The 72,089-nt window shown below is 42.6% G+C and overlaps 1 long non-coding RNA gene across 1 annotated transcript; it reads right to left on the reverse strand.

The window, feature by feature from the left end:
- Window positions 1–26,382: 26,382 nt before the first annotated feature.
- LOC307068976 lies at window positions 26,383–48,462 on the reverse strand. Its single transcript, XR_013811478.1, has 3 exons — window positions 48,191–48,462; window positions 47,617–47,799; window positions 26,383–26,471 (listed from the first exon to the last, which is right to left on the reverse strand). It is a non-coding gene; the product is annotated as an uncharacterized lncRNA (long non-coding RNA).
- Window positions 48,463–72,089: the final 23,627 nt, after the last annotated feature.

Below are 72,089 nucleotides of genomic sequence, written 5' to 3' on the forward strand. Positions count from 1 at the left end.
TAAAGATATGCAAATCCAAATTACAAAAACCTATCAGCTCACACAAGTCAGAATGGCCATCAGCAAAAATTCTGCAAACAATAAATGCTGAAGGGGTTTTGGAGAAATGCCTACCCTTGGTTCAACATGGGACAAGTTAAGAGCCACTAATGAAAACAAAAACGAGATGCCTTGTAAAGGTAAATACTGAGCTACCATTCAATCAAGCATACCCACTGCTGTGCCTAACGCCTGAGGGGATGAGAATCAAAAAGACACAGGCTGGGCTTCACTGGTGGCGCAGTGGTTGAGAGTCTGCCTGCCAATGCAGGAGACACGGGTTCATGCCCCGGTTCAGGGAGATCCCACATGCCACGGAGCGGCTGGTCCCATGAGCTATGGCTGCTGCGCCTGCGCGTCCGGAGCCTGTGCTCTGCAATGGGAGGGTCCACGGCAGTGAGAGGCCCATGTAGTGCAAAAAACAAAAAACAAAAAAAGACACAGGCTGGCAATCCTGCACTCCCGCAATATTTACCATAGCCAACACTTGGAAGCTACAAACATGTCCATCCACAGAGGAATGCACAAAGAAGAAGTGGTCCGTGTACACAATGGAATACGACTCCAATAAAAATATATAAATTCAATTTATAAAACAAACAAAAGTAAGGAGACATCAGCTTATGGGGGAACATTCCACTCTAATATATAACCGAGGAACACTACTGCCAGGATGGTCTGTTTCCCTAGTTACCAGATTGGGAAAAACAGAAATGCTGCTGCCCTCTGGCCATTACCTGCAACAGCAGCTTTAAAACCTGTGCTAAGGGTCACTTCACATGCACCAGTACTGGAGGGCTGTAAATGAAACCTGCCCTCAAAATGTCTTGAGGGAGGTAATGGCCAAAATATTTCTAAATGTCACACATACTTCACGAAAACAATTTGAAGAGGTAAGCTGTACTCACAGTTTGAAGAAAAAAAGGACATGCCAGAAAGCTCAATTTCAAGGGATTATGAGACGCATGCAAATCCAACCACAAAGTGGTATCAGCTCACACTAGTCAGAATAAACATCAGCAAAAATACTACAAAAAATAAACGCTGAAGGTGTTGTGGAGAAGAGCATAACTTCAACTTTAAGTGGGACGTAACCTGGTAAGGGCCACTAATGAGAACAGAATGGAGGTGCCTCTACAAGGTAAACATTTTGCTACCATATGATCCAGCAGGCCCACTCCTGGGCCTATCACCTAAGAACACAGAATTGGAAAGACACAGGCAGGCAAATGTGCCTTGCTGCAGCATTACAATAGCCATGACACGGAAGCAACCAAAAAGTCCATCAACAGATGAGTGGACAAAGAAGAACTGGTACATGTACAGACAGAATGTTAGCCAAGGGAAAAAAGGACACAATGCCATTTGCAGCACCGTAGATGTGTCTAGAGGTAATCACCTGACTTGTAGTAAGTCAGAAAGAGAAAGACACATATCGTATGATATCACTTATAGGTGTTACCTAAAAATTGATAGCAGTGAAGATATTTCCACACAGAAGGGCAATCACAGATTCATTAAACAAACTTATGGTTCACCAATGGAAAGGCGTGAGGATTGGATACATTAGGATATTGGGGTTAACAGACATATACAAACACAGGTGAAATATATAATCACCAAACACCTACGGAATACCAAAAGAAGACTACTCAACATTCTGTCATAACGTACATAGGACAAGGATCCCAGGAAGAACAGACATATGTATATGTGTAAAAGAACCACATGGTGCACGCCTACAACAAGCCAAACATTGTAATCAAACTTGCGGTGATAAAAAATAAAAATTAAATTAAAAAACGAACAAGAAGTAGTGAGACAAACTTAAGGGGCTTTTTCCTGGCACATTCCATTCTAAATTACAACCTAGAACACGACTTCCATTGAGGCTCTGTTGCCCTAGTAACCAGGTTTGGTAAAGGAGAACTGCTGCCACCTTGTGGCCGTTTCACACAGCAGCAGCTTTAATCCCAGGGCTAGTGGGCAGTTGATATTCAAAATAATTGCAGGCCTGTAAATGACACCTGCCCTGAAAACAAATCCTGGGGTCGTATATCGACCAAAAATTTCAACAGACGTCCATATTTCAAAACGACAGTTTCAAGAGGCATATTTTACACACATTTGTGTTCTGCTTCTTTTTCTTTCTTTATGTTTTTTCTTACAAAACGGGAATGGAAAAAGGCAACCCTCAGAATGGGAGGAAATATTTGCAAACGAATCAATGGACAAAGGTTTAATCTCCAATATATATAAACAGCTCATGCAGTTTAATATTAAAAAAACAAACAACCCAATACAAAAATGGGTAGAAGATCTAAATAGACATTTCTTCAAAGAAGACACAGAGATGGTCAAGACACACATGAAAAGCTGCTCAACATCACTAATTAGTAGAGAAATGCAAATCAAAACTACAATGAGGTATCACCACACACCTGTTAGAATGGGCATCATCAGAAAATCTACAAACAACAAATGCTGGGGAGGGTGTGGACAAAAGGAACCCTCTTCCACTATTGGTGGGAATGTAAATTGATGCAGTCACTATGGAGAACAGTATGGAGGTTCCTTAAGAAACTAAAAATAGAATTACCATATGATCCAGCAATCCCACTTCTGGGCATATACCCAGAGAAAACCATAAATCAAAAAGACACATTCACCACAATGTTCATTGCAGCGCTATTTTCAATAGCCAGGTAATGGAAGCAACCTAAATGCCCACAGACAGACGAATGGATAAAGATGTGGTACATATATAAAATGGAATATTACTCAGCCATACAAAGGAATGAAACTGGGTCATTTGTAGAGACGTCGATGGATCTAGAGACTGTCATACAGAGTGAAGTAAGTCACAAAGAGAAAAACAAATATTGTATATTAATGCATATATGTGGAACCTAGAAAAATGGTACAGATGAACCAGTTTGCAGGGCAGAAATAGAGACACAGAGGTAGAGAACAAACGGATGGACACCAAGGGGTGAAGCCATGGGGTGGTGGTGGTGGGATGAGTTGGGAGATTGGGATTGACCTGTATACATGAATATGTATAAAATAGATAACTAATAATAACCTGCTGTATAAAAAAATAAATAAAATTAAATTTCAAAAGTTTAAAAAATAAATAAATTTTAAAAATAAAACAGAAAAAAGTTCTTCCCTTCACACAGATGTATTTATATGAATGAATTATATCCATGCTTATATCTATAAATGCTTAAAAGAGGAATAAAATCTACCTTGAACCAAAAAAGAAAAAAAAAACAGAACCACCAGTTATACAGAGGAAAACCCTATCAGGGCACTTGCTCCAGTGGGAAACAATTCTGAAGTTGGTCAGAGGTGGGGAATCATCTCCCATGCAGCCAGCAGCGCCCCCTCAAGGAGCGTCCTCATTGCAAAGCTGGGGGACTATGCCGAGGCATCTGTGAGTAAACATGAGCTGAGTCCCAGGCCAGCTGCTGCTGAACTGTTCCCACCCTTCCCAGGTAAAACACCTGAATATGTACAAGGTCTTGAAAGCCTAGAGGAATGGCTGTGGAGCCACATCAGCGACAGCATGCAGGCCGACTTGGTGCCTGCAGGCCAGCCAGGATGGTCCTGGCCCCGGGCGCTCTTCTGGAAGCTTTCCGTTTCCCTGCCTGAGATACCCTTCCTGTCCTGGCCCCCACTGCTTTTTTCCTTCCTCACCTCTGCCCGGGGAGAAATTCCAGCGGAAGGTATGGGTGACACATCCTCTTCTTTAGCAGGTGGCAGCCTGGCAACTCCTGAAGAAAGTCCAGCAGAGCCCCACTCACACCGGGCCACCCACAAAGCCATGGCCCCTCACTCCCTCCCAACAGCAGAGCCCCGAGACTGCTGACGGGACAGAGAATATGGCATCAGGCACAGCTGCAGGGGCTCTTGCTGCCTGGAGTGGTGTTTATATTGACCTCAAGCCAGGCACACCTGGGGAGGGCTGGCCAGCAGGGTCAGGCTGCCCAGGTCAGCCAATCCTCACCCCTCAGGGGCTCACATTGCAGAAAATGGACCTCGCTGAACGGGCCAGGTCCTGAGAGTCAGGAGAGACAAGAGGCTGCAGCTCCGGCTTGTTTTCTCATCATTTTATCTGGCTCGTGAGTGGGAGACAACTTCAAGAAGACCCTCCGCCTCTCCTAATGAGAGGAACCCAGGAGTCAGGGAGAGGAGGGGTGATGGGTGGAGACAGAGGCCTGGTGCCCCGGCTGCAGTGGAAGTCTCTGGAAGACCAGGCAGAGGGAGGCCGCACAGAGTGATGCCCAGGGCCACAGACCTGTCGGAGCTGCTGTTTGTTCGTTCAAGTCCTGCTCTCAGGTGCTCTGTGTCAGCTCCGAGTGACAGGCGATCTGGCGTGCTCTGAAATGAGGGCTATGTGCACGGTTCCTGTGTGCCCAGCCCTGCCGTGGTACCTGCCCAGGGGAGCTCCGTATCCAGGGAGGGGTCTGACCACGAGAGCCCCATGGGCTGCTGGGTAGTTGCACACGTGAGCTCCATAACCTGGGAGTGGCCTGACCATGAGAGCCCCGTGGGCTGCTGGGGACCTGCCCAGGTGAGCCCCATATCATGGGAGGGGCCTGACCAGGAGAGCCCCATGGGCTGCTGGGTAGTTGCACAGGTGAACTCCATAACCTGGGATTGCCCTGACCACGAGAGCCCCGTGGGCTGCTGGGGACCTGGTAAAGGATGTCAGGACAGTCAGTGAAGCCACTGAGGATATACATCCAGTAGTTCCTAATTCCTACACCCTGCTGGCCTTTCTACCATCCACCAGGACATGCTATTCTGAATTAGACTTCAGTGATGCCTTCTTCTGTATTCCATTGGTCCCAGAAAGGCTCTGCTGCCCTAGTAACCAGATTTGGGAATGGAGAAATGCTGCCGCCTTGTGGCCATTTCCCACAACAGCAGCTTTAAACCCAGTGCTAATGCTCACTAAATATTCACACTCATTGCAGGCCTGTGAATGACACCTGCCCTCAAAAACAATCCTGGGGTCGAAAATTGACCAAAAAATTCAAAAGAGGGCAACCATCCAAGAACACAATTTCAAGAGGTTAGTTGTACTCTCCGTTTTTTTCTGTTTTTCTGTACCAGAAATTTAAAAAGGCATGGAAAAATGCTGAACATTAGGAATAACTAAAGATATGCAAATCCAAATTACAAAAACCTATCAGCTCACACAAGTCAGAATGGCCATCAGCAAAAATTCTGCAAACAATAAATGCTGAAGGGGTTTTGGAGAAATGCCTACCCTTGGTTCAACATGGGACAAGGTAAGAGCCAGTAATGAAAACAAAAACGAGATGCCTTGTAAAGGTAAATACTGAGCTACCATTCAATCAAGCATACCCACTGCTGTGCCTAACGCCTGAGGGGATGAGAATCAAAAAGACACAGGCTGGGCTTCACTGGTGGCGCAGTGGTTGAAAGTCCGCCTGCCAATGCAGGAGACATGGGTTCATGCCCCGGTTCGGGAAGATCCCACATGCTGTGGAGAGGCTGGTCCCGTTAGCTATGGCTGCTGGGCCTGCGCGTCTGGAGCCTGTGCTCTGCAATGGGAGGGTCCATGGCAGTGAGAGGCCCATGTAGTGCAAAAAAAAAAAAAAACAAAAAAAGACATAGGCTGGCAATCCTGCACTCCAGCAATATTTACCATAACCAACACTTGGAAGCTACAAAAATGTCCATCCACAGAGAAATGCACAAAGAAGAAGTGGTCCGTGTACACAATGGAATATGACTCCAATAAAGAAATATAAATTCAATTTATAAAACAAACAAAAGTAAGGAGACATCAGCTTTTGGGGGCACATTCCACTCTAATATATAACCGAGGAACACTACTGCCAGGATGGTCTGTTTCCCTAGTTACCAGATTGGGAAAAACAGAAATGCTGCTGCCCTCTGGCCGTTACCTGCAACAGCAGCTTTAAAACCTGTGCTAAGGGTCACTTCACATGCACCAGTACTGGAGGGCTGTAAAGGAAACCTGCCCTCAAAATGTCTTGAGGGAGGTAATGGCCAAAATATTTCTAAATGTCACACATACTTCACGAAAACAATTTGAAGAGGTAAGCTGTACTCACAGTTTGAAGAAAAAAAGGACATGCCACAAAGCTCAATTTGAAGGGATTATGAGATGCATGCAAATCCAACCACAAGGTGGTATCAGCTCACACTAGTCAGAATAAACATCAGCAAAAATACTACAAACAATAATCGCTGAAGGTGTTCTGGAGAAGAGCATAACTTCAACTTTAAGTGGGACGTAACCTGGTAAGAGCCACTAATGAGAACAGAATGGAGGTGCCTCTACAAGGTAAACATTTTGCTACCATATGATCCAGCAGGCCCACTCCTGGGCCTATCACCTAAGAACACAGAATTGGAAAGACACAGGCAGGCAAATGTGCATTGCCGCAGCATTACAATAGCCATGACATGGAAGCAACCAAAAAGTCCATCAACAGATGAGTGGACAAAGAAGAACTGGTCCATGTACAGACAGAATATTAGCCAAGGGAAAAAAGGACACTATGCCATTTGCAGCACCGTAGATGAGTCTAGAGGTAATCACGTGACTTGTAGTAAGTCAGAAAGAGAAAGACACATATCGTATGATATCACTTATAGGTGTTACCGAAAAATTGATACCAGTGAAGATATTTCCACAGAGAAGGGCAATCACAGATTCATTAAACAAACTTATGGTTCACCAATGGAAAGGCGTGAGGATTGGATACATTAGGATATTGGGGTTAACAGACATATACAAACACAGGTGAAATATATAATCACCAAACACCTACGGAATACCAAGAGAAGACTACTCAACATTCTGTCATAACGTACATGGGAAAAGGATCCCAGGAAGAACAGACATATGTATATGTGTAAAAGAACCACATGGTGCACGCCTACAACAAGCCAAACATTGTAATCAAACTTGCTGTGATAAAAAATAAAAATTGAATTAAAAAACGAACAAGAAGTAGTGAGACCAACTTAAGGGGCTTTTTCCTGGCACATTCCATTCTAAATTACAACCTAGAACACGACTTCCATTGAGGCTCTGTTGCCCTAGTAACCAGGTTTGGTAAAGGAGAACTGCTGCCACCTTGTGGCCGTTTCACACAACAGCAGCTTTAATCCCAGGGCTAATGGTCAGTTGATATTCAAAATAATTGCAGGCCCGTAAAAGACACCTGCCCTGAAAACAAATCCTGGGGTCGTATATCGACCAAAAAATTCAACAGACGTCCATATTTCAAAACGACAGTTTCAAGAGGCATATTTTACGCACATGTGTGTTCTGCTTCTTTTTCTTTCTTTATTTTTTTTTTGTTACAAAACGGGAATGGAAAAAGGCAACCCTCAGAATGGGAGGAAATATTTGCAAACGAATCAACGGACAAAGGTTTAATCTCCAATATATATAAACAGCTCATGCAGTTTAATATTAAAAAAACAAACAACCCAATACAAAAATGGGTAGAAGATCTAAACAGACATTTCTTCAAAGAACACACAGAGATGGTCAAGACGCACATGAAAAGCTGCTCAACATCACTAATTAGTAGAGAAATGCAAATCAAAACTACAATGAGGTATCACCACACACCTGTTAGAATGGGCATCATCAGAAAATCTACAAACAACAAATGCTGGGGAGGGTGGGGACAAAAGGAACCCTCTTCCACTATGGGTGGGAATGCAAATTGATGCAGTCACTACGGAGAACAGTATGGAGGTTCCTTAAAAAACTAAAAATACAATTACCATATGATCCAGCAATCCCACTTCTGGGCATATACCCAGAGAAAACCATAAATCAAAAAGACACATTCACCACAATGTTCATTGCAGCGCTATTTACAATAGCCAGGTAATGGAAGCAACCTAAATGCCCACAGACAGACGAATGGATAAAGATGTGGTACATATATAAAATGGAATATTACTCAGCCATACAAAGGAATGAAACTGGGTCATTTGTCGAGACGTCGATGGATCTAGAGACTGTCATACAGAGTGAAGTAAGTCACAAACAGAAAAACAAATATTGTATATTAATGCATATATGTGGAACCTAGAAAAATGGTACAGATGAACCGGTGTGCAGGGCAGAAATAGAGACACAGAGGTAGAGAACAAACGGATGGACACCAAGGGGGGGAAGCCATGGGGTGGTGGTGGTGGGATGAGTTGGGAGATTGGGATTGACCTGTATACATCTCTATGTATAAAATAGATAACTAATAATAACCTGCTGTATAAAAAAATAAATAAAATTGAATTTCAAAAGTTTAAAAAATAAATAAATTTTAAAAATAAAACAGAAAAAAGTTCTTCCCTTCACACAGATGTATTTATATGAATGAATTATTTCCATGCTTATATCTATAAATGCATAAAAGAGGAATAATATCTACCTTGAACCAAAAAAGAAAAAAAAACAGAACCCACCAGTTATACAGAGGAAAACCCTATCAGGGCACTTGCTCCAGTGGGAAACAATTCTGAAGTTGGTCAGAGGTGGGGAATCATCTCCCATGCAGCCAGCAGCCCCCCTCAAGGAGCGTCCTCAATGCAAAGCTGGGGGACCGCGCCGAGGCATCTGTGAGTAAACGTGAGCTGAGTCCCAGGCCAGCTGCTGCTGAACTGTTCCCACCCTTCCCAGGTAAAACACCTGAATATGTACAAGGACTTGAAAGCCTAGAGGAAGAGCCGTGGAGCCACACCAGCGACAGGACGCAGACCGACTTGGTGCCTGCAGGCCAGCCAGGATGGTCCTGGCCCCGGGCGCTCTTCTGGAAGCTTTCCATTTCCCTGCCTGAGATATCCCTCCTGTCCCGGCCCCCACTGCTTTTTTCCTTCCTCACCTCTGCCCGGGGAGAAATTCCAGCGGAAGGTATGGGTGACACATCCTCTTCTTTAGCAGGTGGCAGCCTGGCAACTCCTGCAGAAAGTCCAGCAGAGCCCCACTCACACCGGGTCACCCACAAAGCCGTGGCCCCTCACTCCCTCCCACCAGCACAGCCCCGAGACTGCTGACGGGGCAGAGAATATGGCGTCAGGCACAGCTGCAGGGGCTCTTGCTGCCTGGAGTTGTGTTTATATTGACCTCAAGCCAGGCACACCTGGGGAGGGCTGGCTGGCAGGGTCAGGCTGCCCAGGTCAGCCAATCCTCACCCCTCAGGGGCTCACATTGCAGAAAATGGACCTCGCTGAACCGGCCAGGTCCTGAGAGTCAGGAGAGACAAGGGGCTGCAGCTCCGGCTTGTTTTCTAATCATTTTATCTGGCTCGTGAGAGGGAGACAACTTCAAGAAGACCCTCCGCCTCTCCTAATGAGAGGAACCCAGGAGTCAGGGAGAGGAGGGGTGATGGGTGGAGACAGAGGCCTGGTGCCCCGGCTGCAGTGGAAGTCTCTGGAAGACCAGGCAGAGGGAGGCCGCACAGAGTGATGCCCAGGGTCACAGACCTGTCGGAGCTGCTGTTTGTTAGTTCAAGTCCTGCTCTCAGGTGCTCTGTGTCAGCTCCGAGTGACAGGCGATCTGGCGTGCTCTGAAATGAGGGCTATGTGCACGGTTCCTGTGTGCCCAGCCCTGCCGTGGTACCTGCCCAGGGGAGCTCCGTATCCTGGGAGGGGCCTGACCATGAGAGCCCCATGGGCTGCTGGGTAGTTGCACAAGTGAGCTCCATAACCTGGGAGTGGCCTGACCATGAGAGCCCCGTGGGCTGCTGGGGACCTGCCCAGGTGAGCCCCATATCCTGGGAGGGGCCTGACCAGGAGAGCCCCATGGGCTGCTGGGTAGTTGCGCAGGTGAGCTCCATAACCTGGGATTGCCCTGACCACGAGAGCCCCGTGGGCTGCTGGGGACCTGGTAAAGGATGTCAGGACAGTCAGTGAAGCCACCGAGGACATACATCCAGTAGTTCCTAATTCCTACACCCTGCTGGCCATTCTACCATCCACCAGGACATGCTATTCTGAATTAGACTTCAGTGATGCCTTCTTCTGTATTCCATTGGTCCCAGAAAGGCTCTGCTGCCCTAGTAACCAGATTTGAGAATAGAGAAATGCTGCCGCCTTGTGGCCGTTTCCCACAACAGCAGCTTTAAACCCAGTGCTAATGCTCACTAAATATTCACACTCATTGCAGGCCTGTGAATGACACCTGCCCTCAAAAACAATCCTGGGGTCGACAATTGACCAAAAAATTCAAAACAGGGCAACCATCCAAGAACACAATTTCAAGAGGTTAATTGTACTCTCCGTTTTTTTCTGTTTTTCTGTACCAGAAATTTAAAAAGGCACGGAAAAATGCTGAACATTAGGAATAATTAAAGATATGCAAATCCAAATTACAAAAACCTATCAGCTCACACAAGTCAGAATGGCCATCAGCAAAAATTCTGCAAACAATAAATGCTGAAGGGGTTTTGGAGAAATGCCTACCCTTGGTTCAACGTGGAACATGGTAAGAGCCAGTAATGAAAACAAAAACGAGATGCCTTGTAAAGGTAAATACTGAGCTACCATTCAATCAAGCATACCCACTGCTGGGCCTAACGCCTGAGGAGATGAGAATCAAAAAGACACAGGCTGGGCTTCACTGGTGGCGCAGTGCTTGAGAGTCCGCCTGCCAATGCAGGGGACACGGGTTCATGCCCCGGTTCGGGAAGATCCCACATGCCGCGGAGCGGCTGGTCCCGTGAGCTATGGCTGCTGGGCCTGCGCGTCCGGAGCCTGTGCTCTGCAATGGGAGGGTCCACGGCAGTGAGAGGCCCACGTACCGCAAAAAAAAAAAAAAACAATAAAAGACACAGGCTGGCAATCCTGCACTCCAGCAATATTTACCATAGCCAACAATTGGAAGCTACGAAAATGTCCATCCACAGAGATATGCTCAAAGAAGAAGTGGTCCATGTACACAACGGAATATGACTCCATTAAAAAATATATAAATTCAATTTATAAAACAAACATAAGTAAGGAGACATCAGCTTTTGGGGGCACATTCCACTCTAATATATAAACGAGGAACACCACTGCCAGGTTGGTCTGTTTCCCTAGTTACCAGATTGGGAAAAGCAGAAATGCTGCTGCCCTCTGGCCGTTACCTGCAACAGCAGCTTTAAAACCTGCGCTAAGGGTCACTTCACATGCACCAGTACTGGAGGGCTGTAAATGAAACCTGCCCTCAAAATGTCTTGAGGGAGGTAATGGCCAAAATATTTCTAAATGTCACACATACTTCACGAAAACAATTTGAAGAGGTAAGCTGTACTCACAGTTTGAAGAAAAAAAGGACATGCCACAAAGCTCAATTTCAAGGGATTATGAGATGCATGCAAATCCAACCACAAGGTGGTATCAGCTCACACTAGTCAGAATAAACATCAGCAAAAATACTACAAAAAATAAACGCTGAAGGTGTTGTGGAGGAGAGCATAACCTCAACTTTAAGTGGGACGTAACCTGGTAAGAGCCACTAATGAGAACAGAATGGAGGTGCCTCTACAAGGTAAACATTTTGCTACCATATGATCCAGCAGGCCCACTCCTGGGCCTATCACCTAAGAACACAGAATTGGAAAGACACAGGCAGGCAAATGTACATTGCCGCAGCATTACAATAGCCATGACACGGAAGCAACCAAAAAGTCCATCAACAGATGAGTGGACAAAGAAGAACTGGTCCATGTACAGACAGAATATTAGCCAAGGGAAAAAAGGACACAATGCCATTTACAGCACCGTAGATGAGTCTAGAGGTAATCACGTGACTTGTAGTAAGTCAGAAAGAGAAAGACACATAACGTATGATATCACTTATAGGTGTTACCGAAAAATTGATACCAGTGAAGATATTTCCACAGAGAAGGGCAATCACAGATTCATTAAACAAACTTATGGTTCACCAATGGAAAGGCGTGAGGATTGGATACATTAGGATATTGGGGTTAACAGACATATACAAACACAGGTGAAATATATAATCACCAAACACCTACGGAATACCAAGAGAAGACTACTCAACATTCTGTCATAACGTACATGGGAAAAGGATCCCAGGAAGAACAGACATATGTATATGTGTAAAAGAACCACATGGTGCACGCCTACAACAAGCCAAACATTGTAATCAAACTTGCTGTGATAAAAAATAAAAATTGAATTAAAAAACGAACAAGAAGTAGTGAGACCAACTTAAGGGGCTTTTTCCTGGCACATTCCATTCTAAATTACAACCTAGAACACGACTTCCATTGAGGCTCTGTTGCCCTAGTAACCAGGTTTGGTAAAGGAGAACTGCTGCCACCTTGTGGCCGTTTCACACAACAGCAGCTTTAATCCCAGGGCTAATGGTCAGTTGATATTCAAAATAATTGCAGGCCTGTAAAAGACACCTGCCCTGAAAACAAATCCTGGGGTCGTATATCGACCAAAAAATTCAACAGACGTCCATATTTCAAAACGACAGTTTCAAGAGGCATATTTTACGCACATTTGTGTTCTGCTTCTTTTTCTTTCTTTATTTTTTTTTTGTTACAAAACGGGAATGGAAAAAGGCAACCCTCAGAATGGGAGGAAATATTTGCAAACGAATCAACGGACAAAGGTTTAATCTCCAATATATATAAACAGCTCATGCAGTTTAATATTAAAAAAACAAACAACCCAATACAAAAATGGGTAGAAGATCTAAACAGACATTTCTTCAAAGAACACACAGAGATGGTCAAGATGCACATGAAAAGCTGCTCAACATCACTAATTAGTAGAGAAATGCAAATCAAAACTACAATGAGGTATCACCACACACCTGTTAGAATGGGCATCATCAGAAAATCTACAAACAACAAATGCTGGGGAGGGTGGGGACAAAAGGAACCCTCTTCCACTATGGGTGGGAATGCAAATTGATGCAGTCACTACGGAGAACAGTATGGAGGTTCCTTAAAAAACTAAAAATACAATTACCATATGATCCAGCAATCCCACTTCTGGGCATATACCCAGAGAAAACCATAAATCAAAAAGACACATTCACCACAATGTTCATTGCAGCGCTATTTACAATAGCCAGGTAATGGAAGCAACCTAAATGCCCACAGACAGACGAATGGATAAAGATGTGGTACATATATAAAATGGAATATTACTCAGCCATACAAAGGAATGAAACTGGGTCATTTGTCGAGACGTCGATGGATCTAGAGACTGTCATACAGAGTGAAGTAAGTCACAAACAGAAAAACAAATATTGTATATTAATGCATATATGTGGAACCTAGAAAAATGGTACAGATGAACCGGTGTGCAGGGCAGAAATAGAGACACAGAGGTAGAGAACAAACGGATGGACACCAAGGGGGGGAAGCCATGGGGTGGTGGTGGTGGGATGAGTTGGGAGATTGGGATTGACCTGTATACATCTCTATGTATAAAATAGATAACTAATAATAACCTGCTGTATAAAAAAATAAATAAAATTGAATTTCAAAAGTTTAAAAAATAAATAAATTTTAAAAATAAAACAGAAAAAAGTTCTTCCCTTCACACAGATGTATTTATATGAATGAATTATTTCCATGCTTATATCTATAAATGCATAAAAGAGGAATAAAATCTACCTTGAACCAAAAAAGAAAAAAAAACAGAACCCACCAGTTATACAGAGGAAAACCCTATCAGGGCACTTGCTCCAGTGGGAAACAATTCTGAAGTTGGTCAGAGGTGGGGAATCATCTCCCACGCAGCCAGCAGCCCCCCTCAAGGAGCGTCCTCATTGCAAAGCTGGGGGACCGCGCCGAGGCATCTGTGAGTAAACGTGAGCTGAGTCCCAGGCCAGCTGCTGCTGAACTGTTCCCACCCTTCCCAGGTAAAACACCTGAATATGTACAAGGACTTGAAAGCCTAGAGGAAGAGCCGTGGAGCCACACCAGCGACAGGACGCAGGCCGACTTGGTGCCTGCAGGCCAGCCAGGATGGTCCTGGCCCCGGGCGCTCTTCTGGAAGCTTTCCATTTCCCTGCCTGAGATACCCCTCCTGTCCCGGCCCCCACTGCTTTTTTCCTTCCTCACCTCTGCCCGGGGAGAAATTCCAGTGGAAGGTATGGGTGACACATCCTCTTCTTTAGCAGGTGGCAGCCTGGCAACTCCTGAAGAAAGTCCAGCAGAGCCCCACTCACACCGGGCCACCCACAAAGCCGTGGCCCCTCACTCCCTCCCAACAGCACAGCCCCGAGACTGCTGACGGGGCAGAGAATATGGCGTCAGGCACAGCTGCAGGGGCTCTTGCTGCCTGGAGTGGTGTTTATATTGACCTCAAGCCAGGCACACCTGGGGAGGGCTGGCCGGCAGGGTCAGGCTGCCCAGGTCAGCCAATCCTCACCCCTCAGGGGCTCACATTGCAGAAAATGAACCTCGCTGAACCTGCCAGGTCCTGAGAGTCAGGAGAGACAAGGGGCTGCAGCTCCGGCTTGTTTTCTCATCATTTTATCTGGCTCGTGAGTGGGAGACAACTTCAAGAAGACCCTCCGCCTCTCCTAATGAGAGGAACCCAGGAGTCAGGGAGAGGAGGGGTGATGGGTGGAGACAGAGGCCTGGTGCCCCGGCTGCAGTGGAAGTCTCTGGAAGACCAGGCAGAGGGAGGCCGCACAGAGTGATGCCCAGGGTCACAGACCTGTCGGAGCTGCTGTTTGTTAGTTCAAGTCCTGCTCTCAGGTGCTCTGTGTCAGCTCCGAGTGACAGGCGATCTGGCGTGCTCTGAAATGAGGGCTATGTGCACGGTTCCTGTGTGCCCAGCCCTGCCGTGGTACCTGCCCAGGGGAGCTCCGTATCCTGGGAGGGGTCTGACCACGAGAGCCCCATGGGCTGCTGGGTAGTTGCACACGTGAGCTCCATAACCTGGGAGTGGCCTGACCATGAGAGCCCCGTGGGCTGCTGGGGACCTGCCCAGGTGAGCCCCATATCCTGGGAGGGGCCTGACCAGGAGAGCCCCATGGGCTGCTGGGTAGTTGCGCAGGTGAGCTCCATAACCTGGGATTGCCCTGACCACGAGAGCCCCGTGGGCTGCTGGGGACCTGGTAAAGGATGTCAGGACAGTCAGTGAAGCCACCGAGGATATACATCCAGTAGTTCCTAATTCCTACACCCTGCTGGCCATTCTACCACCCACCAGGACATGCTATTCTGAATTAGACTTCAGTGATGCCTTCTTCTGTATTCCATTGGTCCCAGAAAGGCTCTGCTGCCCTAGTAACCAGATTTGGGAATGGAGAAATGCTGCCGCCTTGTGGCCGTTTCCCACAATAGCAGCTTTAAACCCAGTGCTAATGCTCACTAAACATTCACACTCATTGCAGGCCTGTGAATGACACCTGCCCTCAAAAACAATCCTGGGGTCGAAAATTGACCAAAAAATTCAAAAGAGGGCAACCATCCAAGAACACAATTTCAAGAGGTTAATTGTAATCTCCGTTTTTTTCTCTTTTTCTGTACCAGAAATTTAAAAAGGCATGGAAAAATGCTGAACATTAGGAATAATTAAAGATATGCAAATCCAAATTACAAAAACCTATCAGCTCACACAAGTCAGAAAGGCCATCAGCAAAAATTCTGCAAACAATAAATGCTGAAGGGGTTTTGGAGAAATGCCTACCCTTGGTTCAACGTGGGACATGGTAAGAGCCAGTAATGAAAACAAAAACGTGATGCCTTGTAAAGGTAAACACTGAGCTACCATTCAATCAAGCATACCCACTGCTGGGCCTAACGCCTGAGGGGATGAGAATCAAAAAGACACAGGCTGGGCTTCACTGGTGGCGCAGTGGTTGAGAGTCCGCCTGCCAATGCAGGGGACACGGATTCATGCTCCGGTTCGGGAAGATCCCACATGCCGCGGAGCGGCTGGTCCCGTGAGCTATGGCTGCTGGGCCTGCGCGTCCGGAGCCTGTGCTCTGCAATGGGAGGGTTCACGGCAGTGAGAGGCCCACGTACCGCAAAGAAAAAAAGACACAGGCTGGCAATCCTGCACTCCATCAATATTTACCATAGCCAACACTTGGAAGCTACGAAAATGTCCATCCACAGAGGAATGCACAAAGAAGAAGTGGTCCATGTACACAACGGAATATGACTCCATTAAAAAATATATAAATTCAATTTATAAAACAAACATAAGTAAGGAGATATCAGCTTTTGGGGGCACATTCCACTCTAATATATAAGCGAGGAACACCACTGCCAGGATGGTCTGTTTCCCGAGTTACCAGATTGGGAAAAGCAGAAATGCTGCCGCCCTCTGGCCGTTACCTGCAACAGCAGCTTTAAAACCTGTGCTAAGGGTCACTTCACATGCACCAGTACTGGAGGGCTGTAAATGAAACCTGCCCTCAAAATGTCTTGAGGGAGGTAATGGCCAAAATATTTCTAAATGTCACACATACTTCACGAAAACAATTTGAAGAGGTAAGCTGTACTCACAGTTTGAAGAAAAAAAGGACATGCCAGAAAGCTCAATTTCAAGGGATTATGAGACGCATGCAAATCCAACCACAAAGTGGTATCAGCTCACACTAGTCAGAATAAACATCAGCAAAAAATACTACAAACAATAAACGCTGAAGGTGTTGTGGAGAGGTGCATAACCTCAACTTTAAGTGGGACGTAACCTGGTAAGAGCCACTAATGAGAACAGAATGGAGGTGCCTCTACAAGGTAAACATTTTGCTACCATATGATCCAGCAGGCCCACTCCTGGGCCTATCACCTCAGAACACAGAATTGGAAAGACACAGGCAGGCAAATGTGCATTGCCGCAGCATTACAATAGCCATGACACGGAAGCAACCAATAAGTCCATCAACAGATGAGTGGACAAAGAAGAACTGGTACATGTACAGACAGAATACTAGCCAAGGGAAAAAAGGACACAATGCCATTTGCAGCACCGTAGATGAGTCTAGAGGTAATCACGTGACTTGTAGTAAGTCAGAAAGAGAAAGACACATATCCTATGATATCACTTATAGGTGTTACCGAAAACTTGATACCAGTGAAGATATTTCCACAGAGAAGGGCAATCACAGATTCATTAAACAAACTTATGGTTCACCAATGGAAAGGCGTGAGGATTGGATACATTAGGATATTGGGGTTAACAGACATATACAAACACAGGTGAAATATATAATCACCAAACACCTACGGAATACCAAGAGAAGACTACTCAACATTCTGTCATAACGTACATGGGAAAAGGATCCCAGGAAGAACAGGCATATGTATATGTGTAAAAGAACCACATGGTGCACGCCTACAACAAGCCAAACATTGTAATCAAACTTGCTGTGATGAAAATAAAAATTAAATTAAAAAACGAACAAGAAGTAGTGAGACAAACTTAAGGGGCGTTTTCCTGGCACATTCCATTCTAAATTACAACCTAGAACACGACTTCCATTGAGGCTCTGTTGCCCTAGTAACCAGGTTTGGTAAAGGAGAACTGCTGCCACCTTGTGGCCGTTTCACACAACAGCAGCTTTAATCCCAGGGCTAATGGGCAGTTGATATTCAAAATAATTGCAGGCCTGTAAATGACACCTGCCCTGAAAACAAATCCTGGGGTCGTATATCGACCAAAAAATTCAACAGACGTCCATATTTCAAAACGACAGTTTCAAGAGGCATATTTTACGCACATTTTTGTTCTGCTTCTTTTTCTTTCTTTATTTTTTTTCTTAAAAAACGGGAATGGAAAAAGGCAACCCTCAGAATGGGAGGAAATATTTCCAAACGAATCAATGGACAAAGGTTTAATCTCCAATATATATAAACAGCTCATGCAGTTTAATATTAAAAAAACAAACAACCCAATACAAAAATGGGTAGAAGATCTAAATAGACATTTCTTCAAAGAAGACACAGAGATGGTCAAGACGCACATGAAAAGCTGCTCAACATCACTAATTAGTAGAGAAATGCAAATCAAAACTACAATGAGGTATCACCACACACCTGTTAGAATGGGCATCATCAGAAAATCTACAAACAACAAATGCTGGGGAGGGTGTGGACAAAAGGAACCCTCTTCCACTATTGGTGGGAATGTAAATTGATGCAGTCACTATGGACAACAGTATGGAGGTTCCTTAAAAAACTAAAAATAGAATTACCATATGATCCAGCAATCCCACTTCTGGGCATATACCCAGAGAAAACCATAAATCAAAAAGACACATTCACCACAATGCTCATTGCAGCGCTATTTACAATAGCCAGGTAATGGAAGCAACCTAAATGCCCACAGACAGACGAATGGATAAAGATGTGGTACATATATAAAATGGAATATTACTCAGCCATACAAAGGAATGAAACTGGGTCATTTGTAGAGACATCGATGGATCTAGAGACTGTCATACAGAGTGAAGTAAGTCACAAAGAGAAAAACAAATATTGTATATTAATGCATATATGTGGAACCTAGAAAAATGGTACAGATGAACTGGTTTGCAGGGCAGAAATAGAGACACAGAGCTAGAGAACAAACGTATGGACACCAAGGGGGGGAAGGCATGGGGTGGTGGTGGTGGGATGAGTTGGGAGATTGGGATTGACCTGTATACATGTATATGTATAAAATAGATAACTAATAATAACCTGCTGTATAAAAAAATAAATTAAATTAAATTTCAAAAGTTTAAAAAATAAATAAAATTTAAAAATAAAACAGAAAAAAGTTCTTCCCTTCACACAGATGTATTTATATGAATGAATTATTTCCATGATTATATGTATAAATGCATAAAAGAGGAATAAAATCTACCTTGAACCAAAAAGGAAAAAAAAAAACAGAACCCACCAGTTATACAGAGGAAAACCCTATCAGGGCACTTGCTCCAGTGGGAAACAATTCTGAAGTTGGTCAGAGGTGGGGAATCATCTCCCATGCAGCCAGCGGCCCCCCCTCAAGGAGCGTCCTCATTACAAAGCTGGGGGACCGCGCTGAGGCATCTGTGAGTAAACGTGAGCTGAGTCCCAGGCCAGCTGCTGCTGAACTGTTCCCACCCTTCCCAGGTAAAACACCTGAATATGTACAAGGACTTGAAAGCCTAGAGGAAGGGCCGTGGAGCCACACCAGCGACAGCACGCAGGCTGACTCGGTGCCTGCAGGCCAGCCAGGATGGTCCTGGCCCCGGGCGCTCTTCTGGAAGCTTTCCATTTCCCTGCCTGAGATACCCCTCCTGTCCCGGCCCCCACTGCTTTTTTCCTTCCTCACCTCTGCCCGGGGAGAAATTCCAGCAGAAGGTATGGGTGACACATCCTCTTCTTTAGCAGGTGGCAGCCTGGCAACTCCTGCAGAAAGTCCAGCAGATCCCCACTCACACCGGGCCACCCACAAAGCCGTGGCCCCTCACTCCCTCCCAACAGCACAGCCCCGAGACTGCTGACGGGACAGAGAATATGGCGTCAGGCACAGCTGCAGCGGCTCTGGCTGCCTAGAGTGGTGTTTATATTGACCTCAAGCCAGGCACACCTGGGGAGGGCTGGCTGGCAGGGTCAGGCTGCCCAGGTCAGCCAATCCTCACCCGTCAGGGGCTCACATTGCAGAAAATGGACCTCGCTGAACCGGCCAGGTCCTGAGAGTCAGGAGAGACAAGGGGCTGCAGCTCCGGCTTGTTTTCTCATCATTTTATCTGGCTCGTGAGTGGGAGACAACTTCAAGAAGACCCTCTCCTAATGAGAGGAACCCAGGAGTCAGGGAGAGGAGGGGTGATGGATGGAGACAGAGGCCTGGTGCCCCGGCTGCAGTGGAAGTCTCTGGAAGACCAGGCAGAGGGAGGCCGCACAGAGTGATGCCCAGGGTCACAGACCTGTCGGAGCTGCTGTTTGTTAGTTCAAGTCCTGCTCTCAGGTGCTCTGTGTCAGCTCCGAGTGACAGGCGATCTGGCGTGCTCTGAAATGAGGGCTATGTGCACGGTTCCTGCGTGCCCAGCCCTGCCGTGGTACCTCCCCAGGGGAGCTCCGTATCCTGGGAGGGGTCTGACCACGAGAGCCCCATGGGCTGCTGGGTAGTTGCACACGTGAGCTCCATAACCTGGGAGTGGCCTGACCACGAGAGCCCCGTGGGCTGCTGGGGACCTGCCCAGGTGAGCCCCATATCCTGGGAGGGGCCTGACCAGGAGAGCCCCATGGGCTGCTGGGTAGTTGCGCAGGTGAGCTCCATAACCTGGGATTGCCCTGACCACGAGAGCCCCGTGGGCTGCTGGGGACCTGGTAAAGGATGTCAGGACAGTCAGTGAAGCCACTGAGGATATACATCCAGTAGTTCCTAATTCCTACACACTGCTGGCCATTCTACCATCCACCAGGACATGCTATTCTGAATTAGACTTCAGTGATGCCTTCTTCTGTATTCCATTGGTCCCAGAAAGGCTCTGCTGCCCTAGTAACCAGATTTGGGAATGGAGAAATGCTGCCGCCTTGTGGCCATTTCCCACAACAGCAGCTTTAAACCCAGTGCTAATGCTCACTAAACATTCACACTCATTGCAGGCCTGTGAATGACACCTGCCCTCAAAAACAATCCTGGGGTCGAAAATTGACCAAAAAATTCAAAAGAGGGCAACCATCCAAGAACACAATTTCAAGAGGTTAATTGTAATCTCCGTTTTTTTCTCTTTTTCTGTACCAGAAATTTAAAAAGGCATGGAAAAATGCTGAACATTAGGAATAATTAAAGATATGCAAATCCAAATTACAAAAACCTATCAGCTCACACAAGTCAGAATGGCCATCAGCAAAAATTCTGCAAACAATAAATGCTGAAGGGGTTTTGGAGAAATGCCTACCCTTGGTTCAACGTGGGACATGGTAAGAGCCAGTAATGAAAACAAAAACGAGATGCCTTGTAAAGGTAAACACTGAGCTACCATTCAATCAAGCATACCCACTGCTGGGCCTAACGCCTGAGGGGATGAGAATCAAAAAGACACAGGCTGGGCTTCACTGGTGGCGCAGTGGTTGAGAGTCCGCCTGCCAATGCAGGGGACACGGGTTCATGCCCCGGTTCAGGAAGATCCCACATGCCGCGGAGCGGCTGTTCCCGTGAGTTTTGGCTGCTGGGCCTGCGCGTCCGGTGCCTGTGCTCTGCAACGGGAGGGTCCACGGCAGTGAGAGGCCCACGTGCCGCAAAAAAAAAAGACATAGGCTGGCAATCCTGCACTCCAGCAATATTTACCATAGCCAACACTTGGAAGCTACGAAAATGCCCATCCACAGAGATATGCACAAAGAAGAAGTGGTCCCTGTACACAACGGAATATGACTCCATTAAAAAATATATAGGGCTTCCCTGGTGGCGCAGTGGTTGAGAGTCCGCCTGCCGATGCAGGGGATACGGGTTCGTGCCCCGGTTTGGGAAGATCGCACATGCCGCGGAGCGGCTAGGCCCGTGAGCCATGGCCACTGAGCCTGCGCGTCCGGAGCCTGTGCTCCTCAATGGGAGAGGCCACAACAGTGAGAGGCCCGCATACTGCAGAAAAAAAAAAATATATATATATATATATATATATATAAATTCAATTTATAAAACAAACATAAGTAAGGAGACATCAGCTTTTGGGGGCACATTCCACTCTAATATATAACCGAGGAACACCACTGCCAGGATGGTCTGTTTCCCGAGTTACCAGATTGGGAAAAGCAGAAATGCTGCCGCCCTCTGGCCGTTACCTGCAACAGCAGCTTTAAAACCTGTGCTAAGGGTCACTTCACATGCACCAGTACTGGAGGGCTGTAAATGAAACCTGCCCTCAAAATGTCTTGAGGGAGGTAATGGCCAAAATATTTCTAAATGTCACACATACTTCAAGAAAACAATTTGAAGAGGTAAGCTGTACTCACAGTTTGAAGAAAAAAAGGACATGCCAGAAAGCTCAATTTCAAGGGATTATGAGACGCATGCAAACCCAACCACAAAGTGGTATCAGCTCACACTAGTCAGAATAAACATCAGCAAAAATACTACAAACAATAAACGCTGAAGGTGTTGTGGAGAGGTGCATAACCTCAACTTTAAGTGGGACGTAACCTGGTAAGAGCCACTAATGAGAACAGAATGGAGGTGCCTCTACAAGGTAAACATTTTGCTACCATATGATCCAGCAGGCCCACTCCTGGGCCTATCACCTAAGAACACAGAATTGGAAAGACACAGGCAGGCAAATGTGCATTGCCGCAGCATTACAATAGCCATGACACAGAAGCAACCAATAAGTCCATCAACAGATGAGTGGACAAAGAAGAACTGGTACATGTACAGACAGAATACTAGCCAAGGGATAAAAGGACACAATGCCATTTGCAGCACCGTAGATGAGTCTAGAGGTAATCACGTGACTTGTAGTAAGTCAGAAAGAGAAAGACACATATCCTATGATATCACTTATAGGTGTTACCGAAAACTTGATACCAGTGAAGATATTTCCACAGAGAAGGGCAATCACAGATTCATTAAACAAACTTATGGTTCACCAATGGAAAGGCGTGAGGATTGGATACATTAGGATATTGGGGTTAACAGACATATACAAACACAGGTGAAATATATAATCACCAAACACCTACGGAATACCAAGAGAAGACTACTCAACATTCTGTCCTAACGTACATGGGAAAAGGATCCCAGGAAGAACAGACATATGTATATGTGTAAAAGAACCACATGGTGCACGCCTACAACAAGCCAAACATTGTAATCAAACTTGCTGTGATAAAAAATAAAAATTAAATTAAAAAGCGAACAAGAAGTAGTGAGACAAACTTAAGGGGCTTTTTCCTGGCACATTCCATTCTAAATTACAACCTAGAACACGACTTCCATTGAGGCTCTGTTGCCCTAGTAACCAGGTTTGGTTAAGGAGAACTGCTGCCACCTTGTGGCCGTTTCACACAACAGCAGCTTTAATCCCAGGGCTAATGGGCAGTTGATATTCAAAATAATTGCAGGCCTGTAAATGACACCTGCCCTGAAAACAAATCCTGGGGTCGTATATCGACCAAAAAATTCAACAGACGTCCATATTTCAAAACGACAGTTTCAAGAGGCATATTTTACGCACATTTTTGTTCTGCTTCTTTTTCTTTCTTTATTTTTTTTCTTACAAAACGGGAATGGAAAAAGGCAACCCTCAGAATGGGAGGAAATATTTGCAAACGAATCAATGGACAAAGGTTTAATCTCCAATATATATAAACAGCACATGCAGTTTAATATTAAAAAAACAAACAACCCAATACAAAAATGGGTAGAAGATCTAAATAGACATTTCTTCAAAGAAGACACAGAGATGGTCAAGACGCACATGAAAAGCTGCTCAACATCACTAATTAGTAGAGAAATGCAAATCAAAACTACAATGAGGTATCACCACACACCTGTTAGAATGGGCATCATCAGAAAATCTACAAACAACAAATGCTGGGGAGGGTGTGGACAAAAGGAACCCTCTTCCACTATTGGTGGGAATGTAAATTGATGCAGTCACTATGGACAACAGTATGGAGGTTCCTTAAAAAACTAAAAATAGAATTACCATATGATCCAGCAATCCCACTTCTGGGCATATACCCAGAGAAAACCATAAATCAAAAAGACACATTCACCACAATGCTCATTGCAGCGCTATTTACAATAGCCAGGTAATGGAAGCAACCTAAATGCCCACAGACAGACGAATGGATAAAGATGTGGTACATATATAAAATGGAATATTACTCAGCCATACAAAGGAATGAAACTGGGTCATTTGTAGAGACATCGATGGATCTAGAGACTGTCATACAGAGTGAAGTAAGTCACAAAGAGAAAAACAAATATTGTATATTAATGCATATATGTGGAACCTAGAAAAATGGTACAGATGAACTGGTTTGCAGGGCAGAAATAGAGACACAGAGCTAGAGAACAAACGTATGGACACCAAGGGGGGGAAGGCATGGGGTGGTGGTGGTGGGATGAGTTGGGAGATTGGGATTGACCTGTATACATGTATATGTATAAAATAGATAACTAATAATAACCTGCTGTATAAAAAAATAAATTAAATTAAATTTCAAAAGTTTAAAAAATAAATAAAATTTAAAAATAAAACAGAAAAAAGTTCTTCCCTTAACACAGATGTATTTATATGAATGAATTATTTCCATGCTTATATCTATAAATGCATAAAAGAGGAATAAAATCTACCTTGAACCAAAAAGAAAAAAACAGAACCCACCAGTTATACAGAGGAAAACCCTATCAGGGCACTTGCTCCAGTGGGAAACAATTCTGAAGTTGGTCAGAGGTGGGGAATCATCTCCCATGCAGCCAGCAGCCCCCCCTCAAGGAGCGTCCTCATTACAAAGCTGGGGGACCGCGCTGAGGCATCTGTGAGTAAACGTGAGCTGAGTCCCAGGCCAGCTGCTGCTGAACTGTTCCCACCCTTCCCAGGTAAAACACCTGAATATGTACAAGGACTTGAAAGTCTAGAGGAAGGGCCGTGGAGCCACACCAGCGACAGCACGCAGGCCGACTTGGTGCCTGCAGGCCAGCCAGGATGGTCCTGGCCCCGGGCGCTCTTCTGGAAGCTTTCCATTTCCCTGCCTGAGATACCCCTCCTGTCCCGGCCCCCACTGCTTTTTTCCTTCCTCACCTCTACCTGGGGAGAAATTCCAGTGGAATGTATGGGTGACACATCCTCTTCTTTAGCAGGTGGCAGCCTGGCAACTCCTGCAGAATGTCCAGCAGAGCCCCACCCACACCGGGTCACCCACAAATCCTACGATTTTGCAGACAGCTCACAAAAAAGCCAGTTGAAAAATGGAGCTCAGAGGCACAGCAATTCACAAACCTGCAGAGTTTTACAGGACAACTATCGTCCACAAATCTGTTGAGGGAAGGCAACGAGGAGGACTTGAAAGCGAGGCAGAATTGCAGGAAACAGATTTTACCAGGTAGATTGCAATCGCCTTGAAAGCACATGAAAAGCGGCAGAAGTTCGACAATGATGCACTTGGCCAAAAAGGGCGTATGCGTTTTTTCCTGAATATATTGAGGAAAAAACGCATACACCCTTTTTGGCCAACCAAGCAAGCGGGCAATGCAAATCCACTCTACAGAGAAGTCTCACTTCCCAGCGGTCAAAAGGGAATTCAGAAAAAAGTGTAAAAACCAGAAAGGCAGCACAGGCCCTGGGGAACAGGGAGCCTTGTTATGCTAATGGGAGGGATGTAAATTGCCAAGAGCCACTCTGGAGAAGTGCAGGGTGTTTCCTAAAACATCTAGAAAACAGAGCTTCAGAGACTAGGGCACTTCCACTCATGGGCGTATACCTTGGGAAAACTGAAAAGTAACAAGACACAGCCACCCCAAAGTTTAGGGCTGCTGTGTTTACAAGAACCTCGACTTTGGTACACGTTAAATATCCCAGGAAGTTCAAATATGCAAAAAGAAGTTGTGGTACTTACGTACGATGGGATATCTTTTCAGCCATGAAATCAATGTCATAAGGCCAGTAGCAGCATAATGAATGGATTTAGGTACGATGATTCTAAGTGAAATAAGTCACAGAGAAAAAGAAACGCATCTTAAGATATCACTTATAAAGGGAATGTAAACATGGCTACACATGAACTGAATTAGAAAACGGAACAGAGTCTCACATTTCGAAAACACTCTAATGCCTGCTTAAGGGGAAAGGTGAGGTGGGGTGATGACCACCAGAGTTTGATGTTAGCACAGGTACCGTTCCATAAACCAAATATGTAATAGACAAGACCTGCTCCTTGCTCAGTGAACTGGACTCAACACCCCCTATTCACCGCAGAGGAATATATCTGACTAGAAAGAATCTTAAAACCTATGTACTGATATGTCTCCATAAGGGAATCAAGTGTGTCTAGAGCGGCATAAACACAGTAGTGTAAATCAGCTCAACCCCATTTTAAAAATAAATTTCAAAAATAAAACATAAAAACAGCGAAATCCTTACAAAATTCGTTCAGGGGCTCTGATGCAACCTGGACTGACCCCATCTACACCCACAGCTGGATGAGACATAAGGCTGGACACTTGGAGCTGAGAGGATTGGTGAGGTTGGGTGAGCAAATGCAGACCCTTTAAAGCAATAATCGTGCCACCCATCCCATGGGTCCCAACTCTCCAGGATTAAGGGAATCTTACTACATCTAAAACATGTATGGGAAACCCAGAGGATGGAACACTGTGTGATCGGAAAAGGTTTCTAAAACGCACCTCATTTTTCCTCTCCTCTTGCTCGGATTCGCCATTCCAGCCGCTTTACTATCAATCTCCCCACTTGCAGAGTCAGCGCCTTTAACCTCCTGTTTCGCACAGTTTGCAATTTGTGCAGAGGATGAAAGGGAAGAGGGGGAACCAATGAGAGACTAGCTGTAGGCATTTGGACGGGCACATGTCACTCTAATTTCCCGTTAGGAAGAAGAGCTAATCAATGGGTCAGCCTGTCGCCCCGGAAACACAATAGGGCCTGAAGAAATCCTACGATTTTGCAGACAGCTCACAAAAAAGCCAGTTGAAAAATGGAGCTCAGAGGCACAGCAATTCACAAACCTGCAGAGTTTTACAGGACAACTATCATCCACAAATCTGTTGAGGGAAGGCAACGAGGAGGACTTGAAAGCGAGGCAGAATTGCAGGAAACAGATTTCACGAGGTAGATTGGATTCGCCTTGAAAGCACATGAAAAGCGGCAGAAATTTGACAATGATGTACTTGGCCAAAAAGGGCGTTTGCGTTTTTACCTGAATATATATATATTCTGAGTCTAAGTGAAGCAAGTCACACAGAAAAAGAAACTAACCATAAGTTATCACTTATATAGGGAATGTAAATGTGGCTACACATGAACTGACTTACAAAACAGATCAGAGTCACACATTTAGAAAACACTCTTATGCCTGCTTAAGGGGAAAGGTGAGGTGGGCTGATGCATAAAACCAGAGTTTGAAATTAGCACAGATACCGTTCCATAAACCAAACATGTAATAGTGAAGACCTACTCGTTGCTCAATGAACTGGACTTAACACACCCTTTTCACAGTAGAAGAATATATGTGACTATTAAGAATCTTAAAAAGTATTTATTGATATCTGTCTGTAAGTGAATCAAGTGGGTGTAAAGCGGCATAAACTCAGCAGTGGAAATCAGCTAAACCCCATCATAAAAATATATGTATTCAGGAAGAACGCATACACCCTTCTTGGCCATCCAAACAAGCACGAATTGCAAATCAGCACTCCAAAGAAGTCTCACTTCGCATTTGTCAAAAGGGCCATCCTGGAAAAGTGGAAAACCAGAAATGCAGCACAGGCCATGGAGGAAAGGAAGCCTTGTTACGCTGATGCTCCATCAGCTGATGCTGTAAGTATTCAAAGCCACTCTGGAGAAGTGTATGTTGTTTCCTAAAACATCTAAAATACAGAGCTACAGAGCATACGCCACTTCCACTCTTGGGCGTATATCCTGGGAAAACAAAAAGTCGACAGGACACAGGCTCCCCTACGTTTAGTGCTGCTCTTTTTAGAAATGCCTCGCCTTGGGTACAACTTACATATCCTTGGAAGTAAAAAATGCATACAGAAGGTGTGGTACTTATGTACAATGGAATATTACTGAGCAATTATTCAGTGAAATAATGCCAGTTGCAGCAACTCGTGGAGTCTGAGATACGACCATTCTAAGTGACATAAGTCAGACATAAAAAGAGACTTATCATAAGGTATCGCTTATAGATGGTATGTAAAAATGGCTACACATGCACTCAATTAGAAAACAGAAACAGAGTCACACATTTAGAAAACACACTTATGGCTGCTAAAGGAGAATTTTGGGGTGGGGTGATGCATAAACCAGGAGGTTGGAATTAGCATAGATACGGTTCCATTCCATAACCAAAATAGGTAATCGACAGGACCGACTCTATAGCTCAAACAGCTGGACTCGGCACACTGTTGTCACCGGAAAAGGATATATAAGACTAGGAAGAATCTGTAAAATAATTTATTGATGTCTCTCTTTAAGTGAATCAAGTGGATAGATGTAGAGCAGGAAGAAAGACAGTATTGAAAATCAGCTATACCCCCTTATAAAATTAAATAACAAGAACAAAAAAAGACAGTGAGAGAGAGAGAAATTTTTACAAAATTTGTTCAAGGGCTGTGATGCAACCTGCACTGAACACGTCTAGACACAGAGCTAGATGGGACCTAAGGCTCTACACTCGTGGGTCTGAGAGGCTTGGTGAGGATGCGACAGCAAATGCAGCAATCTTTGAGTAATACTGCCTGGCCCCCATCCCATGGGTCCCATATCTCCAGGTGCAGGGGTCCCTTCCTACAGCTAAAACATGAATGGGACATCCAGAGGATGGTACATCATCTGTTCGGGAAGAGTTTGGGAAAGTCACCTCATCTCCACTTCTCCTGGTATTCGGGTTCCCAAGCTCCTTTCCTTAGCATCTCCCCACTTTGGGAAGGCAGCACACTCAACAGCCGGTTTTGCACAGCTTGGAATTTTCCGTGTGAAGAAGGGGAATGGGGGGATGCAATGAGACACAAGCCCTAGATGTTTGGACAGGCATATGCCACTCTAGTTTCCTAATCTGGAAGAAGAATTTCCCTATCCTTCAGGTGCCCCAGTAACCGGAATGGGTCTGTAGAAATCCTGCCCCTTTTTGGCTGCTTCCCTAAACAACAAGTTGAAAACTGGTGCTCAGGGGCACTGCAATTCACAAACATGCAGGGTTGTAATTGACACCTCTAATGGAGTCATTTCTTGGGCCAAGTATTCGTAAAGGCCTTGTAAGCAAGGCAGAATTGCAGAAAAGGGATTTCAAGAGGTAGTTTGCACTCGCCATTCAAGCACATGCAAAGCTGCTGAACATCGCCAATGATGCAGTTTGCCAAAAAGGCCGTATGCGTTATTCCTTAATATATTCAGGAGAAACCCTTACTCCATTTTTGGCCAACAAAACAGGCGGGCAATGCAAATTAATACTACAAAGAGGTATCACTCCACACCAGTCAGAAGGGCCAAGCTCACAAAGTGTAAAACCTGAAATGCAGGACAGGGCGTGGAGAAAAGGGAACCCTGACAAGCTGATGGTGGGAAAGTAAATTGCTAACAGCCACTGTGGAGAAGTGGGTGGTGATTCCTTAAAAATCTAAAAAACAGAGCTTCAGAGCATATGGCACTTCCACTCCTGGGCCTGTATCTTGGAAAAAACGTAAATTGACAGGACCCAGGCACTCCAAAATTTATGCAGCCCTGTTTACAAGAGCCTCTACTTGGAAGCTACCTAAACGTCCTTGGAAGGAAGACTGGATAAAGAAATTATGGTAGATATGTACAATGGAATATTACTCAGCCATGAAATGAATGGAATAAGGCCATTTGCAGCCACTCGGAAGGACACAGATACATTCATACTAAGTGGCATAAATCAGACAATGATAAATATCATACGATATTACTTATCGGTGGAATCTAACAATTGATACAAAGGTACTATCTTACAACAGAGAAACAGAGTCCCAGACTTAGAACACAAACTTATGGTTACCAAACTGGAAAGGTGTGTTGGAGGCATAAATCATGAGGTTGGAGTTAGTATATACATATTTACAGAGAGAAAACTTGTCATCAACATGGACCTGCTGGAGAGCACTTGGAACTCTTCTCAACACCCTTTAGTAACCTCAATGGGAAAATAATTCCAAAAAGAATATGTAGTCTTCTCTGTATAAATGAATCACGTGGGTGTATATCAAAAACGAACACAGCATGGTAAATCAACTATACTCCATTATAAATTTAAAGTTAAATTATAGAAAAGGAAAATGATCACTAAATTCGTTTAGTTGCGGTGAACATGCTAGTGTCACATCCCTGGACACAGACCCAATTTGGTCCCAAGGCTGGACTGTTGTGGGCCTGAGGACCTCGGGAGGATATGCCAGCTAATTCGACCCCTTGAACATGTAGTACCTGGTCCCCTCTGCATGGGATCACAATCTCCAGATCTAAGTGTACCCTCATACTACTAAACCAACCCTCTGACACCCAAAGGATGGTGGACTCTCTGGGCTGGATGACATTTGGAAAATCACCTGGTCTCAACATATCCTGGTGTTTGGGTTCCGACCTCCCGACTCCTTCGTTAGGGTCATCCCACTCTACAAGACAGAACCCTCAACAGGTGATTTGGCAGGGGTTTATACTTGTTTGGGGGATGAAGGGTAAGGGGGAAGAGGGAATGGGACCGAAGCCCTTACATATTTGGTCAGGCACATTCCACTCTAATTTAAAACCCAGGAACAGGACTTTCCCTACATCTAAGGTTGTGTCAGTAACCAGAGAGGGACGGTAGAAATCCTGCTGCCTTCTGTTTCCCATAACAACAATTCTAAAACTGGACCTTATAGGCACTGCATATTCACCATGCCTGGGGAGCTGTAAATGACAACAGCCCTCAAAAAATGTCTTGGGGTAGGTAATCGAAATAGACTTCAAAACAAGGCAACCGGGCCTCCCTGGTGGCGCAGTGGTTGAGAGTCCGCCTGCCGATGCAGGGGATACGGGTTCGTGCCCCGGTCTGGGAGGATCCCATATGCCGCGGAGCGGCTGGGCCCGTGAGCCATGGCTGCTGAGCCTGCGCATCCGGAGCCTGTGCTCCACAACGGGAGAGGCCACAACAGTGAGAGGCCCGCGTACCACAAAAAAAAAAAAAAAAAAAAAAAAAAAAACAAGGCAACCTTTCAATAACCCCTTTTCAAGGGGTAAATTTTACTCACACTGTTCAAAAAAAAGCACATACGAAGATGCTCACCATTGCTTTATGTTAGACAAATGCAAAGCAGATGTACAAAGAAGTATCATCTGGAACCACTCAGAATAGCCATCCTCACAATGTCTAGAAACAAGAAATTCTTCAGAGGGTGTGGAAAAAAGAGAAACCTACTACTTATTATTATTATTTTTTTAATCTGTGTTGGTTCCTCGTTGCTACGTGCAGCTTTTCTATAGTTGCAGAAAGGGGGCGCTACTCATCGTTGTGGTATGCAGCCTTCTGTTTGCGGTGGCTTCTCTTGTTGTGGAGCACAGGCTCTAGGCACACAGGCTTCAGTAGCTGTGGCATGTGAGCTCAGTAGTTTTGGCTCATGGGTTCTAGAGCGCAGACTCAGTAGTTGTGGCGCACGGGCTTAGTTGCTCTGTGGCATGTGGGATCTTCCTGGGCCAGGGCTCGAACCTGTGTCCCCTGAACTGGCAGGCGGATTCTTACCCACTGCGCCACCAATACTACGTTACTGGTGGCAGTGCCAATTGGTAACAGCCACTATGGAGCACAGAATGGAGGTTACCAGAGTAAGGGGAGGCGGGAGGGATAAACTGGAAATTGGGATTGACATATACACACCACTATATATAAATGAGATAACAAATAAGGGCCTACTGTATAGCACAGGGAACTCTACTCAATACTCTGTAATGACCTGTATGGGAAAGGAATCCAAGAAGGATTGGATATATGTATAACTGCTTCACTCTGCTGTGCAGCAGAAAGTAACACAACATTGTAAATCAACTATACTCCAAAAAATTTGAAATTGAAATGAAATGAAATGAAATGAAATAAAATAAAATTAAATAGAGCCACCAGATGATCCAGCAAGTTCACTCCTGTGCGCATATCTGGAGGAAAGCATAAATCGAAAAGACACATCTTCCCCAATGTTCACCGCAACACTCTTTACAATAGCAAAGACATGGAAGCAACCAAAATGTCCATCAACATATGAATATAGGTAAAGAATATGTGATACATATATATAATGAATATGACTCAGCCATAAACTAGAGGAAAATAATGCCAATTTCAGTAACATGGATGGACCTAGAGATGATTGTACTAAGTGAAGAAAGTCAGACACAGTAAGACAAATATTGTATGATATCACTTCTAGGTGGAACCTAAAAATTGATACAAATGAACTAACTTACAAAACAGAGGCAGACGCACAGACTTGGAAAACAAACTTATGGTTACCAAAGGGGAAAGCTGGCGGTTAGGGATAAATCAGGAACTTGGGGTAAACATATGAATACTACTATATATAATATAGATAAGCAACAAGGACCTACTGTATGGCACAGGGAACTCTACTCAATATTCTGGGAATACCTTTACCAGAAAAGAATCTGAAAAAGAATGAATATATGCATATGTGTAACTGAATCACTTGCTGTGCAGCTGAAATGAACACAACATTGTAAATCAACTAGACTCCAAGAAAATTTAAATTACAAAATAAAGAAAATCACCTATATTTCAAAAGAAAAAAAGAATTCCCATATATTTTTATGGCTTGATAGCTTACTTTTTTAGTGCTCAATATTATCCCATTCCCAGAATATATTAATAGTGTTTCATTTCATTCACCTATTGGAGGACACCTTAGTTTCATTCACATTTTGGCAATATTGAATTAGGTGCTATAAATATCCATATGCAAGTTTTCGTCTGGAAGTATGTTTTAAACTACTTTCAGTAAATATCCATGAGGACACTTGCCGGATTGTACAGTAAGGGAATGTTCAATATTGTAGCAAGTGTCAATCAGAATACCGAAGTAGCTGTATTATTTTTCATTTCCACCAATAACAAATGACATTTCCTATTGTTCCACATCCCCTACAGAATTTCTTCTTGTCATTGTTCACATTTCAGCCATTCTAATGGCTAAAATTGTATGAATTGTATTGTTAATTTGCTTTTTGATGGCAGCATGTAATCTGAATTATTCTTCTGTATACTTATATGCATAGTGTCTATTTTCTTTGGTGAGGTGTCCGTAAAGTATATTGGTCCACATTTTATTTAGGCTGCTTTCATTTTTTTCTACCCAATCTGTATTTGTTTTATTTATTTTTGTGCCTTATTGCATTAGCAAGGACTTGCAGTAAAATATGGAAAAGGAGTTATGAAAGGGGACATCCTTGCTTTTACCTGAACTTAGTGGAAAAGCTTCATGTTTTTGACCACTAATCATGATGTAAGATAAAAGTTTCCTGTAGATCTTTGTTATCAACTTGAGAAACCTCCAGTCTATTTCTTTAACTGAGAGTTCTTATGAAGAATGGGTGTTAGATTTTTTCAAAGGTCTTCTGAATCTTTTGATATGCTCATGATTGTCTTTAAGGTGTTGATATGATGGACATAATTATTTGATTTTAGAATGTTGAACCAGCCTTGCATACCTGGGATTATTCCCTCTCATTCATTATATAAAATTCTCTCAAAATATTGTTGGATTCGATTTGTTAATATTTTGTTGAGGATTTTTGCATTGATGTTCCTGAGAGATATTAGTCAGTTTTCTTTACTATTCATATGTTCCTCTAAGCTTGGATGCTGTGGATTTAGTGTCAGACATTCATTTGGGGAGATTCTCAGTCATTTTTTAAAAAAATATTTTCTGTTCTTTCTTATCTTTATTCTCCTCCTGCCATACCCATTATGTATAGGTCACAGCATTTTCATTGTTCCACAATTATTGATTACTCTGTTCTGTTGATTTCTTTCCTGCCCATTTTCTCTTTTCTTTTGAGATTTAAAGGTTTCTCTTGATATGTCTTCGAGCTCACAGATATTTCTCCTCAGCCAGCTCTTTGACTGCTAAAACAAAATACAAGAGACTTGGTATTTTATAAACAACAGAATATTTTTGTTTTCTCATAATTGCTGAGGCTGAAAAGTTCAAGAACAAGTTACCAGGGGCTTCCCTGTTGGCACAGTGGTTAAGAATCTGCCTACCAATAAAGTGGACACGGGTTCGAGCCCTGGTCCGGGAAGATCCCACATGCCATGGAACAACTAAGCCCGTACACAACAAATACTGAGTCTGTACTCTAGAGCCCACAGGCCAGAACTACTGAGCCCGTGCTCCGCAACAAGAGAAGTCACCCAATGAGAAGCCCGCACGCTGCAACAAAGGCCCAACGCAGCCAAAAGTTTAATTAATTAATTAATTAATTAATTTAAAAAAAGAACAAGTTGCCACCTGTATCTGTATCTGGTGAGGGAACAATATCTGGTTCATAATGTGGGTCTCCTCGCTCGGCAATGATATCATGTGATGGGCATGAGATCTTCTGTGTGCTACATTTATTAGCTCACTAATCCCATCTTTGAGGTCTCTGGCCTCATGACCGAATCACCTCCCAAAAGCACCACCTCCTAATACCATCAACGTGGGAGCTGGGTTTCAAAATTTTAAAATGAGAGGTACAAAATGTTTACACCATAACAGGGACCACAGAGTTAACTGATTTTTCCTTTCATGTTAAAGGTTTGCACATTTATATTTATTATATAATCACAAAACCCTTGGGGTTTTTTTTTTTTTTTTGGCGGTACGTGGGCCTCTCACTGTTGTGGCCTCTCCTGTTGTGGAGCACAGCCTCCGGACGCGCAGGCTCAGCGGCCATGGCTCACGGGCCCAGCCACTCCGCGGCATGGGGGATCTTCCCGGACTGGGGCACGAACCCACGTCCCCTGCATCGGCAGGCGGACTCTCAACCACTTCGCCACCAGGGAAGCCCCCCTTGTTGTTTTTTTAAGATTCTTTTCCCGTATATGCCAGTACACACCATTGAGTAGAGTTCCCCGTGCTATAAAGCAGGTCCTTAACAATACTTACCTATTTTATATATACTAGTGTGTATAGGTCAGTCCCAATCTCCCAATTTATCCCTTCCCCACTTATCCTCTGGTAACCATAAGTTTGTTTTCTATATCCATGACTCTATTTCTGTTGTGTAAATTAGTTCATTTGTACCTTTGTTTTTTCCTTTTTTAGATTCCTCATATAAGCAATATCAAATGATATCTGTCTTTCTGTGTCTGACTTGCTTCACTCAGTATAACAATCTCTAGGTCCACCCATGTTGCTACAAAACCCTTAATTGTTAAGGATAACTCTCAAGGTTTTCCAGTATCATCAGCAATTCTTTCTGGCAGACATGTGACAACACTTTTTAAACAGGGATATTGAGACCAAGGCTCCTGACCTGCAAACAAACAAAACATCCTTTATATAGTAAAAACTTTGCACATCAAAGGATGAAAGCACTTGGTCTAAATCCCTTTGCACCCACTGCTGACAGAGGGCAGAGGAATTTGACTCACTAATCTTCCTTACGTGCACTTCCTCCTAATGGGTTATTCCATCTAAAACTTATAAGAAGCGGGAATGCATCATGGAACACACCAATCTCTACTACAGATTCTGAAGCAGCGAAAAAACAAAAACAAAAACATGATGAATCCATCCAAAGGGTACTGTCCACATTGTTACAATAGTTTCCCTCACACTGTGAACCCTTTTCAAACCCTATCCCTTGAACCTACTTTTATTTTTTTCAACAAAAATAATGTTAATCTGCAGTCACACGCTCCAGTAATATTACACTATCCCTTGTGCAAGTATGTAGGGATTCGAGGAGCTATGGGAGGCTATCATGAGAGGTTCCCTAGAGTAATCAGGACATTTCATTTAATGTTGGCTCTTCTCCCTAAATGTCTGCTGTCCTCTTCTTTTTGTAGCTACTACCATTGAGAAAGTGACCAAGATAAGGCCCTTCTCTTTTCCTGCCCATGAATGCAGCTGTGATTAACCCCACAGACCTTGGTGCTTCCAGAATCCCCTGAAGCTACTGACTCTCCATGCATGGCATGACATAGTTAAGGATGGTGACGTGTATATTTGTATAGAGCATGCTATAAAATTTTCGAGTCCTCCCTTCCTCATAATTCCAAAGAATAGATTTCTTTGGATTTCTGCTTAATGCTGCTGGAGTTGGTACATAAGTTGAGGGAGGTATCAGGGCACACCAAAATAGAGGGTAACTGCACAGAAAATACAAGCGGGTATATTTCTGTGTAGTTTCAAGCAGCTTATATGCTATACCAACCATGTTGACATGTTGAGCCTTCCTCTTTCTACTAGTAGTACAACAAACATAAAGGATATTTAGGCTGCTTGTTTTATCCCCACCTCTCTCAACTGATCTGCATTCACATATAGGACAATGAAGGATCCTTTCTACCATCTTAACCAATACTTGAGAACTAGAAAATGTCCAGGTTTTTCCAGGGATTATTTTCATATTCCCCAATCAGGCCTATGAAAGAACCTTACCTATTGTGTTTAATGAAGTCATATCACTGACGGCATCCCATCATCAACAAAACTGGAAAGAATTTTGAAGTGTCTTAGATTTTACCATATTTGAAATTCCAATATTTTAGCCTGACACGTTTTTGGATTTTAGAAAAAAATATTTTAAATGAGACAAAAAATCATTTTTATGACACAAAAAGACAGCAAGAGTTTTATATTTTTATCTGTTCCACTTGCACACAAAAGTCTCACGGGGTTATGTAAAGCACTCCTGTTGGGTGCTGTCCATGTAAAGCTTAGGAATCTTAAGCTTCAGTTATCTGAAACTTTTAAATTAGGATGCAAGCAATCCTGTCCAACATTTGAGCAGAGCAAGACACTGTCTTTATTTTATTTGTCAGGTAAGTAATCTGTCTTTTGCCCCAAGGAGAGAAACAACTGGCATCTTCCATCAATGTGTTGTACAAAAATCTTTGAACACAGAGTGCAAGCAGCGGCTGATACAAGATGTGAAAAAAATATGAGAGACCCTTGTGGCATTTTTTCCTAACTTATTGCAATCTCCCATTTAAAATGTGGGAATAATCAATCTTCTGAGGAAAAAGGCCCAAGGAAGGTTTTTGCTTCTGTGGAATAATGGGATTGCTAAAGATTTCAGGAGGCAAGACGAATTAGTGAGAATGACCATGAGAAATCAGAGAAAAGTCAGATCCATGGATGAAGTGACGTTTACCTCTGTGAATCAATGAGAAGTAGGAGCAAATGAAAAGAAAGCTGAATACAACATTTTCTGAATAAATGTAACCTTTCAGCTGTCATAGAAAAATTAATACTCACTATGATACAACATATTTAGTTTAGAAATTAACTTAAATTTAAATCTTAATAATTAGATTTATTGAAGAAACAAAAAACATATTTATGGTTTAGAATAAATAATGTGTTCTGCTACAGATAAGAAGACTACATAAATAAATAGAAATAAGACTAAATAAATAAATAAATAGGAAAATAACTAATTCGATATTATTAACATTAAAAACTGACACTCGGGCTTCCCTGGTGGCGCAGTGGTTGAGAGTCCGCCTGCCGATGCAGGGGACACGGGTTCGTGCCCCGGTCTGGGAGGATCCCACATGCCGCGGAGCGGCTGGGCCCGTGAGCCATGGCCGCTGAGCCTGCGCGTCCGGAGCCTGTGCTCCGCAGCGGGAGAGGCCACAACAGTGAGAGGCCCACGTACCACAAAAAAAAAAAAAAAAAAAAAAAAACTGACACTCATCTAAAGAAAGAGAAAGAGAGACAGAAAGAGAGAAGAACTCATAGCAAGCATATATTTAAAATTCCTAAATAAGAAGTCTTCAGATATTAAAAAAATAATAATAATGTCTTCAATAAGAAGATAATGTAATAGCAAAAATGGGGAAAATATACCAAAAGATATTTCAAAACAGAGAGTACAGAATGTTAAGTAAACATATCAAAAGAACTTGGCTTCTTAGTAGTCAATTAAATGAAAAAAAAGTGATACCTGGAATTATCACTCGCCAACCAGAAAGTTCAAATGAAAATGACAGGTATTATCAAGCTTGACAAGAATGTGTATAATCCTTGAATCTCATTCACTGCTGCTGAGGATGAAAAATCATACAAATGAGTGAAGTAAGTCAGAAAGAGAAAGACAAATACCGTATGCTAACACATATATACGGAATTTAAGAAAAAAAAATGTCATGAAGAACCTAGGGGTAAGACAGGAATAAAGACACAGACCTACTAGAGAATGGACTTGAGGATATGGGAAGGGGGAAGGGTAAGCTGTGACAAAGCGAGAGAGCGACATGGACATGTATACACTACCAAAAGTAAAACAGATAGCTAGTGGGAAGCAACCGCAGAGCACAGGGAGATCAGCTCAGTGCTTTGTGACCACCTAGAGGGGTGGGATGGGGAGGGTGGGAGGGAGGGAGATGGAAGAGGGAAGAGATATGGGAACATATGTATATGTGTAACTGATTCGCTTTGTTATAAAGCAGAAACTAACACACCATTGTGAAGCAATTATACTCCAATAAAGATGTTAAAAAAAAGAAAAATCATACAAATATTTTGAAAATATTTAGAAATATCTAAAAACATAAACTCATGAAAGCTATGACTCGAAAATTTCACTACTATATGTATACTGAACAATAATTTATACACACACCACCAAAGCTCAAGTTCTAGAATTTTTATACCAGTGCTATTCTCAATAGACACAAACTGAAAATCACTCATATTGTAATACACATTGGAATAAATTAATAGTTAAATATTTACACTATGGAATCCTATGCAACAGTGGCAATGCATGATCCCAACAACAGGCAACCATATAGGCATATTCACAAGCAACATAAACTAAAAAAGCCCAATCCAAAAGTGATTTTACTGTGCCATAACATTTATATAAAATACAAACTACAGGTAACATGATCTTTTTGTTACATAGAAGAACAATATTAAACCTTAAGGGGAGTCACTAGAATGGGACCAGGGGGCCTCTGAGTATCTGGCAATTTTCTGTGTCTTTATCTAGAAGCTATGTATAGAGTGTATTCAGATTCTGAATTTTCTGTAATTTGTCATTTCCTTACAAACCATGCATGTTTTTAGTTCTTTTTTATACATAACAAAAGTAAAAATGATAGACTAGGGAAGTTAATTATATTAGCACTTTCATATCCATGCTTTTCAAGGTGGAAGTGAAAGGTATTAAATACTTGACATTGTGATTACTTCTTAAAAGTAAGGTGAACATTTGAGATTAATAAATAAGACATACTTCTTCATATATAATCCTCAAACAGGAGGGGTAGAAAGGAGTATTATTTTTTTTATTTAATACAGAATCGATAAGATAGAAAATAATGAAAACAGACTAGGTTTAAAAAAGAGCACACTGGACTTCCCTGGTGGCACAGTGGGTAAGAATTTGCCTGCCAATGCAGGGGACAGGGGTTCAATCCCTGGTCTGGGAAGATCCCACATGCCACAGAGCAACTAAGCCCGTGTGCCACAACTACTGAGCCTATGCTCTAGAGCCAGCAAGGAACAACTATTGAGCCTGAATGACACAACTACTGAAGCCCATGTACCTAGAGCCCATACTCCACTACAAGAGAAACGACCACAAGGAGAAGCCCGTGCACCACAACGATGAGTAACCCCAGCTTGACACCACTAGAGAAAACTTGTGCAGCAACGAAGACCCAACACAACCAAAATAAATAAAATTAAATCTTTTGACTTCTGAGCTGACTCACTCACGTGGCTGTAGGTAAGAGGCCTCAGTTCCTTGCCACATGGATCCCTCCTTAGGGCTGCTTGAATGTCCTCATGACATGGCAGCTGGCTTACCCCAGGATGAGTGATCTAGCAGAAACCAAAGCAGAAGCTGCAATGTCTTTTATAACTTTGGAAGCTGCACTTTGTCATTTCTGCAATTTCTTATTAGTTAAACAATAAGCCCTTTTCAAGTGCAAGGAGCCACACAAGCACATGAAGACTGGGAGATAATTATGGGATAATTAGGGCCATCTTGGAGGCTGGCTTCCAAAGTGGCTGACTAGCCAAAGACTGAATTTTGTTTTCTACACTTCTGGAGAGAAAATGGTCAGTGAATCTCATAGGTGGTCTTTGAGATGTAACAAAGCTACCTCTTGCTCTCACCCACAGCCGTGTAGCCGACAGGGTCTTGGTTCTCCGGCCGGGTGTCAGGCCTGTGCCTCTGAGTTGGGAGAGCCGAGTTCAGGATATTGGTCTACCAGAGAACCCCAGCACCTTGTAATATCAAACGACGATAGCCTCCCAGAGATATCCGTCTCAATGCTAAGACCCAGCTCCACTCAGAGACCAGCAGGATCCAGTGCTGGACATCCCATGCCAAACAACTAGCAAGACAGGAATGCAGGCCCACCCATTAGCAGAGAGGCTGCCTAAAATCATAATAAGGCCACAGACACCTCAAAACACACCACCGGATACGGACCTGTCAACCAGAAAGGCAAGATCCAGACACACCCAGCAGAACACAGGCACCAGTCCCCTCCACCAGAAAGCCTACACAACCCACTGAACCAACCTTAGCCATGGGGGACAGACACCAAAAACAACGGGAACTACGAATCTGCAGCCTGCGAAAAGGAGACCCCAAACACAGTCCCCAAAGACAAATGAGAAGACAGAGAAACACACAGCAGATGAAGGAGCAAGGTAAAATCCCACCAGAACAAACAAAGGTAGAGGAAATAGGCAGTCTACCGGAAAAAGAATTCAGAGGAATGATAATAAAGATGATCCCAAATCTTGGAACTGGAATGGAGAATGTACAAGAAACATTTAACAAGGACCTAGAAGAACTAAACAGCAAACAAACAATGATGAACAACACAATAGATGGAATTAAAATGCTCTAGAAGGAAACAATAGCAGAATAACTGAGGCAGAAGAATGGATAAATGACCTGGAAGACAAAATAGTAGAAAAAACTACCACAGAGCAGAATAAAGAAAAAAGAATGAAAAGAATTGAGGATACATATCCAGAGGTATCCTGAGATACCTCTGGGACAACATTAAACACACCAACATTCGAATATAGGGGTCCCAGAAGTAGAAGACAAAATGAAAGAGACTGAGAAAATATTTGAAGAGATAATAGTTGAAAACTTCCCTAATATGGGAAAGGACATCATTAATCAAGTCCAGGAAGTGCAGAGCATCCCATACAAGATGCAACCAAGGAGAAACATGCCAAAACATATATTAATCAAACTATCAAAAATTAAATACAAAGAAAAAATATTAAAAGCAGCAAGGGAAAAACAACAAAAAACATACAAGGGAATCCCCATAAGGTTAATGGCTGATCTTTCAGCAGAAACTCTGCAAGCCAGAAGGGACTGGCAGGACATATTTAAAGTGATGAAAGGGGAAAAACTACAACCAAGATTACTCGACCCAGCAAGGATCTCATTCAGATTTGACAGAGAAATTAAAACCTTTACAGACAATCAAAAGCTAAGAGAATTCAGCACCACCAAACCAGCTTTACAACAAATACTAAAGGAACTTCTCTAGGCAGGAAGCACAAGAGAAGGAAAAGACCTACAATAACAAATCCAAAACAATTAAGAAAATGGTAATAAGAACATACATATCAATAATTACCTTAAATGTAAATGGATTAAATGCTCCAACCAAAAGACAGAGACTGGCTGAATGGATCCAAAAACATGACCAGTAAATATGCGGTCTACAAGAGACCCACTTCAGACCTAGAGACACATACAGATTGAAAGACAGGGGATGGAATAAGATATTCCATGCAAATGGAAATCAAAAGAAAGCTAGAGAAGCAATTCTCATATCAGATAAAAAAGACTTTAAAATAAAGACTATTACAGGAGACAAAGGACACTACATAATGATCAAGGGATCAATCCAAGAAGAAGATATAACAATTGTACATATTTATGCACCCAACATAGGAGCACCTCAATACATAAGGCAAATGCTAACAGCCATAAAAGGGGAAATGGACAGTAACACGATCATAGTAGGGGACTTTAGCACCCCTCTTTCACCAATGAACAGATCATCCAAAGTGAAAATAAATAAGGAAACACAAGCTTTAAATGGTACATTAAACAAGATGGACTTAACTGATATTTATAGGACATTCCATCCAAAAACAACAGAATACACTTTTTCGCAAGTGCTCGTGGAACATTCACCAGGATAGATCATATCTTGGGTCACAAAAAAAGCCTTGGTAAGTTTAGGAAAATTGAAATCATATCAAGTATCTTTTCCGACCACAGTGCTGTCAGACTAGATATCAATTACAGGAAAAGAACTGTAAAAAATACAAACACATGGACGCTAAACAATACACTACTTAATAACCAAGAGATCGCTGAAGAAATCAAAGAGGAAATCAAAAAATACCTAGAAACAAATGACAATGAAAGCATGAAGACCCAATACCTATGGGATGCAGCAAAAGCAGTTCTAAGAGGGAGGTTTATAGCAATACAATCCTACCTCAAGAAACAAGAAACATCTCAAATAAACAAGCTAACCTTACACCTAAAGCAATTAGAGAAAGAAAGAAAAAAAAACCCAAAGTCAGCAGAGGAAAGAAATCATAAAGTTCAGATCAGAAATAAATGAAAAAGAAATGAAGGCAACAACAGCAAAGATCAAAAAAACCTAAAAGCTGGTTCTCTGAGAAGATCAACAAAATTGATAAACCATTAGCCAGACTCATCAAGAAAAAAAGGGAGAAGACTCAAATCAATAGAATTAGAAATGAAAAAGGAGAAGTAACAACTGACACTGGAGAAATACAAAAGATCATGAGCGATTACTACAAGCAACTCTATGCCAATAAAATGGACAACCTGGAAGAAATGGACAAATTCTTAGAAAAGCACACACTTCCAAGACTGAACCAGGAAGAAATAGAAACTATAAACAAACCAATCCCAAGCACTGAAATTGAGACTGTGATTAAAACTCTTCCAACAAACAAAAGCCAAGACCAGATGGCTTCACAGGCAAATTCTATCAAACATTTAGAGAAGAGTTAACACCTATCCTTCTCAAACTCTTCCAAAATATAGCAGAGGGAGGACCTCTCCCAAACTTATTCTATGAGACCACCATCTCCCTGATACCAAAACCAGACAAAGATGTCACAAAGAAAGAAAACTACAGGCCAATATCACTGATGAACATAGATGCAAAAATCCACAGCAAGATACTAGCAAACAGAATCCAACAGTGCATTAAAAGGATCATACACCAAGATCAAGTGGGGTTTATCCCAGGGATGCAAGGATTCTTCAATACATGCAAATCAATGTGATACACCATATTAAAACACTGAAGGATAAAAACGATATGGTCATCTCAATAGACATAGAAAAGGCTTTCGACAATATTAAACACCCATTTATGATAAAAAAAAACCCTCCAGAAAGTAGGCATAGAGGGAACTTTCCTCAACATAATAAAGGCCATATATGACAAACCCACAGCCAACATCATTCTCAGTGGAGAAAAAGTGAAACCATTTCCACCAAGATCAGGAACAAGACAAGGTTGCCCACTCTCACCACTATCATTCAACACACTTTTGGAATTTTTAGCTACAGCAACCAGAGAAGAAAAAGAAATAAAAGGAATCCAAATTGGAAAAGAAGAAGTTAAGCTCTCACTGTTTGCAGATGACATGATACTATACATAGAGAATCCTAAAGATGCTACCAGAAACCGACTAGAGTTAATCAATGAATCTGGTAAGGTTGCAGCATACAAAATTAATGTACAGTTATCTCTTTCATTCCTATACACTAAAGATGAAACATCTGAAAGAGAAATTGAGGAAACACTCCCATTTACCACTGCAACAAAAAGAATAAAATACCTAGGAAAAAACCTACCTAAGGAGACAAAAGCCGTTTACTCAACAAACTATAAGACACTGATGAAAGAAATTAAAGATTACACAGATAGAGACATATACCATGTTCTTGGATTAAAAGAATCAACATTGTGAAAATGACTATACTACCCAAAGCAATCCACAGATTCAATGCAATCCCTATCAAACTACCAATGGCATTTTTCAGAGAACTGGAACAAAAAATTTCAAAATTTGCATGGAAACACAAAACACCCTGAACAGCCAAAGCAATCTTGAGAAGAAAAACAGAGCTGGAGGAATCAGGCTGCCAGACTTCAGACAATACTACAAAGCTACAGTAGTCAAGACAGTATGGCACTGGCACAAAAACAGAAATATAGATCAATGGAACAGGAGGGAAAGCCCAGAGATAAATCCATACACATATGGTCACCTTATTTATGATAAAGGAGGCAAGAATATACAATGGAGAAATCACAGCCTCTTCAATAAGTGGTGCGGGGAAAACTGGGCAGCTACAGGTAAAAGAAAGAAATTAGAAGATTCCCTAACACCATACACAAAAATAAGCTCAAAATGGATTAAAGACCTAAATGTAAGGCCAGACACTGTAAAACTCTTAGAGGAAAACATAGGCAGAACACTCTATGACATCAATCACAGCAAGATCCTTTTTGACCCACCTCCTAGAGAAATGGAAATAAAAACAAAAATAAACAAATGAGACCTAATGAGACTTAAAAGCTTTTGCACAGCAAAGGAAAACGTAAACAAGACGAAAAGACAACCCTCAGAATGGGAGAAAATATTTGCCAATGAAGCAACTGACAAAGGATTCATCTCCAAACTTTACAAGCAGCCCATGCAGATCAATATCAAAAAAAAACAAACAACCCAATCCATAAATGGGCAGAAGACCTAAATAGACATTTCTCCAAAGAAGATATACAGACTGCCAACAAACACATGAAAGAATGCTCAGCGTCACTGATCATTAAAGAAATGCAAATCAGGGGCTTCCCTGGTGGCGCAGTGGTTGAGAGTCCACCTGCCGATGCAGGGGACACGGGTTCGTGCCCCAGTCTGGGAAGATCCCACATGCCGTGGAGCGGCTGAGCCAATGAGCCATGGCCGCTGAGCCTGCGCATCCGGAGCCTGTGCTCTGCAATGGGAGAGGCCACAACAGTGAGAGGCCAGTGTACCACAAAAAAAAAATGCAAATCAAAATTACAATGAGATATCACCGCACACAGGTAAGAATGGCCATCATCAAAAAAAATCTACAAAAACAACAAATGCTTCAGAGGTGTGGAGAAAAGTGAACCCTCTTGCACCGTTGGTGGGAGTGTAAATTGATACAGTCACTATTGAGAACAGCATGGAGGTTCCTTAAAAACCTAAAAATAGAACTACCACTACCATATGACACAGCAATCCCACTACTGGGCATATACCTGGAGAAAACCATAATTCAAAAAGAGTCATGTTCCACAATGTTCATTGCAGCTCTATTTGCAATAGCCAGGACATGGAAGCAATCTAAGGGTCCATCAACTGATGAATGGATAAAGAAGACGTTGCACACATTCAATATAAAATGGAATATTACTCAGCCATAAAAAAGAAATGAAATTGAGTTATTTGTAGTGAGGTGGATGGACCTATAGTCTGTCATACAGAGTGAAATAAGTCAGGAGGAGAAAAACAAATACTGTATGCTAACACATATATATGGAATCTAAACAAAAAGAAAAAAAATGGTTCGGAAGAACCTAGGGGCAGGACAGGAATAAAGACGCAGACATAGAGAATGGACTTGAGGACATGGGGAGGGAGAAGGGTAAGCTGGGATGAAGTGAGAGAGTGGCATGGACTTATATATACTACCAAATGTAAAGTAGATAGCTAGTAAGAAACAGCTGCATAGCACAGGGAGATCAGCTCAGTGCTTTGTGACCACTTAGAGGGGTGGGATAGGGAGGGTGGGAGGCAGACGCAAGAGGGAGGAGATATGGGGATATATGTATATGTATAGGTTGTTCACTTTGTTATAAAGCAGAAACTAACACACCATTGTAAAACAATTATAGTCCAATAAGATGATATAAATAAATAAATAAATAATTTATGCCCCCCCCCAAATTAAATCTTTTTTAAAAATAAATAAATAAAAAAGAGCACTCAATAACATGGTAACTCTAAACCTAAGTATTTTCAGTACTATAGTAAATGTAACTGGATTAATATCTCCTATTAAAGTGTGATTTTTTATATTATGTGCAACTAATTTTTTTTCACAATATACAGGTGAAATAAAAGAATTACATTAGAAAGGAGAAAACATTCCATGTATTTTAAAATGATAAAACAATAAGCATATAATATCATGCTTATAATAAGCATATAATAAGCATATATAATATCATATGATATATAAGCATATATAAGCATATAATATCATGCTTATAATAAGCATATAATAAGCATCTTAGATAAAGTAGTCTTTAAGTTCAGAACAATTTGTCATTATTGTAATTAGTATTATTAGCCCAATTTTTTAAAAATATTTCAATACTTTTTCTATTTGAAAAAATATTTCAATATTTTTTTCTTCACTCTTTTGTGGTCTAATACATGGTAAGTATTTAGGTGCTAACATAACCTAAAAATATATGTTGTTTTTTTACAGCTGAACAAAACTGAATCAAGAAGAAATAGATAACTTGAACATACTGATCACTAAAAGCAAAATAGAATCTGTAATTTAAAAAAACTCCCTACCAACAAAAGTCCAGTATCAGATGGTTTCACAGGCAAATTCTACCAAATATACAAGGCAAAACTTACACTGATTCTTCTCAAATTCTTTGAAAAGATTGAAGACTAAGGAATACTTCCAAAGACATTCTATGAAGCCACCATCACGGTGATATCAAAAACAGATGGGGGGGGGGAACTTCCCTGGTGGCACAGTGGTTAAGAATCCATCTGACAATGCAGGGGACATAGGTTCGAGCCCTGGTCTGGGAAGATCCCACATGCCGCGGAGCAACTAAGCCTGTGTGCCACAACTACTGAGCCTGCGCTCTACGGCCCAGGAGCCACAACTACTGAGCCTGATAGCCACAACTGCTGAAGCCCACGCACCTAGAGCCCATGCTCTGCAACAAAAGAAGCCACGGCAATGAACAGCCTGTACATCACAATGGAGAGAAGCCCCCACTTGCCGCAACTAGAGAGAGCCCGTGCACAGCAACGGACACCCAATGCATCCAAAAAGAAAGAAAGAGAGAAATTTACTAAACAAACAAACAAACAAACAAACAAACAGATGGGGACTTTTCTGGTCGTCTATCAGTTAAGATTTCACCTTCCAGTGCAGGGGGGGAAGTTTCAATCCCTCATGGTAGAGCTAAGATCCCACATGCCTAACAAACAACAAACCAAAACATAAAACAGAAGCAATATTGGAACAAATTCAATAAAGACTTAAAAAACACACAGAGAAAGACACTACCAAAAAAAGAAAATTGCAGGCCAATATCTTTGATAAATATAGATGCAAAAATTCTCAACTGAATATTAGAAAACCGAATCCGACAACACATAAGAGGATCATACACCATGACCAAATTTGATTCTCCCCAGTGTCACAAAGTTGATTCAACATATGCAAATCAATCAACATGATACAACCCATCCACAAAGGAAGAACACAAAACAAATGATCATTTCAATAGATGCTGAAAAAGCATTTGAAAAACTTCAACATCCATTCATGATAAAAACACTTACCAGGTCTTCCCTGGTGGCGCAGTGGTTCAGAGTCCACCTGCCGATGCAGGGGACACGGGTTTGTGCCCCGGTCCGAGAAGATCCCACATGCCGTGGAGCGGCTGGGCCCGTGAGCCATGACCACTAAGCCTGCGTGTCCAGAGCCTGTGCTCCGCAACGGGAGAGGTCACAACAGTGAGAGGCCTGCGTACCGCAAAAAAAAAAAACACACACTTACCAAAGTGGGAATAGCAGAAACATATCTCAACATAATAAAAGCTATTTATGACAAACCCACAACCAATATAATACTCAATGTTCACAGGCTGAAAGCCTTCCCCCTAAAATCTGGAACAAGACAAGGATGCCCACTCTCACCTCTTCTCTTCAACATAGTATTGGAAGTCCAAGCCACAACAATCAGACAAGAAAAAGAAATAAAATCTAACCACATTGGAAGGGAAGCGGTAAAGTTGTCATTATATGCAGATGACATGATAATATATACAAAGGAAACTCTAAAAGTTCCACACAAAAACTACTAGAACTGATAAACAAATTCAGAGCAAAGTAGCAGGATACAAGATTAACATACATAACCTGGTTGCATTTCTTGGTTTTTCTTTTTCTTTTTTTAATTTATTTTGGCTGCATTGGGTCTTCATTGCTGTGCACAGGCTTTCTCTAGTTGTGGCCAGTGGGGGCTAGTCTTCATTGTGGTGCACAGGCTTCTCATTGCAGTGGCTTCTCTTGTTGCAAAGCATGGGCTCTAGGCATGCGGGCTTAAGGAGTTGTGGCACGTGGGCTCAGGAGTTGTGGCTCACGGGCTCTAGTGTGCAGGCTAAGTACTTGTGGTACACAGGTCTAGTTGCTCCATGGCTTGTGAGATCTTCCTGCACCGGGGCTCAAACCCATTCCCCTTGTATTGGCAGGCGGATTCTCAACCATGGAGCCACCAGGGAAGTCCCTGGTTGCATTTCTTTACACTAACAATGAAATATCAGAAAGGAAATGTAAACAAGCAATCCTTTTTAAAATGGCATCAAGAAAATAAAATACTTAGGAATAAACCTCACCAAGGAGGTGAAAGACTTATATGTTGAGAACTACAAAACATTAGTAAAGGAAACTGAAGATGATTCAGAGAAATGGAAAGACATCCCATGCTCTTGAATGGGAAGAATTAAAACTGTTAAAATGGCATTACTACCCAAAGCAATCTACAGATTTAATGTGATCCCTATCAAATTGCCCATGACACTTTCCCCAGAACTAGAACAAATAATCCTAAAATGTATCTGGAACCATAAAAAGTGAGAACGGTCAACACAATCCTGAGGAAAAAGAACAAAGCAGGAGGCATAACCCTCCTCAACTTCAGACAATACTACAAAGTTACAGTAATCAAAACCGCATGGTATTGGCACAGAAAGAGATACGTGGATCAATGGAACGGAATAGAGAGCCCAGAAATAAGCCCACACACCGATGGTCAATTAAGCTTCGACAAAGGAGGCAAGAATATACAATGCGGAAAAGATAGTCTCTTCAGCAAGTGGTGTTTTGAAAGTTGGACAGCCGTATTCAAATCAGTGAAGTCAGAACATACCCTCACACCATACACAGAAATAAACTCAAACGGCTTACATGCTTAAATATAAGATAGGACACCTTAAAACTCCTAGAAGAGAACATAAGCAAAACATTCTCTGACATAAATCATACCACAGTTTTCCTAGGTAGTTCTCCCTAGGCAGCACAAATACAGTAAGTCACCTACAAACGAACATTTAAGTTGCAAACTTTCAAAGGTGCAAACGTCCATTCGCACGTCCAATTCGCATGTAAGTTAGTTCACGTGTCTGGCATACATTGTCATGTGCTTGCATCCTCTATAAGTGGTTGTGCTTTTGTGTTCTTTACAGTACTGTATAGAGTACAGTAGTACAGTACCTTTATTTCAAGCCCAAGATGTCTGGAAGCAAGCGTAAAAGCAGCCGTGATGTAGCTGGTACTGTTAAGAAGGGCCAAGCGATAATGATGGAAACAAAAGTGAAAGTAATTGAGAGAGTGGAGCGAGGCAAAAAGATGTTAGACATCGCTCATTCTTATAACATGAATCATTCAATCATTAGCACGAATCTAAAGAACAAGGACAAGATCATGGAACATGTGAAGTCTGCTGTGCTGATGATGTTGACAAAATATTGAAGAAGCATGGAAAAGTGATGGAGGAGATGGAGAAACTTCTCAGTGTGCAGATGCAGGATCAACATCAGCGCTGTGTCCTGCTCAGCTTAATGCTGATTCAAGAGAAAGCTAAAAGCCTTTATGAAGACTTGAAGAAGAAACACGGCAAAGAATCAGAGGGCACGTCTTTTAATGCCAGCCGTGGCTGGTTTCATCGGTTCAAGGCTAGAGCCAACCTTCACAACGTAAAAGTAAGTGGAGAGGCAGCAAGTGCAGATAGGGTAGCTGTCTGGGAACTTCCGGAAACACTCTGAGAAATTATTGATGATGGTGTGTATTTACCCAACCAGGTTTTTAATGTGGATGAGACACAACTGTACTGGAAGAGGATGCCAGACCGAAGTTACATCAGTAAGGAGGAAAAGTTGATGCCGGGCTGTAAAGCAGCAAAGGATAGGCTATCTGTTGTTTGGTGGCAATGCTTCCGGTGAATTGAAGCTGAAGCCTCTCTTAGTTTATCATTCAGAGAACCCAAGAACCCTTAAAAACATAGCCAAGGGCTCTCTTCCTGTTGTGTGGAAGCGTAACCCCAAATCCTGTATTACACAGGCCGCCACGTTCCAGGAATGGTTTTCCACCACTTTATCCCAGATGTAGAGAAATATTGCTTGGAGAAGGACATACCAGCAAAACATTCTTTTGTTGCTCGACAATGCTCTGGGCCACCCCCCATCCATGGATGACTTTCATCCAAACGTCAAAGTAGTGCATCTGTCACCGAATACTACGTTGCTCATCCAACCTATGGACCAGGGAGTTAGAGCGACTTTCAAGAAATATTATTTATGTCACACTTTTTGTCAGGCAGTAAAGGTAAGTGACAAATCAGGAACAACCTAGGGACAACTTTGGAAAGACTATAACATCTACAAGACCATAAAAACATTGACTTTGCATGGTGTGAGGGTATGGTGGTCACCATGAATGGGGTTTGGAAGAAACTTTGCCCACAGTTTGTTCATGATTTTTGTGGATTGGAGAAGGTAGATCAGAAGTCCGAAGAGGTCTTCAGCAACGTAGTGACCCTCAGTGAGAAGCTGGAGCTAGGTCTGCAAGAGGACGATTTCATTGAACTCCTTGCTGTGCAACATGAGGAGCTTACTGATGGAATTGGAGGCCCAGAGAAAGGATGAAGAGGGACAGGAGGAAGAAGAAGTAACTGAAGAACTGAAGAGATTCATGACACAGAAAATGGCAAGGGAATCTTCTTTATTTGAGGAAGCACTGTTAGTTTTTGAGGCACAGGACCCGAACCTAGAATGGTACCCAAAGGTGGCAGCAGCCATTCAGAATGAAATCCAGTGCTACCTTGTCATCTATGATGAGAAAAAAAGAGCTATGACCCAGACATCAATGGATCATTTTTTCAAGAGGGTAGACAGAATTAAATCCAGCAAGGAACCGGAACTTGTGCCATCAACGTCAGGTATGAGTGAAATGGCAGCTTGCCCTCTGTCTCCTACTGCTGATAATCCTTCACCTCTACCTTCTCCCACCTCCTCTCCCTCCTCTAATCAGTAACTCTTCTCGCCTGTTCCCTCGATGCCAGCCCGAGTATCCCAGCTGTTGTACTGTATTACTGTACTTTTCAAGTTACTGTACTGTAAGATTAAAAATGTTTTCTTTATTTTTGTGTTTGTTTTTATGTATTGTTTGTGTGAAGAGTATTATAAACCTATTACGGTACAATACCATAGAGCCGACTGTGTAAGTTGGGTACTAGGCTAACTTTGTTGGACTTACAAACAAATGGGACTTACAAACACACTCTTGGAACAGAACTTGTTCATATGTAGGGGACTTACTGTAAAAGCAAAAAAGAAACAGGAACTAATCAAACTTAAAAGCTGTTGCACAGCAAAGGAAACCATAATCAAAGTGAAAATACAACCTATGGACTGGGAGAAAATATTAGCAAATGATGAGACTGACAAGGGCTTCATTTCCAAACTATACAAACAGCTCATACAACTCAATAACAAAATAACAAATAACTCAATGCAAAAATGGGTAGAAAACCTAAGGAAACATTTCTCCAAAGAAGATATACAGACAGCCAATAGGTACATGAAAAGATGCTCATCATCACTAATTATTAGAGAAATGCAAATCCAAATTACAATGAGGTATCACTTCACACTGATCAGAATGGCCATCATTAAAAAAATCTGCAATTAACAAATGCTGGATGGGGTATGGAGAAAAGGGAACCCTTCTACAGTGTTGGTGGCCATGTAAGTTGGTGCAGCCACTATGGAAAACAGAATGGAGGTTCCTCAAAAAAACTATAAAGAGAGTTGCCATATGATCTAGCAATCCCACTTGTGGACATATATCTAGACAAAACTATAATTCAAAAAGATACATAAAACCCTATGTTCATTGCAGCAGTATTTATAATAGCCAAGACATGGAAACAACCTAAATGTTCATTGAAAAATGAATGTATAATGAAGGTGTGGTATACGTATACAATAGATATTACTCAGACATAAAAAAAGAATGAAATAATGCCATTTGCAGCAACATGGATGGACCTAGAGATAATGATACTAAGTGAAGTAAGTCAGAAAGAGAAAGACAAATACCACATAATATTACTTATATGTGGAATCGAAAACAGGACACAAATGAACATGTCAGTGAAACAGAAACAAACACATAGATATAGAAAACAGAGTGGTGGTTGCTAAGGAGAGAGTGATGGAAAGATTGGGAGTTTTGGAATAGCAGAAGCAAACTATTCTACATAGGATGGACAAACCACAGAGACCTACTGTATAGCAGAGGAAACTATATTCAGTATCCTGTGATAAACCATAATGGAAAAGAAAAAAATTATATATAGATATATATAAAACTGAATCACTTTGCTGCACAGAAGAAATTAATACAACAATGTATAAAGGCTGCAGAGGGTGTGGAGAAAAGGGAACCTCCTGCACTGTTGGTGGGAATGTAAACTGATACAGCCACTGTGGAGAACAGTATGGAGGTTCCTTAAAAGCTAAAAACAGAACTACCATATGACCCAGCAATCCCACTACTGGGCATATACCCGGAGAAAACCATAATTCAAAAAGGTACATGTACCACAATGTTCACTGTAGCACTATTTACAATAGCCAGGACATAGAAGCAACCTAAACGTCCATCGACAGATGAATATATAAAGAAGATGTGGCCCATATATATAATGGAGTATTACTCAGCCATAAAAGGGAACAAAATTGAGTTATTTGTAGTGAGGTGGTTGGACCTAGAGTCTGTCATACAGAGTGAAGTAAGTCAGAAAGAGAAAAACAAATACCGTATGCGAACACATTTATATGGAATCTAGAAAAATGGTACTGACGAACCTAGTGACAGGGCAGGAATAAAGACACAGATGTAGAGAACGGACTTCAGGACACAGGGTGGAAGGGGAGACAGGGACGTAGTGAGAGAGTAGCACTGACATACATACACTACCAAATGTAAAAGAGCTAGTGGTAAGCTGCCACATAGCACAGGAAGATCAGCTCGGTGCTTTATGCCCCCCACAGGGGTGGGATAGGGAGTGTGGGAGGGAGCCTCAGGAGGCAGGGGGATATGGGGATATATGTAATATAGGTGATTCACTTTGTTGTGAAGCAGAAACTAATACAGTGTTATAAAGCAATTATACTCCAATAAACATGTATTTAAAAAAACCCACAACATTGTAAATCAACTACACTAGAAAATATTTCTTAAGTGCAAAAGATTTTTTGAATGTAAGTTTTATTGTGTGTGTGTACCACAGGTTCAATATATATGAATTATGTCAGATTGATTACACTGTCTTTCAAAATAAAGAATTTTTGATATTCTACAGCAGCTTCATAATATAAATGCAGAAAAACTATATTATTTTTTTCTAAAGTTCAGAAATAGCCATTTTGCTCATTCGGTATACTATAAACCACTAACTGCTAAAAAGGGATTTGTGATCTCTTCCTTCCAAAGAAATATTTCTGCACTCACACAAGTTTAATAGCATGTTCCGCCATGAACTGACTTCCCACCTTAGAGACACCAGATTTGCATCCTGAAATCTCTTTCTTGCAAAAATGTCCAATTAGCATCCGAGCATTACAGAAAAGAAATGCTTTTTTCCGGATCTCAAATTCCATACAACTTTATCAAGACATCATGTATGGTTTTTTTTCACACATACAGACTGTATTTTATTTTTACAAGAGATAAATCAACTGACACCAAGCATTGTAAATGGATGACCACAACAAAAGCAACCATGATTGCAATTACCAAACACGAAACACACTCACACTATGTCATAATATTGGCATTCAGTCCAGGAATCCTCCACTGTAACAGCTCCTTTACTTTGCAGTGAAAGACATCATGTATTTTTAAATTATCAGCACTCACCTGAGGTCTTCAAAAATCAACGGAAACATAATTTTGTGTTCTCTTTCATTTATTCTGGTTCTAAGTGGTCATTTCTAAACGAAAGTATTTAAGTATGTTAACGTCATCTTATAACATCATATTTCAAATGACTACCGTCTCTCCAAAGATGAAATATGAGGAACTCATAATTAGGCAATCCAAAGTATTACTCTCTGAATCTGTATTACCCTTCTGCTGAACTCCACACTGTTCATTATTCTCGGAGAATATTCTTTTCCTTGTATGGCCATCACATGCTCTTTCATTTCATGAAAGGCTTTCCTACAATTTTATGCCTAGTTTATTTCTGAGAATATGCATTATTTCAGATTGATATTTATAGACACAAAGACTTCTCTATAATTCCCTGAGAGTTTCAAGAACTCCTTCTTCTTTTTTTTAATACCTAGATTCTGAAGCTCTCCACAAAGCATTACTAAAATTGCATTTACATAAGTATCTACATATTAATCACACATTAATGCATTTACAATTGTATTATGCTTTATTGCTAATTTTGGAGCATAAATGTAGCTGTCTTATTTACCACCCTCTTGAAAATCACTTTAATATTTGCACTTAGGACGTGAAAGAGAATGGATAAATAAAAACCTGAAGAATATGCAAATACAATTTATATATTTCTCATAAAATTAGCTGATTATCTAACCTTTATCCAGAGAAAAGAAGAGCCCAGATACTCTGGAGGCATGATACTCGAGAATGTGTGGTCTTCCAGCAGGAAAACATGCAGTAATCCATGTGGCAGAGTTTACCTGTGACCAGCTGGGGTTAGTGACCTATGCATTCCTTACATGCAACATATCAGGAGTGGAAAAAGGGAATTTGTCAGTTGTGGCAATAAGTATAATGAAAATTTGTAGCAGGTCATGCTCATATATTCAACACAGGTACAATCAAAATTTTGCTCAATTCTGGTACATCTACGTCTGTATCTGTTATCTTGCCTTTAACGAGGAAATGTCAGAACTGACTTACCAAAAAAGTGTTTTGTTTGTTTGTTTGTTTTAATTACAGTCACGGTGAGTAAGACATAGCTCAGAACAGCTAATGTGACTTAGTGATTCTCTCATCAGGAAATACAGTTTCTACTTCCCTGTTTATCCTCCACATCCTGTAGTAAGTTAAGTTTCAATGAAAGATAAATCTACAGGGTGAAAAAGAAAAGAAAACTTACATGTGTTGATAAGATCATTCTGACAGGTTTTACCACGTATGTCACTGTTTCTGGGGATGGACACAAGCCAGAGCTCCCTACTGACATTTTCACTGATGTCATTCCCCTTGATCCTCAATTTGAAAGTGGATAAAAATGTTTTCTATGTTTTCTTCTTTAAGAAATTAAATAAAGAATGCTTTCTAGACATGATCCTCTAATGATTTTCAGTCAGTGGTCATCAAGAGAGGAAAAGCACAGAATCGCATCCCCACAGAAGGGTGACATTCAGTCAGGTAAGAAAATTCTCCCCAAAATCAGAGCTTCATCTTTAACATGCAATCAGAGGCTTTCACAGGTTCTTCATCACTCTGCTCTCAGCCCTACCATATGGGATTGGCTCTGAGAATCTCACATCAGACGACTGACAAACATGTCATAGTACACTGATCTCGTACCGGATCCTGCCTCTCTTAAGGATCTCCCACAGGGACATTGCAATATTCTAGGATATTGCCTGGAGCCCTCTTCTCTATACAGGTACACTTCCAAGTAGAAACAGAAGCTTTGATTCTCACTGGGACCCCTGCTCTCTCCAACCAACCTCTCTAGAAATATGATGTTCTAATCTCTCCTGATTAGAACATTTCAACGTCTCTCCCTGTGCTAATTTCCTAAAGGCAAAAGAGAAACAAGAAAGAGCAAACTATGCAGGGAGCAATATATAAGATTCCTTTACTTAATGTATTTATCTGATATACCCAAATATTGAGAAATATAGATTCATTTCATAATGGTCAAGAAAAGAGGAGGAGGAACCTCCATGCCAACAGTAGATATAAAATGGAATCAATATTGCATAAGCTCCAGCTTAAGCTTGGCTACGAGGTACTAACTCTTCTCATAAAGAAGCAATAGTTCTCCATCATTTGAAGCACACTGAGGACTCAGACAGCTGGACACTGAGGGTGTAGTCTCCTCACTCGAATTCTGTACCTGTGTCACACAGCAATGACATATTCCCAAAGAATTATTAAGGATGAGGTGGGGAGCTGAAATAAGAAAGATGAATCCACAGTCTGCCCTACCACCTGTTCTGCTGGATATTACCACCATCTTGGCCCAATAGGACCTTCCCACTTTTCTCTGGGCCTCCCTACTTTCCACCTCCATCCTCTCATTATATCTTACCTACATTTGGAAACGACTCTAGTTTTTCCACTTACCTTTATCAACAAGTAATCCAAAGAGCAACTTTGTATATTACCCCTTAGAAACCTCAGGTCTGACTCAGTAATACATGACCTTCAAAGTCCAAAGTTTTCCTAATTCCCTTTATTATTTTTTTCTAATTTCCATGTACTTACACTCTCAGGACCTTCACTGTTCTCAGGTTCGTCTTCCCTGCAAAATCTGTCAACCTAGACATAGACTTAAGTACCACCCACTAATTATCTCCTAGGGAATCCAGTTTTTCAAAAAGCCTCAGCAAGCCTTATGGACTTTATTAAAGACTCTTTAAGATAACCCATGGGAGATAGCAGTACACCCACAGATATCTATTTAATACACCCTCAGAGTAATTTTTTTCTTTTTTATAAAGTCTCTCCTGTCCAATGAAGACTCTCAGCTCTTTTCCAAAATATGCAGTGTCTCACCCTTCTGATTACTCTCTGCTCTATCCTAGGGGCCACTCCCTTTCCTGATATTACATTCTTTCCCAATTTTGTATGTTAGTGAAATCAAATAACATAAAGTATAACATGTTAATTATTATAAACTGCACCGTTCAGTGATATTAAATACATTCATATTATTGGGCCATGAACATCACCATTTATCTTTCTAATTCTTTTCTACGTTTTAAAACTGTAACTCTATATCCTTTAAACATAACTTTCCTTTTTGTTCCAGAACCACCTGAAAAGCATCATTGCCCTCCCAATTTCTACGGTTTTGACTGTACCAAGTACCCCATATAATTGAAATAAGTAGTTGTAGTGTTATGACTCACTAAAAGTCACAAAAATGGCATTTTGGTAGCTAAATTTCCTCAAGATTCATCCATGTTGTAGCATATTCCTAGATCTTTTCCTTCTTAACACTGAATAATATTGTATTATATGGGTATACCACACTTTGCTTATCCAGCAACTAGTGGATGAACACTTAGGTTGCTTTCATGTTTTAGCTGTGATTATTACTGCTCTAAACACTGGAGTACAAGTATTTCTTTAGGACCCTGATTTCAATTCCTTTGGGTATACCTCATAGTACAATTCCTGGATCATGTAGTAATTCTATTTTTCAATATCTGAAAAATTGCCATACTCTTTTGCAAAGCAGCTGTATCATTCTACGTTCCCACTGACAGAGCACAATGCTTCCAACTCCCTCACATCCTCACCAATACTTGTTTTCTGCTTGTGTATGTGTGTGTGTGCTTGTGTGTGTATGTATGCACACAAATATATAAACATGCATTTAGTGACAAGGAGCATCTATTCAAGTGCTTAGTCATTTTTCCATCTTTTTGAGGAACCATCTCTTCAAGTCTTTTATCCATTTTTGAACGAGGGTGTTTGCTTTTTGTTGAGTTGTAGGAGTTCTCTGTATATTCTGAATAGAAATCTCTTGTCAGATAGATGGCTTTCAAATATTTTCTCCCATCTACTGGGTTGCCATTTTATTCTGTTTACATTTCTTTGATACACATTTTTTAAAATTATGTACTGCAAATTGTTTATTTTTTTGTTCCTTCATTTCATATTGAGGAAAACACTGCCAAATCCAATGTCATGAAGCTCTTGTCCTGTGTCTTCTTCTAAGACTTTTTATTTTATTAGGTCTTATGTTTAGTTTCTAGATACGTTTTCATTAATTTTTGCATATGATGTTAGGTAAGGGTCCATCTCCTTCTTTTGCATGTTGACAACAAGACCTCTCAACAACATTTGTTGAAAATACTATCCTTTCTACTTTGAAAAGTCTTGGCAACTTATCAAAAATCATTTGGCCATATATCAGGGTTTATTTCTGGGTGTTCTGTTCTATTCTATTGGTCTTGAATAAGGGAGAAAATAGTATAACCTATCCAGGCTGATAAAGAACATAAAGAAAGACCAGGACTGAGAATTAGGAGGGCAATATAAAACAGCAGGGAGTAAAAGACAGTGTGAGACAAGATCTTGTATTTGCAAGTTCATGGAAATATGATCACGTTAAACCACTAAATGCCAGACACTGAACGATACGGTAAATGTGCTAGCAAGAAACATAGCACTTACTCATTTCTGGGAAATATAGTATGGGCATAAAGATAAGCTACACACAAATATATTAAAAATGGAACGGTTTTCATGGTGTGAGAATACTGTGGGATTTGAAATACAATTTACTTCTGTTCTACTATTCTCTCTAAAATTTATCAAAGTGTATATACAAGCAATTCCAATTCTGGTAATGTGCTTGACAGGTTTATATACGAACTTCAGCATACCTGTAAACGTACATTCATAGTAGGACTGTTCCCTAATCCAAAAAACAAAACACAAAACCTGGAAAGACTAGAGTTCACTTTGTCAACACACATACAGATGCAGTGACAGTTAACAGTCCAAAAACAGAAGGTGAGCATGGGTGCAAGAGGTTAATCCCCAGGATGGGGTGGGGTGCAGAGTTTGAGGGTAACACAGGTAGAAAAGGCTTTTGTCCTATCCTTGATTTTTGAGGTATGGAAATTCACAGGTCACTACCTTCATTTCAAAATGAATGAATGCGCTATTCAATTTTTTAAAACAGGAGAAGTAAACATGAGTGATAATAGATTTCAAACTGTCACTAATCAAGTAAGATACTAAGAAAAATTAAATAATATGATTTAAGAATGAAGTGGAGAGATTGTCCAAGATGGTAGCATTCAAATACCCAGAGCTTGATGCCTCTCATGGGCACACCAAAGTCACAACTGTTTACAGAACAGCAGTTGATGAAAAAGGCCGGGACCTACCATAAAAGATGTCTTAGAGCTAAAGATATAAGGAAGGCACCTCGGCAAGACAAGAAGGAAGGGCAAAATCTCTATAGGGTCAAGACCCATACCACCAGGTGGGTGGCCCACAAATGGGAGAATAATTACAATTTCTGAGGTGCTCCCAGGTAGAAAGGGGTATGAACAGAACATCAGGCTCCCAAGCCCAGGGATCCTGTGCTAGAAACAAGAGTTCCTAGAAAGTTGGGCTTTGAAGACCAGTAGTGCTTATTTTCCAGAGAGCCAGAGGGTTGTGGGAAATAGAGATTCCACACTTAAAAGATGCTCACAGGGCTTCCCGGGTGGCGCAGTGGTTGAGAGTCCACCTGCCGATGCAGGGGACACAGGTTCGTGCCCCGGTCCGGGAGGATCCCACATGCCGTGGAGCGGCTGGGCCCGTGAGCCATGGCCGCTGAGCCTGTGCGTCCGGAGCCTGTGCTCCGCAACGGGAGAGACCACAATGGTGAGAGGCCCGCGTACTGCAAAAAAAAAAAAAAAAAAAAGATGCTCACGGAATCCCACATGACCCGAGAATCAGAACAGAAGCAGTCATTTGAAAGGATCCTGGGTCACACCTACCTCCTGATCTTGGAGAGTCTCCCAGAGAGGCAAGAGGCAACTACAGCACAGCCTCAGGGTCATAGACACTGGCAGCAGCCATTTGGGGGAGCTCCTTCTACCTCGTGGCAACTGGTACCAGCAAGCATAATTTCAGATTCCTCCCTCTATCGTTTTAGCCTCAGGACTTGGCCTACCCACTTCCACCAGACTATAGACACAAGTACTAGGATGCTGCAGGCCAAACAACTAACTGAGCAGGGGCATAGCCCCATCCACCAGCAAACAGGCTGCCTTCAGACCCTCTCAATGCACAGCTGACCCTGCACATGGGCTCAGCCACCAAAAGCCCCAGGACCAGCCTCCACACCTCAATGGACAGGCACCAGCCCCAGAGTCCCTGGCCCCTCTGACAAGTGAGCCTGCTCTGGCCTTGGAATCAGCCTCACCGTTGGCAGGTGATTACTGCACAGGGACTGGATGGAGCTCGGACTTACCCAACAGCAAACCTGCTCTAGCAGTGAGATCAGCCTCATACACCAACAGGCACACACCAGCTCCAGGAATACCACAGCCCAGCAACGTGTGTGACCAGAACACTGACTTGCAGGCCAGAAGCAGCCCCATGGACTCAGCTGGGTCTTGACCCTGCCCATCACAATGCCAATACAAGATTAGGGATACCCCAGACCCTGCAGATAGCTGTGTCAGAAACAGTGATCCACACCAACTCTGCGACTCCTGGGTCCTGCAGCCAGAACTCAGGACCTGTGTCTTCCTACCAGTAGCCAGCATAGCCCCAGGACCAGTGACTGGGCACTAGCCCTGATATCACCTGGACTGAAGTTCTACCCATAAGTGAACCAGCACTAGATTTGGTGTCCCCCACAGTTGTGCAGCCAGCTGCCTTATGATTTAGCCTCACCAAGCAGCACAGACAGCCTCCATACAAGGCAGAGTCTGGCAAACAAGCACTCTGGGGGCAGCCAAGCCTACCAGACCACCCACAGTAGTCAGCCCACCACAGCAGAAGAGCCCAAGCAGCCCACATAGGGGGTACACCTAGAACATATAGTTCTAGTGACCAGGGAACAGTGGGCTGCTGGGACACATAGGACCTCTCCTACAAAAGGCCGCTTCTCCAAGGTCAGGAAATGTAATGAACCTACTACATACATAAGAATAAAAACAGCAAGTTAAGAAAAACGAAGTGACACAGAAACACGATCCAAATGAAGGAACAAGATAAGAACTCAGAAGAACATCTAAGTGAAGTGGAGACAGCCAATCTCCTCAACAAAGAGTTCAAGGTAATGACTATAAACATGATCAAAGAACTCAGGAGAAGAATGGACAACCAGAGCAAGAAGTTAGAATTTTTTAAAAATGAGTCAGACCATTAAAGAACAGCAAAACAGAGATGAGAAATACAATAACTGAAATGAAAAATACACTAAAAGGAAACTACTGTAGACTAAATGATACAGAGGAATGAATCAGAAAACTGAAGGACAAAGTACCGGCAATCACTGAAGATGAACGGTAAAACAATAGATTAAAGTGAAATGAGGAAAGTTGAACAGACTTGTGAAACAACATCAAGTGTACTAATATTTGCATTATACTGGTCCCAGAAGCAAAGAGGAAAGAGAAAGCAGTGTAGAACATACCTGAAGACATAAGAGCTGAACACTTCCATAACCTGGGAAAGAAAACAGACATCCAAGTCCAGTAAACACAGTAAGGCCGAAACAGGATCAACCCAAAGAGGACCACACCAAGACTCATTGTAATTAAAATGGCAAAAAAATAAAGATAAAAAGACACTATTAAAAGGAGCAAAGGAAAAGCAACAAGTTACAAACATGGGAACTTGCATAAAGTTATCAGCTGAATTTTCAGGATAACCTCTGCATGCCAGAAGGGAGTGGCATGGTATATTTAAAGTCATGAAAGGGAAAAGCCTATAACCAAAAATACTCTACCCAGCAAGGCTCTCCTTCAGATTTGATGGTGAGATCTAAAGTTTTACAGAGAAGCAAAACTAAGAGCTCAGCATCGCCAAACCAGCTTTATGAGAAATCTTAAAGGGGCTTTTCTCAGTGAAAAAGAAAATGCCACGACTGAAACATAAAAATTAGGAAAGGAAACTTACTAAAGGAAAAACCTCATTGAATAAGGCAAATATTCAACAAAGGCAGTAAATCAACCATGCACACAGCTAATAGGAAGGATGAAAGAAAACAGTAATAAAATCATCTATATTCACAATAAGAAGTTAAGGGACACACAAAACAAGTACATGTAAAATATAAGGTCAAGTTCAGTAACTGTGGGGGAGCAGAGTAACAATGCAGGGTTGTTAGTGTCCACGTGAAATTAAGAGCTCAGCAACTTAAATAATCACACAAACACACACACACACACACAAATGAAAGAAATCCAAACATAATATTAAAGATAGTCCTCACATCACAGATGAAGGGAATAAAAGGGGAAGAAAGGAACACTGAAGAAATTAAAGAGGGATTCTAAAAGTACCCAAGACAAGTGAAAATGAACACACAATGATCCAAAATTGATGGGACACAGCCAACGCAGTTCACAGGGGGAAGTTATAGTGATACAAGCTTATTCTTAGGAAACAAGAAAAATATCAAATAAACAACCTAACATTACACCTGAAGGAATTAGAAAAAGAAGAAAAAAACAAAACTCAAAGCTGTCAGAAAGAAAAAAATTAAGAAAACAATACCATATGCAATCACACCAAAAAGAATAAGATACCTAGGAACAAACACACCTAAGCACGTAAAAGACATGTACTCAGAAATCTATCAGCCATTGGTGAAAGAAGTTGAAGGCAACAGAAAAAGATGGGAAAATATAGCAGGTGCATGGACTGGAAGAATTAATACTGTTAAAATAAACATACTACCAAAGACAATCTACAGATTTAATGCAATCCCTATCAGAATACCAAAACATCTTCACAGAACTTGAAAAAGTAATTTTAAAATTTGTATAGAAACACAAAGACCCCAAATAGCCAAACAATCTTCAGAAAGAACAGAGCTGGAGGCATCATGCACCTTGACTTCAGATTATACTTCAAAGTGACAGAAATCAATGAGAATCGTACCGGAGCAAAAACAGACACAAAGATCACTGGAACACGATAGAGATCCCAGAAATAAGCCCACACACTTATATTTAATTGATTTATGACAAAGCAGGAAATATGGAGAAAAAACTGTCTCTCCATTAAGTGGTACTGGGAAAACTGGTCAGCTACATGGAAAAGAACAAAACTAGAGTATTTTAGCACACCATATATAAAATAAACGCAAAACTGAATAAAGACCTAAATGTAGGACCATAAAACCCCTAGAGGAAAATACAGAACATTCTTCAACATAAATGATAGCAACAGTTTTAGGTTCAGTCTACTAAGGCAAATGAAACAAAAGCAAAAATAAACAAATAGGACTTCACTAAACTTAAAAGATTTTGCACAGCAAAGGAAACCAAAGACAACCTGCTGAAGGAGAGACAATATTTGCACATGATAAGAGATTAACACTAAAAAGATGACCAAGCAAGGGTTCATATCTAAACTACAGAAACAGCACATACATCTCAATATCAGAACAACACCCAAAATCTTTTTTTAAAAAATGAGAAGACCTAAATAGATATATTTCCAAGGAAAAAATACACATAGACAGCCAGAGCTCACAAAGATGCTAAGCATAGCTAATCGGCAATAAAATGCAAATCAAAACAATGAGATATATCACCTCAGTCTTGTCAGAATGGCTGTCATCAAAAAGGTCACAAATAACAAAGGTTAGTGAGGATGTGGAGAAAGGGGAACTCTTGTAAACTCTTGATGTGAATGTGAAGTAGTGCAGCTACTGTGGAAAGCAGAATGGAAGTTCCCCAAAAAAACTAAAAATAGAACTACCATAATATCCAGCAATTTCACTCTTGGGTATATCAGAAGAAAACAAAAACACTATTTCAAAAACATAACTGCACACCAATGTTCATAACAGTGTTATTTGCCATAGCCAAGATGTAGAGTCAAACTAAGTGTTCATCAATAGGTTAGGGGATAAAAATGATTTTTTATGGTGACTTCAGCAAAAAATGAGATTTTGACATTTGCAAGAACATGGATGGACTTGGAGGGTATTGTGCTTAGTAAAATAAGCCACAGAGAAAACAAGCCTGGTAGGTTATCACTTACATGTGGCATCTAAACAACTGAATACAACAACAACAACAACAAAACAGACTCACAGATTAAAGAACAGACTAGTGGTTACCAGCAGGGAGAGACAGGGTGGAGGAGCAAAATAGTGGTAGGAGATTCTGAGGAAGAATCCACTTTGTATAAAATCAATCATCTACAGTGACGTACTGTATAGCATGGGGAATAGAGCCACTCTTTTATAATAAGTATAAATGGAGAACAACCTAAACATTTATGAATCACTATGTTGTACCTCTGAAACTAATATAATAATGTAAATTAACTACAGATCAATAAAATATAAAGAAACAATAAAGGGGAGACACTGATTATTAGATAGAAATCAATTAAATAAACACAAGTTTTGGAAATCAAGGAATTAAAAAACAACATGTAAGACACAACATTGACACTTAAAGTGTACGATCTATTCATTTAAGTGGTGAAAAATGGTACCCATTCTCACAATTTGGTATATCTAGGATCAATTATTATCTACAAAAATATGTTACAAATATTCACTCAAAAAAGAAAGAGAAAATTTTAGTATACAAATTTAATATCAAAGTCTCTATGTAACATTGATTTGAATAAGTTCTGTTAGCCACTTCTAGTTTCTTTGTGATGTAAACTCTTTTAAAGCATAAAAATCAGCCTTTCTACATTATTCTATTAGACAAACATAGAAGTTAAAAGAAATGAGAAGACAAAACAATCAACCAGGAAGGTGAATTTACTGAGAAACAGTCATTCGTTCTCCCTCCTCCTTTTCTTTTCCTCCTTTTCCAGGTCTCTTTCGGTTCCAATCAAGAGAAGTCTTGAGAATTCTGAGAATATTTCTTTGAGGGCTTCAAATCACCATACCTACGTCCTGTGCCACAAGTACACACACGGGAATGAAAATAAACCTCTGCTATCGACTCGTGTAGGAGGGATTCACGCAAAATAAACTCCTACATGGAGACCAACAGGTGAGTTTTCTACCTGTTCTTTATAATGTCCTTCCATTATAGCAAATCCCACACATTATGAGGCAGAAGGGGTTATGTGAGCTCTTCCTTGAAGTCAAAAAACTTGTATTCATTTCAAGTACCTGGTGATCATAGGGTACAGCCAGGGGAGGTGTCATCCCCCTTGGGGGGGGCGGTGAATGGGCTCCCGCAACCATGCACCTCCTGATGTACAGATTCTGGAGAAACAAAGGGCGGTCACACCGCAGTCAGCCTGTCAGGCTGTCGGGCCACTGGGCAACCCCACCAGCCTGGAAGCGCCCCATCAGTTGCTGAAGGCAAAACTCTGTCCCCCCTGTGAAGCCAGGCAATTTGGGCCAGAGAGTCAGAGGAGACCGGTAATCAACTCCTCCTCTCTGCTCACCTCCTTGGGGTTACAGCAACCCCATCTCCAAACCCAACTCTGATCCTGGAGTGCCAAAGTGGGAGTGCAGGTGGGCTCTGCTGGTGCTTCAGCGCCCTCTGGGAAGCCCCCTAGTTGAATATGATTTGAGTTTGATCCTGTGAAACCATCAGAACTTCCCAGCAGTGATAAATGAGGAGATTCTGGCCTTTATTAGTATGCACGGTGAACACGGTTGTCCTGGCTGTACTTGCCAACCCTCCTGTTTTACCCACCTACTTTTATCCACCTTCCTCCCTGGGAGCACCTTTGACCAACCCTGAGCTCAGACTCCTGACCTACTACAGAGACTTTGTCAGTCTTTCTTTAAAAATGGACAGGTAGGGTTTCCCTGGTGGCACAGTGGTTGAGAGTCCGTCTGCAATGCGGGTGACACGGGTTCACGCCCTGGTCTGGGAAGATCCCACGTGCCGCGGAGCGGCTGGGCCCGTGAGCCATGGCTGCTGAGCCTGCGTGTCTGGAGCCTATGCTCCACAACAGGAGAGGTCACAGCAGTGAGAGGCCCGCTTTCCCGCCCCCCAAAAAAAGGACAGGTAATAAGATGAATTTAACTTAGAAGCAGCAGCTCAGTAAGAGAAATAAAACCATCAGAAGTTATCTAATCGCAGCCACAGCCATCAAGGGCTCTTGTCTTATCTGCTGGGACATAAGAATGGGACCTTCCTAAACTTGAAGGGCATCCAATCAAATAAGTAATGGTGTCGCTCACCTCTGGCTCTTGGAGCGATTGCTAGGCAGTCTTCCCAGGGTATACTAACTGCAAAACACTGTCATGCTTTGGAAACACCTATGTTCCAGGAAAGCTTTTTGGGGTGCATGGGGAAGGTTTCTTTTTGACATCAAGCAAAAAAATAAATCACCAAGCTCTTTGTGCACAGGGGTTCTTAGGAGGGAAGGAGAAGGAAGGAATGGGCAGAAAAGACGATCTCCTCTGAAGGGAAGGTCATCTTTCCAAAAGAGAAGGATTTAGTCTCAGTTTAAGGAAGACACTTTTAAATAGCTGGGACAGCTCCAAACTGCAGTTTAGGGAATGAGTGCTTCAAAAGAAGTGCTTTAAAAGTCCTGGCAAGGCAGCAAGAAGATGAAGAGTTGGTTTTGCATAGTTCTGAACACAGGAGTAAAGAAACCGAGGCATCTCTGACTAAACGGCCCTGAGATCCTACGGCATCAATGGGTCAGGTGCAGGGGGCAGGGGGTGTGGGGGCGATATTTCTCTCTCAACGTCTCCCAGGGCAGCCACCCCTCCCTACCCCACCCCCCTACTCCCTTCACCCTTCCTCCCTCCACTGTTGGGTCCCCAGGGACAGCACCTCTTAAGCTGGAGCGCTCAGACACCATCTCTGCAGTCTGGATCCTTCCTGGAGCCTGACAAGGTCTGGGACAACAAGCCAGGTCTGCAAGGCTGCTGGGGTGCAGTCGGACCTGGAGGCCTGGAGGGGAACTGGAGCCCTGAAGCCCACTCACGTCCTTGAAGCGCAGGGAGGAACACATCCTCCTAACAGTACTTCTCAACGCTCAGTGTGCTCCCCACCCGACGGTGATCCATACTCACTTGAGGCAGCAAGGACTGCCTCTAACTGGCCCCCTCGATTCCGCCTTAAGGGTCCTCGCACATATGTGAGAGCGCAGGCCCCGGATCTCTTTAGTCAGCTGAAGCCAGTGCTGACGGGGTCCCTCCAGTCCCATCCGCCAGCCCCTCCCTCTGGGACTGTATCTAATAGAAGAAAGAGCACAGAGGAATTGGATGAGTCAAGGGACCTGGGAGCCTGGTTATGAGTTTGAAGACCGAGAACCTAAGGCACAATTACATATTATTGGAGACCCTTGTGGGGTGTGTGGGGGGAGGTGAGGAGGCTGAGAGGCTAAGTCGACCTGGTGAGTCCAGTCCCAGGACACCGCACAGCCCTGCCCCCACTTCCCTGCCGTCAGACAAGGGGTGCCGCAACTCCAGCCGGGTCTCTGCAATTCCCCCTCCCTGATTCTCCTCCAGAAGAGCCGGTGGCCCCCCACTGAGGGCCAAGTCCCCCTGCACTAGGGCGCTACTGGAAGCTCTTCCTGAACAGCAGTGCTGGCTTGGAGTGAACCCGTGCACCGCCAAAGTTGGTCTCCTCCTGCAGCTGACGGACACAGGGTTTAAGTCAGCTGCCCTGGCTTTAAACCAATCAGCCCCCCCTTTAAGTCAGGTGACCCGACTTTAAATCACTGTGTGCCCCTCAAGCCTGCAGCTTCAAAAGTTGGGAACTTCACTTTGATCCCAGCCCCTCACATAGCTGAATGCACACTGTAGTCACCCCCAAGCCTGGCTTAGAGGCAGGATATAAGGTAAGGGGATGGGCGTGCACTCATGGTGATGAGAGTGTACTTCATGTACCAGAAGGATCTAGGTACTCTGGGGTACAGCAAGCAGTGCACAATACAGCAGTTCCCTGGCAAAGCTGGTGATGCACAGGGAGAGCAGGCAGACCCATGCATGCAGAGGTTCCAGGACGGGAGCTGGGGCACAGCCAGCCAGGAGGGTGTGAACGTGGAGGATCTGAGCCTTTTGAGAAAGGCAGACACAGAGGATGGATGAGAAACAAAGACCAGATGAAATATGGAGCTGAAAAACACACACTGCTCTTGAAATTGGGGTGGGGGCACCCCAGATTTGAGTCTTCTTACTCCCCTGTTGCTAGTGCTTTGGCATTTGCCCAGTTACTTAAAAAATGTGACTGATAATATCTAACCCATAGAATACTGCATTTGTAGTGGTATTGCAAGTTAATGTTTCTATAGTGGAATAATCTTTTCTACAAGAAAAATGTACACTATCGGAAATAAATTAAACCCCCTCTTTAAAAGGTACTATATCGGACTTCCCTGGTGGCGCAGTGGTTAAGAATCTGCCTGCCAACGCAGGGGACATAGGTTCGAGTCCTGGTCAGGGAAGATCCCACATACTGTGGAGCAGCTATGCCCATGCGCCACAACTACTGAGCCTGCAGGCCACAACTACTGAAGCCCGCGCACCTAGAGCCGGTGCTCCACAACAAGTGCAGCAAGAGAAGTCACCGCAATGGGAAGCCCGCACACAGCAAAAAAGACTAGCCCACACTCGCCGCAACTAGAGAAAGCCCGTGCATAGCAATGAAGATCCAACGCAGCCAAAAATTAATTCATTAATTAATTATTTTTTTTTAAAACCTACTATGTCCTTCTGTACAACTTCTCTGGAAAGAACAGAGAGATGGCATGGGAGAGTGAGAAAGACCCATATTTAGTGCACATTTCTCATGCAGGTGCTCTGCTGGCTCAGATACATTTATCCCCACTATACAAAGGAGGAAATAAGCTCAGAGAGGTTTAGTAATTTTCCCAAAGCCAAACAGCTATTGAGTGGCAGAACCAGGATCTGAACCAAGTCTGTTACCTTCAAAGCCTAAGTCCTCATCATAACAAAACTCAGTTAATATTTACATTTATCGAATTACATTGCAACTGGGGAGTTCTTGGCACAATCCTGAATAAGAGTGAGAAAGAAAGAAACAGCATTGTTCCTACAGTCAACCAAAATTTTTGGAGCAGCTGCTAGATACCTGGCCCTTTTGGGGGTTCAGCAGTGATCACGACAGGAAGAGTCCTGCTTTCATGAACCATGTAGTGGGGAGGAGAGACAGGTGCAACTTGGGTGAGGGATTTCACCTTGCTGGGCCTCTGTTTTCTAATCTGGAAAATTGGACAGGTGTTCCTCATTTTGTGGGATTGTCCAGCCCTCACATTCTCTGATTCCGTAAGAAGCATTTGTTTTCCTGTTTCTTTAAAATTTATCCAGGCTGTGAGCCGTAATGAATGTCGTTAGCTGCTCCCCAAATCACACTATTCCCACCCTTTTCCTGTGATCAGTCTTTCCCGAAACATGACTCACAATCAGTCAAGTCACAGAACCTAAGGGGCACCCAGCAGAAGAATTCCAGCCCTGGCTTCTCAGGAGCTCTGCGGTCTACCTGGCCAGAAAAACTTAACTCACCTGGCACAAGGTGGCCATCCCTGGTTTCACATCAACATGGTCTCAGGCACAAACCTGCTTGGTTTTCCATTTGGTCTTTAAGTTACTTGTTGAAACAACTGTACAAATACGACAAAGATATAAAATCAGGCATCTTCTGCCCCCAGTGCCTACTAATACATGATTTTCTGCCACTTTCATGATAAAGATAGAACATTTCAACATTCTGCTGTCCTTATCATTTGTCATTATGTTGATATTTCTATTTAACACATCTTTCAATTTTTTAACAATGCAACATTTATTTAGGTTGATCCAGACCCAGGCTTTAGTGGTAAAGGTTTTGTTGTTATATTTCTATTATGTTTCCTTTGAAAATCATTATCCTATTGAATGGATTAAATCAATTCTATAGGCATTTATCTTATAATATTGATGAAATTAATACATAGAGGGCAGTAGTACAAGTTGATTGGACTTGAGAGCCTCTATTAGCACAGTTAAATATAAATATTATATATATATATAAGCTAAATTATATGCCGAGTAAGATTCTCCTACTCTTTTCACTCTGTGCCCCTCAAGCCTGTGAGAAATGGAATATTTCTTGCCATCTCAGTAAACAAAGGATGTCACAGTCATCAGCCCTTGCAGCCCTCCAGTGTGAGGCGTGGGCCCTGAGGAACTCAGGATATGCAAATACAGAATCTGCAGGCCCCAGGGCGCTGAGGTGCATAACAAAAGAAGGATTTCAGTGGGCCCAGACTCTGGCACCCTCCCATAGAAAGAAGAGCGCTCCGTTCCTCACGTTGCGAGAGCTGGTTTTCCTTAGTTAACAATCAGCTGTTGATGGTCCCCATTACCTGCGCCAGTCCCCTGCCCTGTCCCCTCCCCCCTGTACTTTAGCTCACGGAGGAAGGAGCGCAGAGTGACTCAGCTGAATAAGGGGCCTGCGAGCCTCGGGAGGAGTTTTTAGCTGCTCTCCCCATAGCCGGGAGGAGGGGCGCTGACGCTGCAGCCGGACCCTGCGCCTCGCTTGCCCCGTTTCCCCTCAGGACGCTCGGGCAGACGCCCCTCCCCACGCCCCCCCAGGCCCCACGAGCCAGGCCGAGGGCAGGGACGAGAGGAGGGACCGAAATTCCCCAGGACCAGACGCTGGGGGCAGCCCTTTCTGCACAGCAGCGGCGGGTGGCAGCGAACCCCTGCCCCTCAGAACCTGGTCTTGCGCTGCCGCCCGGACACCGGACCAGGCGGAGGGTGTGCGCCCACTTACCCGGCCCGCCGTCCCCACGACTGTCGCGGCTTCGGCCGCCAGGGCCCCTCAACAGCCGGCAGCCTCAGTGAGGCCGTCCTCCCCTCGGGCCCCGGGGCACTTCCGTGACGGCGGAGGGAAGAGACCCCGAGCCGGGAGTTCCAGCACTGTGGAAACGCGGGCTCCGTTCTGGGCGCAGGGGGTGGGACCGCTCTGCCCCGAGGCCTTCTGGGAGTGAGGGGGGCGGGGGGGAGGGAGCCGCCAGGAGCGCAGGGCCCCGTCAGGCGTCCTGGAGGGGCGGCCCGACCTGAGGGCCCCGCCCACTCTCACCGCAGCCCAGGCAGTTTTCCTGGAATCCTACACAAAAACGTTAGAAAGAAACGCGCTCTACAGTAAATATTCACAAATGATTGTTGCTGCTGTGCTTCCTATTCTATTAAACGTGTAAAATCCACAAAACACTTTAAGTTCAGAGTTATCTATGCATTTTCACCTGTCCTTATTATGTCTCCGCTATTCCCAATTGTGGTGAATGAATCAGAGACTGTGGCATCACTAGTTAAAAATGAGCTTGTTAAAAAAATAGAACTCAGGCCCACCGGACCTCCTGAATCACCATCTGCACTTTTACAATCACCCCAGTGTACTTTTGTACCCATGAATAGTTGAAAGGCTCATTTCTACCTCGATATGTCTTTTCTGTCTGAGATATACACACATTTTATGCAGTTTGATATAAATAAAACACTCAAAAATGCATATGCCTGTGTTGAAACCATCGTTTTATCATTTTTTTATCCAGATAAGTATAGTCTCTATACTGGTTTTGTGGATCACATGCCACACTCTTTTCTTGTAGTTAGAAATAAGATAGAGAAACTTACTTTATAAAATATATATATATATATTAGTGGATAATTGAAGACACTCTTCTAAATTAAAACCAGTTCTCTTAACTTGCTGTTTTCTTCTTGGGTCACATTATGAACTCTTCCCTTGGCCACACGGTATGTGTACTTTTAATTTCAGGGACTGCTGACATTCCAGGATATGGCCATAGATTTCTCTCAAGAGGAGTGAGAATGCCTGGACTAAGATCAGTGGGAATTGTACAGGGATGTGATGTTAGAGAAGTAT

Source organism: Hyperoodon ampullatus (assembly GCF_949752795.1).
Source record: "Hyperoodon ampullatus genome assembly, chromosome: X".
Lineage (NCBI taxonomy): Eukaryota > Metazoa > Chordata > Mammalia > Artiodactyla > Ziphiidae > Hyperoodon > Hyperoodon ampullatus.